Source organism: Euprymna scolopes, chromosome 16 (genome assembly GCF_053919585.1).
Source record: "Euprymna scolopes isolate OS-2025 chromosome 16, ASM5391958v1, whole genome shotgun sequence".
Taxonomy (NCBI): Eukaryota; Metazoa; Mollusca; class Cephalopoda; order Sepiida; family Sepiolidae; genus Euprymna; species Euprymna scolopes.
In genome coordinates this window covers 39939531-40011619 of record NC_136497.1, presented here as the reverse complement: position 1 = coordinate 40011619, position 72089 = coordinate 39939531, and the positions used below count along the sequence as shown (strand labels likewise).

The 72089-nt window shown below is 32.7% G+C and overlaps 1 protein-coding gene across 1 annotated transcript; it reads left to right on the top strand.

Annotated features, from left to right (window-relative positions):
• The first annotated feature begins 15746 nt into the window (after positions 1 to 15746).
• LOC145295920 (hydroxysteroid dehydrogenase-like protein 2) lies at positions 15747 to 63350 on the top strand. Its single transcript, XM_080141732.1, has 8 exons — positions 15747 to 15894; positions 30457 to 30620; positions 35695 to 35908; positions 40660 to 40763; positions 42016 to 42117; positions 49422 to 49622; positions 57711 to 57902; positions 60974 to 63350. Exons 1-8 carry the CDS (start codon positions 15878 to 15880, stop codon positions 61216 to 61218), a joined length of 1239 nt encoding a protein of 412 aa, XP_079997858.1. The 5' UTR covers positions 15747 to 15877; the 3' UTR covers positions 61219 to 63350.
• Positions 63351 to 72089: the final 8739 nt, after the last annotated feature.

Below are 72089 nucleotides of genomic sequence, written 5' to 3'. Positions count from 1 at the left end.
ATCCTAGGGCCACTATATCCTAGGGTTCTATTGTATGTTTGTGTGCATGTGTAAGCTGTAAGACATTAACATATATTGATGTATGTACTTATTTGATATGTATGTATATCTGTATGTGTAAGCATTACATTTACAGTTTTAATTTCATCAGTAGATGTGCCTAATTTTCTTTTAGGCACCAAATTGTGTTTGTTCAGTTCCAGGAATAAATCTCTATCCTCCAAACATGTATTTTTCCTCTACTTAACCTCAAGTTTTTATTTTGCTTCCACACATTTTACTATGAATAATTTTACAACTTCTGGGACAAGTAACGTTACCAATATTTCAACAGATTATCCATCTTTTATGTTTTATGAAGTGACCTTTGTGTTTAACAATCTTTGGAGAATATCCATGCAAGCTAATCAATCAAGCATTACAGAATATCCTCACTTAATTGAATGACGAATAATGAGACGGACATCTGTGAGAATGATATTTGATACTAATATTTAAATGTCATTGTAGAGAAGCCTTTCTTAACATTTTAATGACATATTGATATATTTTGTAAATTTCTCTTTTGAAAAAGAAAATTAAAAAAAAAGAAGATTATTTCCCCAATATCTTTATAGTTAGAATTCTTTCTAGAAAGACATTGTATACTTACGGGAGAGAACAAATGAAGGTTGTCGACATCATAAGTGAAAATATTTCTGTGAAACAAACTGTATTTGAACTTAATGCATCCATTTTGTTAATCACTAAGCCAACATCAACTCCCAAAGAAATGAATTAGAAATGGCATTTATATATATATATATATATATATATATATATATATATATATATATATATATATATATATACTAGCATTTCAGCCCGGTGTTACCCGGGTGTTTGGATGTGTATATTGAGCAAAAAAAAAAAAAAAGTGGTGGTAGGAAAGCAGGCTCGAACCCGTACCGCAAAGGAGGAAAAGAATGTGGTAAAACCTAACGTTTATGCTGTTACGACCACCGCCAAACCGGAAGCGACATTTTTTAAAATTAAGGCTAGACAATCTAAAGGAGAGGATAACTTTAAAAAATATCGGCGAAAAAAGTGACCCCCCCCCCTGTAAAAAAGTGCCTAGTTGAAGGGGAAGATATTAATGTTTTTAGCCAATATTTCGATGTTTGTCGTATGAAAGGTCGAACTTTAAAACAGCACTGATCTTGGTAAAATCCGTCGCCTCAATTGAAAGTTTAAGGCAGACAGTCAAACAGACATACATACATAAATTTATATATTGGTTACTAAAAATCTTCGACCCAAACTGATAAAAAAGCATGCCCTATCTCTGAATACCCTTTATGTAAAATTTCAAATATTTAGCCCAGAAATTGTCTGAGTAATTTGGAAGAGACCGCAGAGGTCAATTCTTTTTTTAAACTTTGACCCCTATTATGACCCCTTAAAATTTATTGTTTTGAGCTCAAATCAAGTTATTAAGTTAGATCCATGTCCAAGGAACCTATATCTAAAATTTCAAGTGCGTAGACCCAAAATTGTCGGAGGAGTTTGGTAGAGTTCTCAAAGGTCAAATCGTTGAACTTTGGCCCCTTAATCGCCAAATTTCTGACCAAAAGCCGATCACATCGATTTTCCCAAATCTCAGTACCCTGTATATCAAATTTCGAGTCTATAGACTAAAAATTGACAGAGTTATTGCGTAGGGAAATGTACACAGACACACAGACACGTTCAATTTTATATATATATATATATATATATATATATATATATATATATATATATGTAATTTCTTATTGTGAAGCACTTTCAGTTGAAATAAAAAGTCAGTCAATTTAGCTCTTATGTGCAGATCATCATATAATGATTAGTTCACTCTGACAGACGTTAAAAAGCATTAAAAAAAATAAATGTTTAAAATTTAACAGTATTTCTCGCGGTTAACTGTAGCTGAACGGATTAGGTCCTTGCTAATGAAGCTAGAGATGGCTTCGAATCTATCGACTCGTGTTAATCATGACACCCTGCATTGATGATTCCTGAAAGGATGAAATATTAATAATATTATAATAAATAATTATATATATATATACATATATATATGTGTGTGTGTGTGTGTGTGTGTGTGTGTGTGTGTGTGTGTGTGTGTGTGTGTGTGTGTGTTAACATTTTCGAATTCTGATACAATTCTGATAAAAAAAAAATAATCTCTCTATATTTAACTCTTTTTATTTTAATTTTTGTATTACTGTAAAATCCCAGGTAGTATGTGCATACGTTTTTGTGAACATAAAAATACACTTGTAGGAAGTGATCTATCGATTTTAGTTTTACATATAGTTTAGCATCAATAAATATTTATCAATTTATCATTAGTGCCAGCAATGGAAAATGTAGTTTTAAACAAAAATAAACAAGGATAAAAATAACAGTTTAAAGAATCGATTTTGGCATAAAAAATAGGCACAAATGTTTCCAATTCTGAAACTTTAAATTTTTTGATTTTCTATTCTAACGAATTATCCCAACACTGACATATATATATATATATATATATATATATATATATATGTGTGTGTGTGTGTGTGAAGATATGTTTCCTCTGTGATAAAAGCATTGTTCAAATGCAAATTCAAAATGTGAGATTAGTAAACCAATTCAACGCAGATTTAAAAAACAAAAAAATAAACAAACATTTATTTGTTCATAAATCAAATTTTTCGGCATCATCATGTCTTCATCAGGATAGATACAGTTTTTTTCATCTTTTTCATTTCTTGTGGCGATTACGAAAGGAACTTTCTTAACCCCCCTCTACAACCACTTCATCTTGCTTCTCCCTTCTGTAACCCCTTTTTTAGATGGGAATATTCACTGGTCAAGTGAGAGAGTTACCATTTTTTTCTAGATGATGGCCAAAAAATGGATGTTCAACTTAGTAGAAAGTTATGATTGAAAACTGATCTCTGACGATAAAAGTCATAAAACATATTTTTTTCAAAATATTTTTAAATCTGGAAGTTAAGTCTGCAATCAATTAAATTAATCGATAATAAAGTAAAAACAAGTAAAAATTATGGAATTTAGAAGGGGGGCAATCTCGTAGACGTCTGCCCTGATATCTATTTCTCCACACACACACACACACACACACACACACACACACACACACACACACATTACTGCTTATGCACCCTGGCAAAAAGCAACATGCACACAAATACTTACACAATCGCATGCATATTCACACTCATAAATATCAGAACTAAACATGTTCATTTTATTGTTCATAATATTTCTTTGAGAAATTTAACATTTTAAATCAACAATTACTTAATATATCTTGTACATGTATAAAGATAATGTGTTTGGTAAACAATATTTTCTTCTTTCATCCAACAATTTTCTCTTTTTGTCTTTATGTACTCATTTTCTAACATAGTATAGTATTCTCAATTTAATTGTCAAAAAGGATCTTAGCATTTTTTAAAGACACAACTAAAGTCGATATCTGAACAAGCTGCAGTCCATGCTGCTACATATTTTCTGTATTCTAAAAGAAAGAGAAATAAAAAAGAAAACTAACTAATCAGATGAAAGCCTAATACAATTTATTTTTGGTTCTTGTCCCTATATTAAAAAACGAAAATAAAGAATGTAATAGCTATGGCTAAAGATACATTACCTGAAAGTACTTCTTTCAAACTCCACAGCTTAACGTTCACAGGGAACATGAATTGGAACAGGTACATTGAGAGCATTGCCAGGGCCGCTGCGAGGAAGGTGGGCTCTCTCTTCTGTGCTAGAAAGTTACTTATGCCTGAAAGTATCCTGTACCTCTACAAGGCCACTATGTATGGAGTATTGTTTTCGCATTTGGCATGGTGCATCTGCTGCTAGTCTATTGCTCCTGGACAGAGTTGTCAACCTGATCGGTCCCGAAATGTCATCTAAGCTTCAGCATCTATCCCATCAATGAAATATTGCACCCCCTTAATGTAAATATCCCTGACAAACTCAAGCAGCAAAATCCCATCCCTACACAGTAGAGATCCCTAGATGTAAGAAGGCCTTCTACTCTAATAGTTTCTTCCCCAGAACTGCTAGACTTTGGAACGCCCTACCGGGTTCCTGCTTTCCCAACTGTACTGACGTGCAGAAATTCAAGTGAGCAGACCTTTTGCTGCTCAACTCCCTACATAGCATCCCTGCAACTTATAGCTCCGATAGTAGCCCCTTACATCAAAGTGGCACTGTGCCTTGTTTGAGGTAACAATGGAATTAAAAAAAAAATGTGTGACATAGTGCAAATGACTATATAACAATGAGGAAATAAATGTCATTGTCCAACAAAAAACGTTCTTTTCTAGTCTTTGTCTATTTTGCAACTGAGGCTACAACGTGTTGGTTCCCAGGCAACATGACAGAAGCGGTCCACACTGTTGCATATTTTCTTTATTCTAAAAGAAAGAAAAATTAACTAATCAGATGAAAGCCTAATACAAAAAAAAAAGTTTTGGTTCTTGTCCCTATATTAAAAAACGAAAATAAAGAATGATATATGTGCATGTGATGACACCAAAATATCATATTCCAAAAATTACATAAATTGATCGAGCAGTTTTATTTTTATAAAGAAAATTATGTTTAAGCGATTAATGGGAATTCATAGGCATTACAACATAAATCTCACAAGTTTGAATTATGTTAAGTTATCTCCACCTTTTTTTTAGATTGTTTTCAAAATGGCAGAAAAGACAGCCACTCTTTGGTTACTCATAAATTTGATTATCTTATTTATAAATAAAATTACTTGATCAATTTATATGATTTTCAGAATATGATATTTTCGTTTCATCAAGGGTACGTACAAAATAGAGATTTTTCTTTATTTTTTGTTTTTTAATATAGGGAGAATTCTGGACAAGAACCTTATTTTTTTTTTACTTTTTGTTTGAGAGATTGAAAAGTTATTGCTGATTTCATTTATTTTAGATTTACACCATTAACGATTACTACACTACCACCTTACATTCATTAACACTTATCCTTCAATGGCTTTCAGGCCTTGATAAGTAGTGACTCCCAAGTAACAAAAAAAAATTGAGATATAATTCTCCATTTTCTTAGCCATCAACTCGAGTGTATCTGTGATGATAAGTTGAAATTTGAATCATTCAGTCTATTAGTCTCATCTTGGATGCTATTCTCACATTTTGTCCAATGTAACCTTTAACCTTCTTCAAGTGCATCATTTAACTCGTAGATTATTATACTGAACTCAAGAATCTCTATGGAGTTTACAACAGAACTCTTTATTTAATTCATGGAGACAGGTTGTTCTCATTCAGTCAGCCATTACCAGGTAGAAGTCTTATGTATTTTTTATTTTATTCTTATTTAATATTGTCTATAGTAAGGATTAAACCTTTAACGTCCAGAAGAATCTCACCTAACAACTTTATCCGTTGCACCACAGTTCAACATAAAGAGTTCTGAGTCTGAAAATCTGTACCCGAAGAGGATCAAGGGTTACATTGAGTGAAACATAAGAATAACAAGATGAGAACAGGAATTCGAATAATCTAAATAATACAAAAATCCTCATCTAAAAAGTTTGAAAACATTTTTTTAAACGAAAACAATCTAATTTTGAAAAGCTATACTTGAAGAAGGTCAAATTTTTCGTCAGGCGAAACCTTGTGAGAATAACAAAATAAAAGACATAATCCAAATTATCAATTTTCATTAAAAAAATTCTGAAACATAATGTTGAAATTTGAAGTAAGATGGCATTTATGGCAATCAGCAAAATTTTTTTAATTTAAAAAAATTTTTTTATTACATTTTCACCCCATACAAGGCACATTACCACTTTGGTGTAGGGGGCTACTAACAGGGGCAACAACTACTGGGGTACTATGTAGGGATTTGGGCAACAAGATGTTGGTTCACGTTGCACTTGAACTTCTGTACGTCAGTACAGTTGGGGAAGCAGGGACGTGGAATGGAATTCCAAAGTCTAGTGGTTCTGGGGAAGAAACTAATGGAGTAGAAAGATCTTTTACATCTAGGGATCTCTACAGTGTGGGGGTGGGATTTTGCAGCTTGTCTAATCTGTCGAGGGTGTTCACGTCGTGGGGGAACAAGTGCTTGCAGTTCGTCAGAGCATTCACCATTTTAATACATGTAGAACAGGCAGAGGGATGCAACGTTTCGTCGATGGGACAGAGGCTGAAGCTTAGATGCCAGTTAAGGGCCTATCAGATTTGCGACTGTCTTTTGAACCTTGTCAAGGAGCGAGAGACTAGTAGCCGATGCACCAGCCCAAATATGACAGCAATACTCCATACATGGGCGAATAGTGGCCTTATAGAGGTACAGGATATTCGGATGTTAGTAGTTGTCTAGCACGGTAGAGAGAGCCCACCTTCCTTACAGCAGCCCTGGCAATGCCCTCGATGTAATTGTTCCAACTCATGTTTCCTGTGAACGTTAGGCCAAGGAACTTGAAAGACGTACTCTCAGATAAAGAGTCGTTGGCCATTGCTATAGGTAGTAGAGAGGGTTTCTTGTAATTATTGAATGAAACTAGTTTAGTCTTGGCGGCATTGAACGTGACCATCCATTTTTGTCCCCATTCCACTACAGATTGGAGGTCATCCTCTAGTATTTCTGCCATTTCTTTAGATATGTGTTCATTTGTTTTCCTGTCGTGTCTGTTATAGAGTGTAGTGTCATCAGCATATATACCCATCTCAGAGGAAATTATGTCGGGGAGGTCATTTATGAATATCAAGAACAGTAGAGGTCCAAGGATAGACCCTTGGGCACTCCCGCATTTATATCATATTGTTTAGATGTATGACCGTCGAGGACAACCTGGATTTTTCTCTTATCTAAGAAGGATTTAATTATGTTAAGTATTCTACTAGTGATACCGTATGATCTAATCTTCCTGAGGAGACCCTCATGCCATACCCTGTCAAAAGCCTTAGATATATCTAGAGCTACCGCTCTGCCCTCCCCCGCTTTGTCCAGTGAATGGTATATACGTTCAGAGATTACAGTTAGGATGTCAGCTGTGGAACTGGCTTGTTTAAATCCATATTGTTTGTCAGTCAGAAGCTTAGCATCTGTAAGGTGATGGACTAGAGCATGGTTAATTAAGGTCTCAAATATTGCGGCAAAAAGTGGGAGGAGGCTAATGGGGCGATAATTTAATGGGTCAGTTCTTTCGCCAGAATTCTTGAATACTGGTACCACAGAAGCATTTTTCCAACAGCCCAGAAAGGAAGATTCATTAAGGCATTTGTTGTAGAGTTTGGAGAGAACTGGAGCTACTTCAGGTGAGCACTTTTTTAATAGCACAGCTGGGATGAGATTGGGTCCACATGCTTTTGAAGTGTCAAGGTTTTTTATGATAGCATGTACTTGAGCAGGGGTGATTTGTAGATCGTTTAGCGTGGTGTCTGTCCACATAGGAAAGTCAGGTAGGGGGTGGTTGGAAGGGTCCAGTGTGGAGTTTGAGGCAAACCGACTGGCAAGCATGTTAGTCTTTTCGGTTGCTGAGCAAACAACCTCGTGATTGTTGGTTAGTGGAGGAATTGTTGATTGCCCATTATTTACTACACTGTTGTAGATTTTCCAGAAGTCACAAGTTCCTAGTTTTTGTGCTTCGATGCGTTTTTCAGTGGTTTCCATAAATTCTCTCTTAGCTGTCGCTGTTTTTTTCTTAACGTTACTTCTAGCTTCTATGTACTTCTGTCTGTTTGAACTCGACTTATGTCGGTTAAATCTGCGGTATGCATGCTGCCTTTGAGCAATGGCAGTTGCGCAAGTAAACCATTGGGGAAGAGTGGGACTCGCTATAAAATTTCCGCATAGGAACATGCGCTTCGATTGCAGTTTTGAACCATTCAGTGGTCTCGTTTGCACACTGTTCAGCAGGAAGAGAAAAAATATTTCCCCATGGGGCATCTCTGATAAGATCTCTGATGGCTTCATGGGATTTATTCTACAATAGAAAAATTATAGGTACTGTAGTGACCACTACATATGGCTGGAATAAATCTTCAGCAGAGACATTTTCATCACAATCACCATTTCAACACCCATGGATATCAGAATATGCGGGCACACAACATCGTAATTTGCCCATCTGCACACATGCAGTAAACAGGCTATGTTGCGTTCAATGCACAGTGATACAACAAACAAGCTGAAATATTCCAGAACATATAAGGTGAAATGATAAGTAGAGATAAAAGAAGAGTAAACAGGAATGCCTTTCGTAAAGGTTTTATCAACTTAAAACTATACACGTGTTTTCGAGAAATCAATATGGCGGAATCATTCATTCCGGCCAAGGGGAATAACTACGATCCTTTATTTCCGGAAGAGTCAAAGCAATTTATTCTAACATTTTCCCCTTCAACAATAATTAAGTATGGAATTACAGAAGTTAAATTTAGTCTGTTCAGTACTAGGTTAAGAAGTCCTTATATTTACTTGGAAATCATCGCATTCTGGACGATCTCCGCACAGACTCACAGGGATTTTAGTCCTCAGCGTCCACATCTTGGGGAGCATGGATATTTTCAGGATCAGGTAAGGGATTCTTCTCCTTCACGTAGGTATTGTTTTCGTCAGTTGGCGGTTCTTTAGGGGCTTCAGGGCTTGCAGGATTATTTTCATTGTGTTGGTCTTCTTGATTTGAGGAGTTAGGAGCCAAGTCTCGCACATTGACAGTAGTTTCTGCACCAGAGGGTAGTCGTACATGAGCATAGTAGGGGTTGATGTCTAATAGGGTAGCAGGGGTTACCGGAGGGTCGAGCTTACTAGACTTAGTATGGTTTCTGACATATATTGGGCCTGGTTTCGCCCAAGTGGGAACAGAAGTTCCGGAGGGAGATTTACGTCATTCTGTCATGAGGAGTCGTATTAGTGGCAGTGTATAGTAACGACCTAATTGAATGGAGAGCATTTGGTAGTATATCTTCCCAATGGGGCAGTTTCATGTTGCTAGAGTGTAAGGTCGTTTGGATGGCTTTCCATAAAGTTCCATTGAGTTTCTCAACTTGCCCATTACCCTCAGGGTGGTATCTACTTGTTTTGGAGGTGGCGATACCTTTGCCACGTAAGTAATCTTTGATTTCTCCTGCAAGGAAGTCGGCAGCCCAGTCAGTGTGTATCATATCGGGCATATCAAAAATTGAAAATAGTTGGTTTAGTCAGTGGATCATGGTTTTGCTAGTCATATCCTTACAGGGGAAGGCAAAGGGAAAGCGAGTATATTCATCAATTATAGTGTGTAAGTATTTGTTACCATGCACAGAAGTAGGTAAAGGGCTTTTAAAGTCAATGTTTAATCGCTGAAAAGGTAGTATAGCCTGTATGAGTGTTCCTTTGTTACAACTGGCAAATTTAGGTTTCAGATACTGACAGGAGGAGCACGAGTCTGTTATATTTTTAATTTGTTCTAAAGAGAAAGGAAGGTTTCTTGTCCTGATGAAGTGGCTGAGTCGCGTGACACCAGGATGGCATAGTGTAACATGCAAGTCACGGAGGTTTTGCAAAGTGCGCGTTAATGCAGAGATGTGAGAAAATGTGTCAGCACCTGTATTTTCCGTTCCTGGACGGTAAACAATACTGAATTTGAATTGTGACAGTTCGATCCGCCAACGACATATCTTATCATTTTTAATTTTAGATTTCCTCTTATTATCAAACATAAAACTGATGCTCTTTTGATCTGTAATAACTTTGAAATGTCTCCCGAGTAGGAAATGTTGCCACTTTCGGAGAGCTCTGACAATCACAGCAGCTTCTTTTTCGACAGCATGATGTTTAAACTCATTCGGGTTTAGTGTCCAAGAAAAGAATGCAACAGGTCTACCCTGTTGGTTTAGAGTAGCAGCAATGCAGTAATTACTGGCATCAGTTTCTACTACAAATTCTTTATCTGGGTCAACAGTTATAAGAGTAGCATTTCTTAAGTCAGTCTTCAGCATCTGAAAAGAATTTAGAATAGATGGGGACAGTGGAAACTCCTTGTTATGGTTGAGAGGCAATATCTTATCAGAAAAGTTTCGAATGAATTTACTATAATAAGAGAACATACCAATTATTCGTTTTTGAGACCGGAAATTTAGAGGCAGTGGCATTTCAAGGAGTGGTTTTAGCCTTAGGTAATCAGGAGCAATTTGATTGTTCTGGATTGTGTAACCAAGAAGTGTGGTAGAAGTAGCAGAAATGATGCTCTTACTTTTTTTTATTTTTTTACATGAGGGTCACCACTTATCAAGGCCCGGAGGCCACTCAGGGATAAGGGTTATTGTGTGTACAGTAATCAATGAGATAGTATTGTAGTAATCATTAGTATTGGAGATTTGATAGAGTGTCTTACTTAAGGGAGCGGTTTGTCAGGAATTTGTTTATGTTGGACTTGAAGACGTCCAAGTTGTAGTCAAGTGGGAAACGGGCAAACAGAAGAGAGTTCCACAATCGTGCACTTCTGAGAAAGAATCTCTGCTCATGGAATCTACGTTTGGATTTAGGCACAAATAAAGAGTGGGGAAAATTATTGACAGTAGTTTCAGCCAAACGGGTGTTTCTCATGAAAGATTGGCAAGAGGGTATGAGAGATTGGAGCTCAGATGAGCACTTGCCATGGAAATAACGATAAAACAAAGACAGGCTCGCAACATCTCTTCTGTGGGAGAGAGGCTGCAGGGAAGAGAAAAGGGCATCCTCCACCAAACCACAAAGTCTATTTTGTACTCTGTCAAGGCAAGATAGGCTGTGTTTAGCAGCTCCTGCCCACATGTGGCAGCAGTACTCCATCCTTGGACGTACTTGGCTTTTATACAGATAGAGAATTGCATCAGTAGTGGGATATCTTCTGGAGCGGTAGAAGGATCCTACCATTTTCCCAGCGTACCTGGCAACAGATTTGATGTACGTGTTCCATTTCAGATCAGGAGTAAAGGTCAACCCCAGAAGCTTGTCAAAACATGGAGCCTCACCAAGACGAGAGCCATCCATTTCAATTGATGCCAGATGGGGATCAGAGCATTGATGATGTGAAGATAGAAGCTTGGTTTTGGATGCATTAAAAGTGACCAGCCACCTCTTCCCCCATTGTACCACGTGCTCAAGATCAGAGGAGAGAGAATTAGAGGGAACTTTGTCATTTACGGCCTTTGATGTGTCGCCATAGATGGTCGTGTCATCAGCATAGATGTCAATGAATGATTTAAGTATGTGTTTTGGGAGATCATTGATGTAGATCAGGAAGAGAGTTGGGCCCAGCATTAATACTGTGGGCCTCTGATTTCTGCCCATCAACCACTACTCTTATGAACCTATCAGAGAGAAATAATTTAATGACTGAGAAAACATTTCCAGTAATACCATAGCTGTAAATCTTGTGAAGTAGGCTCTTATGCCATACCTTATCGAAGGCCTTCGATACGTCAAGAGCAATTGCCCTGGGAAGGAAACCTTTGTCAAGAGATTCACTAATCCTATGTGATATAACCGTTAGCACATCTGCTGTAGATCTTGCAGAGCGGAAACCATATTGCATGTCACTAAGAAGGTTGTTTCTGTTGAAGTGGTTGACAACTTGTTTATTTAATATGGATTCCAACAACTTACCAGGACAGTGGAAGTAATTAAGGATCTTACTTAGGTGAGCGTGATGTTGTATCTTTTCGCTACATTATAAAACCTTTGAAGGTTGTAATCATGCTCTTTTTGATCCTTTCCACATATTGTGACGTTGTTTGCATACACAAATGTGTCTTTTAATTTTTCTCTTTCTACAATGCCATCAATGCATCTTTGAAAGGTACTTACCCAGTGATGCCAAAAGGGATACGAATAAATTGGTAAAGTTTTATATTTACTTCAAATGCAGTGTATTTCCGATCGGTGTGACTAATTGGGATTTGATGGTAAGCAGACTTCAGGTCGAGTGTTGTAAAAACGTTGTATCGAGCTATGTCATCAACCATTTTATTAATGTTCAGCATGGAATCCAGTTCTGTAAATCTATTTATAGTGTCGCTGTAGTCGATCACCATTCTTTTTTTTTTTTTGATTCTCCTAAGAGGTCACTAAAACTTGGGCTCACCAAGGAGATATAGAGGACTCTATTACGCCTTCCCTCAACATTCTGGCAGTTTCCTCTCTAATAAATATGTTGTCAGTGAATAAGTGACGATGAGATTTGATGGCAATAGGGGTCGTCCGTGTAGAAAGATGAGAGAAAAGGGGAGGAGGAGAAATTTTGATACATGGAAAACTGTCCCTCTTACCCATTGCTCCGATAACAAGTTCTTCCTCGGGACCGTCGAATTTCAGGGTCACAGTTTTATATTATTTTAGGAGATCTTTTCCGATAACCATATCAATGAACAGATCCTAAATTACTTCCATTGTCATGGCGTGGTGGTTTTTACTATTTAAGGAGATGTCAACAATAGTTTCGCCGATGATTTTGGCATGATGATTAGGGTCCACCAATGTTACGGTTTTCTGTTTGGGAATAATAAAAAGTTTCAGCTTTCTTGCTGTATTTTTGCTGATAAATGTTCCCACGTTGCAGGATTCTACCATAGCATTCACTACTTGCCCATTTATTTTGCATTTTATGTATATAATGTCTTTGGCACCCGTTTCTAGTCAGGAGAGATTGGGTGAGGGGGAGTCCAGGTCGTATAACACAGCAACAGTGGAGGAGGAAGATTTACATATCTTCGCTCAATGGCCATTTTTCTTACATTTACTACACTTGGTGTTACACGCAGGACACATCGCCCGTGAATGTCGTGTGTTCCACAGAAGAAACAAATTCCTTTTGGTAGGGTATTTCCTTTTATAGCAGCTTAGGGAGTGTCTCTTGGTTTAATTACGTTCGGGTAGTTATCAAAGCTTATCGTATGCTTCTCCGCTTGTTCTAGAGACCTAGCCATTGTAAAGGTCTCTTGTAGAGTTGAGAATGGTTTTTCGAGTAGGCGCTGATGAATAGATGAGGAGGAGATGTCGCTAATGAAAGCGTCACAGATATATTGCTTTTTGTTCTCCTCAGTACTTACTCCTTGAATTTCGCAAGATTTCCAGTTGTCGTATGAAACCGTCAATAGTTTGTGCTGGTTTCTGTTTATTCATCAGAAGTTGATGTCGGTTAAAGATAACGTTTGCCGGTTTTATGTAAACAGCGTCTAGCATTTCTATGGTGCCATTGTAATCCGTAGTATCGCTTATTATTTTGAATATTATCGCTGAGACTAAATTAATCAAGGTGAAGATATTTTGTGCATTATTTTCTATTTCCCCATTGTTTAAAGTGCATAAGTAATACTCGAACGTCAATTTTCAGTCGATAAAATTGAAATGATAAGTAGAGATAAAAGAAGAGTAAACAGGAATGCCTTTCGTAAAGGTTTTATCAACTTAAAATTATACACGTGTTTTCGAGAAATCAATATGGCGGAATCATTCATTCCGGCCAAGAGGAATGACTATGATCCTTTATTTCCAGAAGAGTCAAAGCAATTTATTCTAACATAAGGATTTGCCCACAAAAATCAAATCGAAAAACTTTGCCAAAAGGAAGACATTAAAACCTCTCGTCTGGACTTTATGCACGCTATAGACAAAATCAAACCAGTTTTTCTCTTCAAAACCCGCCGTGGAAAATCATTACAGTGAACGAAAATTTAAATCTAATTTTCAACAATGTTATTTCGAACTACTGTTTTCATATGTGATGAACACACCCATGCATGATGCTTACATGATTTAATGACTTTCTTTCCCCCTCAAAAAATAATTATGTGTGTCCCTCTGTTCATAAAAATCAGTAATCTTAAACTTCATGCTCTTTTCACAAGACACTCATTGGGCTAAGCCTGTCTAATGAACACTTGTTGCAAAAAACCTTAATGTTGGAATGATTTGAATTAATGTTTCTTAAACACGTAAATAAATGCTGTTATTCTATTTCAATACAGCAATCTCGAGTTCTTTGTCAAGTGTTGTTTTTCCGAAGTTATTCACATTTTTTATTTTATATGTGTGGGGATGTGGTTTGGTTGAAGCGTTTTGCGAATCAGAGATTACATTAAATTTACCTTTTAAAGTCCTGTAGATACTCTTCTACTTTCAGCTTCTAGAGATTCCGGCACCTGCAACTGCGGTCTTAAAAATTGATAGACCCCGGTTACGAATTGGTGAACACCAACTCACACTCCCATAACCTATGTAGGGGAAAGAAGTTTAAGTGAAATTAAATGTCTTTGCCCCAAACAAAATAATAAAAAAAGGAATAAAACAAAATGATACCTTCCTCTGGTTTAAAATGCACCGCATTTATTTTTTAACAAAAACAACAAGATGAATAAGCAAATGTCCGATCGGTGAAAGTACTTGCAAAGTCATTATGATTAGAATGTTAGATGAAATTCCTTCATGGAATTAATAAGATTATAAGGTAAAAGTCTTGTGTGAAAATAATGTTCTTATTTTAAAGTTGGTGTTTTAACTGGTGAAGTTCACCTTATTTAAAAGTCCCATGAGGAAAGTAATTTGTGAGGAAAGTAATTCGTTGTTATTAATTAGACAATGTGCGGAATGGGTGCGTGTGTGCATAAGTGTGATTTTTGAGTGCCCGCGTGGCATGTGTAATTATGGTTTTGACGTCTTTGACAGCGACGATGTTATGAAAACGAGAGGCATGTTCCCGTGTGACGTTGAAATGAGAAGAAGGGAAAAAGAAGGGAAGAAAGAATGTTTGATGCGTTTTTAGATATTTTGGACCATCTCCAAAACAAGATTGCTACTGCTGACAGTTTGGTTTTTGGAAAAGCGTTAAAAAGACAATCTTCTAAATTTTCTCATTAGTCGCTTGTGTCACGTGATACTGTTGTCAATTACATCCGCCAGAAATATGTTAATTTAACTTTTGTTGTCGTGAGTAAAAGTGTGTGGGCGTATTTGAACATGGCATTGCTAGCAGAACTTATTTTTGTGCAAAATGCATGGGGAAATTGAAATGAATAAACGTTTGTTTATTTGCGCATGCGTGTGTGTGTGTGTGTGTGTGTGTGTGAGTGCACACCTATAATACACAGGGAAGAAAAGATAATGCTGGAAAATGTATGAACATGCGGTTGTACTAAATCATATTTTTCATTGTTTCATACCATAAAAACCTGAAATAAATTATAGCACTCTTATTTACATTTCCTTTTTTGACTGATTGTCTTACCTAAGTATTTTATCTTTTGAATATTTGATAATATTACTGTTGGTATATACTGAAGTTTGGCACTTGCTTAACAAGTGTGTTTTGGACTAGTAAGAAAGTAACTTTATAAAACACATATTTTGTTATTATACTTGCTGGAAATGGTAAATGCAAGATCGATTTAAAGTGGAAGGTCCAGTGCTGGGAAACGATTTGGACAGGTATACAAGAAAGAGATTTCTGTCTCTGATCACTCACCCATTTTTAGGGCACTGCAGGCACAACAAATTGATTGTGACCCATTTCATTTGGTTAAAATGGGTACACGATATGAAAGAGGAGTAGCTATTGTAGTTAGGTTAAAGAGTTATTTCCTTCAAACCACATATAAAAAGAAAAGGTTTGGCTGTAAAAAAAATACAATTTATTTTACATTCATGAGCGTGGCTTCTTATCCAAGGGAGACAACTCGCAAAGGGTTATCGTTCTTTAATCGAATTTACGGAAGTGTGGCTTCTGCAGTTTTACACGTGAGCTGTTATTATCTCGGTTCAAAGTGCATTTTTAGTGTTTCAGAGTTCATTAATTCACCTCTGTCTTTTGAAACCAGATTTTTTTTTCATCATGGCTGCAAATACAGGGTATTTATGTCACCTTTTTCTTTAACAAATTATTTTTTCATCAATTCTTGATTGTAAACTTCGATGCTTACGAATTAACGTTAACGTCGATGCATGTGTTGATTTGGTTGTGGTTATATAAAAATAACAACAAGCTTTCTTTTTCATTGACGATGAGATCCATTACAAAAAAGTATCGAATTGTTTATATAAAAGCAAAATAAAACATTATTGACGATATTTGTCGTTTTATAACGCGCTTATTTTTAAAGGGTGGTTGAGAAAGTTAATGTTATTGACGAGGAGGGAATAAAATCTCTGGAATTTAACATGTCCCAGTTTTTAACATTAATTTTTAATTTTCTTCCACATTTCATTTTTGGCTTGTTTTTACGTACATTTTTAATGATTCGATATTGTTTTTGTTCATATGTAATTCTTTGTTTAATGTTTACGTAAATTTGAAGCAACAATATTACTTTTTGAGATTTTAACTTTGATCATAACTGTCTTTTAATGTCTATTTAAAGTTTTGTCAATTTTATATTGTTTTAAATTAAATCGATGCTTGTACATTATAATTAGATATAAAAATCGGTGCTTGTTAAGATAGCGTCGACCGACAGATAGATAGTTTTTAAATATGTCTTTTTAAGTAAAAACAATGGTGCTAATGCACTTACTGATCCGCGCTATTTTTTAAAATCGTATTTCCAAGTTTAATTAACGTTTTGTGATGTTTTTTTTTATTCAGTTGTAAGGTTAAAGTATAGAATAGTTACAACACCCTCCCCTCCCCATGTTAAGAACGGCTTTTAAAATAATAACGTTATTATTTCAGCACAGATCAATAAGTGCACTAGCACCAAAACAATATTACGTAATTAATTGCTATGTCGAAAACGATAATATATCCGAAAATTACGAAAATTTAGCGATTAGAACAATTGCTATTGTGTTTCTAGTAAAATAAAAAGAGTCTGGGTTCAAAAGTACGTCAGTCATTCATTAACGTGTCGAAAAAGGACATAAATATGTCCCCTATATTCGCAATCTTCAAGGTGTTGAAATTTTCCTCAATTTTCCGTTAAATTTACTTTTAACTATAAATAACTTTTTACTCGATGAATTTTCGTAATTTTAGGTTATATTACTATTTTTGACATAAAAATTAAGTGCGTAATATTGTTTTTGCTTAAAAGGACATTAAAAAATATCGATCTGTTGACTCTATTTTTAACTAGCACAATAATTAAAAAAAATGCATTACGTGTCATTAGTAAAAATCCAAAATATTACCAAAAATGATCGGTTGAAACTCTTTTTTTAACAAAAAAAAAAAAAAAAAAATTCACCGTTTTCTAATTTGAAATAGCGAATGTTAAATGAAAACAAGGGAGATAAGTCAGTTTGCCATACGCAATTGGCCGAAATAGACTAAACTGATAAAACTGCATTATTCAATAAATTTTATTTTTTTATTGTAATTATTTTTTTGTACTCCATCATTTTTCGCAATGTTTTTAACTTTTACTCATTTCGACATGACATGTAATTACGTAATAGTATTTTTACTTAAAATGTAAGCAACTTCTCGTTCTTCTTAAATAATCAAATTATCACTACCGATCATCACGCTGATGTCTTATTGACCACCTTACACTCATTAACCTTTATTCTCGAGCTGCCTTCAAGCCTTGATATGTGCTGACCTAGGTGTATCAGAAATTTGGAAGAATTTTTGACACCCCTAACAGAAAACTGCGAATAAAATATAAAAATCTTGTAATTTCTCTTTTTAAAGTGGATTGTTTATTTTCTGTATGGAATATACTTCCAAAATAAACTATTAAAGTTGTTTAAAAAATAATAGAAATATTTTTTATTTAAAAAAAAAAAACAGTGTTTACAAAATGCCGGCGTGTCTTCATGCAGCCATTTTTTTACGTAATAAAATCAATAGAATTTTACAAGTTAAATATATTTCAATTTTTTAAACTTTAAAAATCTATCAAAATTTTTTTTATGGGTTCAATTTTTACGATATTTTCAGGGTCAATGTGAAATTTTATGCTCTTTCCAATAAACCAAATATAATATTTTAGAGAAACGTTTCTGTTCAAATTCACCCCCATTTTGAAATGTCTATTAAAATTTTAATAATTAATTTATGTGCCAACGTTTTATATATCACAAATTGAAGATAAAAGATCAATAAAGAAAATATTCTAATTTAAAACAAAACAAAAAAAAAAGAATAGTTTTTAGAAATTTACCCGTAAAGTCCAAAGTGTAAAACCTTTTTTTTTTTTTTTAAACCACGTTGATTTTTTTTTTAAATGAGAGCTCATGTTATGCTTACATCGTCAAATAAATACCAAACGCTAACGGCAAATATTTCTATTTCATTGAATGTTTTCTTTTCTTTTTTTTTTTTTTTTTTTTTAAGATATTTTAAAAAAAAAAAATTTAGTCGATAAAGAAGTATTAAAATATATCAATCAAAAATTCGTGTATTTCATTAAAAGAATTAAAAAAAAAAAATCGATGAAGCGGATTTTTTGTTCTAGGGGAAAAACTTATAAGTGAATGTACGTTTCCTTTTTAACTACGGAGGATGAAAAATACTAATTTTGGTTAACACACGCAATAAAAAAGAGACATTATTTATGTCCCTTGGGCGAATCCATACTTCATAAATTTCATTTTAGCAGGAGCAGCCATTTACAGCTTCATGCAAAACACGTTGCGAAAATGTGATTTTCTACGACCCTTGCTTTAAAAAATCCTTTTATTTAAAAAAATACATGGAATTTAAAATATAAATATGGATATAAATTCTTAACAATGAAGGATGGAACTAACCATTTAATAGCATATTTTTTTAAGTAAGTGATATTTTGGCATTTATATATATACATATATTTATAAGCAAGTCAAAATATGTTGATTTTCTTTATATTTTTTTTAAAGAAAACTGGTTAAAAAAAACAAATATTGCATAATTTGCTATTAAAGAAGCTATTTTTTTTTTTAAATTTGGTCTTTGCTCCTTTAATTGAAATTTTTTTTTCAATTAAGGTTTGAATTACATTTTTCAAGTAGTTATAAGCTTAAAAAAATAGTAAGTTGAATTATTAAAGTTCTGATCATCATTTTTAATGGCCACTTTCTGATACATCTAGTGCTGACCCTCTTGTAATATATATATATATATATATATATATATATATTGTCATTTACATACAGTACTGTTTCGTTGCATTACAACTCATCAATGCAGCTAGACATACACCTTTCCCCAGCTGTGGATCGAACCGACAACTGTCGAGTTGACAGTCGGCTGTTCTAACCATCGTTCCACGAATCAGTGCCGTAAATATTTCTCCTTGAGTGTGTATTAAATCCACACCTGCTCATCGCTTACAATGCTCAAACCATAAGTTTGTTTACAAACAAATTAATAGTGGGCTTCGTTTATATATATAATTATTTAGTATAATAATTATTAAATACCTACAGACATAAGTGTTTCATCCTTTCGGGACACATCAGTGCAGGGTGTCACGATTAACACAGTCGATAGATTCAAACCCAGCAACGAAGCCATCTCTGGCTCCTTTAGCAAGGACTTAATCTATTCGGTTACTGTTAACCGCGAGAAATATTGTTGAAATTTTAAACATTTTTTAAATGCTTTTTAACGTCTGTCAGAGTGATCTAATCATTATATGATGATTTGTGCATAAGAGCTAAATTGACCGATTTTTATTTCAACTAAAAGTGCTCAACGATAATAAATGAGTTTCTTAAAGAGGCTGATATAATTATTTACTATAATAATTATTAAATACCTTCAGATACTAGTGTTTCATCCTTTCGGGAATCATCAGTGCAGGGTGTCACAATTAACACCAGTCGATAGATTCGAACCTGGCAACAAAAGCATCCTCTGGCTTCATTAGCAATGACCTAATCCATTCGGCGTCCGTTAATCGCGAGAAATATTGTTGAAATTTAAACATTTATTTTTGAAAAGCTTTTTAACGTCTGTTAGTGATCTAATCATTATATATGTATATATATATATATATATATATATATATATATATATATATATATATATTCATGCATTCTTTTGTTACCCAATTATAATATACGGCACTACAAAATCATACAAGCAGATCTTTATTTTGCTTGTGATAGTAAAATAGATTGATTACCGTTCATTTCAAAAACTTTTTTAACACACATTTATTACTTTTTTGTTTTGTTACAGAAAAAATACAAAAAAAAAACCCAGCGCTTCTACAGAATTTGAACAGAGCTGTTTATTTTTTTATTTATTTACTTTTACATCATACAGTCACCATTTATCAAGACTCGGAGGCCACTCAAGGATAAGGGTAAATGGGTACCATTATGGAAATTTGGTAATTCATTTTAGAGGACGGTTCTTCAAGAACCTGTTCACATTGGACTTGAAAACAATCATGTCATAGTCAGCCGGGAAGCAGCCCCGTGGTATTGTGTTTTACTGTATTCATGGAATTTTACTTAAGTCTAGGCACAGATAGAGACCAGTTCTTCAACTATACTTAGGTGTTAAATGGGTAACCAGTAAAAAAAATAATATAATGAGGTATTTCTTTCTTTCCCACAACGAGAAATATGACACAAAAGTTGAAAAGTGGAATTGAAAAGTCAGAGCTCCGGCAGAGGAGTACTCTGACCTGCAAAAAGTGCCTTAGCAACCTGGTCGGCATTCCCCGATTGCAGCACCTCAGGCAGTTAGCAATAAATTAATCCCTTCTCAAAGAGAAAAGGTAAATCCTAGGAGAGTCGATTTCCTAGAGCTGCACAGGACCTAGTCAACATGGAACAAAGCTATTTCAAAAATGGCCTAGACTCTTAGCTTTGGGGCAGCCTATGACTGCTGAAAAAGGACACAGTGTTCCTCATTAATTCCCAAACAACGCTGGGTGTTCCTGCCAGTCAATTAATATTAAACAAAAGCACAAATTAAAAAATACATAAACGTTTACATCTCACAGTTGTGCAGTATTCTATTTTTGACTTTCTGCATTTTTATAGATCAATGTTTCTGATCCATGAGATCTGCAATTTCACAGTTGACAAATACTAACTAATATGCAGCTGAGAAAAGCCTGAGAGAAAGAAAAGAAAATACTTGATAAAGGGGTCATATCCCCGATATATTGTGAAATTCCAGTGAGGAAGAAAGCTGGAAACAAGATTAAAAATAATGCATGAGATATGTATATATAAAGATTTAAAGATGATAACACAATGAACATTTATATTTAAAATCAATTCAGTATTATGCAATAATAAGGAAAAATAAACACATTTTAAAGTTTTTTTCTGAATTGAGTGGGACAAAAACCAGCACTTGTGCAGTTCACGGACATACTGAAATAAGAATTTAGAAAACGATTCTTAACATGGAGATGGGGCTTTGTTAACTATTCTATACTTTAACGTAAACTGCAGAAGTAACCTCAAAACAACTATGGCTCCATGAGCAATTCAAGAAACATTTGGTTCAAATATGACACCATCTTGTAAACACTTTGATTATTATAGGATATTTACTCATTTTAAACATTCATGTCTATGGAGACTTTGATATTCACAATAAATATTCTTGTCTGTGGAGACTTCAATGTTCACAATGTGGGATAGTTAACTCACTCAAACAAGACCAATGATGAGGAGAGGTTCTGTCATGATTTCTCCATTGCTGATGACCTCACTCAGATTGTTCATGAACCCACCTGTGTGCCCGATACTGATAGCCAATATGCAAGTCTCTTAGACATTTTTCTCACAATTTGCCCCGAACTGTGTTCAGCTTCCATTCTGTCTCCATTTGGATCTTCTGACCACTCTGTTGTATCAATTAAGATAAAAAATGTAATAAGTCCTCAGATGTACCTCTCCATCGTACAGTATATCGATACTCTATGGCTGACTGGGATAGCTTCCGTACATTTGTCAGATCTACCTCTGCATTTCATGTTTAAAAAGGATGTATCCTCTATAGTATCAGACCTGGCAGAATGGTTAATTGTAGGTATAGACTGTTTCGTACCCTCAAAAAAGTTCCAGCAAGAACCTAATAGCCAGCCGTGGTTCTCTCCAGAATGTGCTGTTGCCATTGCGCACAGAAATCACTTTTTCCATTGGTTCCAACATAATAGATGTACTGAGACTAAAGCCACTTTCAGGACTGCCAGCAACTACTGTAAAAAAGTAATAAAGAACGCAAGAGAGCTATATGCTCAGCCCGTTAAGTCCAAAGTAGCTGAACAGTGGCTTGGTTCCCACCAGTTTTGGCAAATAGCAAACAGAATCCTGAACAGAAGCATGTGCTCTATCCCAACTATCATCAATGGACCTGAGGTAATCTTGTTAGCATCAGACAAAGCCAACCTCTTTGCCAAGAACTTTGCAGCTAATTCTACCCTTTGCGACCAAGGCCATCAACCTCCAATATTTCCTCCTGTATCAGAAAACACGCTATGTGGTATACAAATATCTGTACATGATGTTGCCAAGCTAATCAAAAACCTTGATTCTAGTAAAGCAACGGGCCCTGACGGCATTCCAATTATAGTACTGAAAAAACTTCAACCAGAATTAGCATACTTACAAAACTGTTTAAACATTGTCTTAAGGAGAAAATCTCATCAGTATGCCCTATATTTAAGAATTCAGGTGATCGCTCATCTCTCTCTCAGTACAGGCCAATAAGTCTTCTGTGCGTCATGAGTAAGTTGCTGGAATCTGTTAAATAGAGAAGTAATCAACCATCTCAGCAAAAATAACCTCCTTAGTGACACGCAATATGGTTTCCGTTCTGCTAGATCTACAGCAGATATGCTTACAGTTATATCTCATAGGATTAGCAAATCTCTCGACAGAGATTACTTTTCTAGGACAATTGCTCTTGACATATCAAAAGCCTTTGATAGAGTATGGCATAAAGGTTTACTTCACAAGATTTTCAGCTACGGTATAGCTGGAAATGTCTTCTCAATTATTAAATCATTTCTCTCTGATAGGTTCATGAGTAGTGGTTGATGGACAAAAATCAGAAGCTCACAGTATTGATACGAGTCCCTCAGGGATCCATCCTAGGCTCAACTCTTTTCCTGATCTACATCAATGAGCTTCCAAATAACATCCTAAGATAATTCGTTGACATTTATGCTGATGACACTACCATTTATAGCAATACATCAAAGACTGGAAATTACCAAGTTCCCTCTGACTCTCTCTCCTCTGATCTTGAACATGTGGTACAATGGGAAAATCAGTGGCTGGTTACTTTTAATGCATCAAGCTCCTATCTTAACATCATTAATGTTCTGATCCTCATCTGGGATCAGTTGAAATGAATGGCTCTCGTCTTGGTGAGGCTCCATGTTTTGACAAGCTTCTGGGGTTGACCTTTACTCCTGATCTGAAATAGAACACATATATCAAATCTGTTGCCAAGGTCGCTGGAAAAATGGTAGAATTCTTCTACTGCTCCAGTAGATATCTCACTCCTGATGCAATTCTCTACCTATATAAAAGCCAGGTTCAGCCAATGATGTAGTATTGTTGCCATATCTGGGCAGGAGCTGCTAGAAGCAGCTTATCCTGCCTTGACAGAGTTCAAAATAGACTTTGTAGCTTAGTGGGGAATGGCCTTTTCTCTTCCCTGCAACCTCTTTCTCACAGAAGAGATGTTGCGAGTTTGTCTCTGCTTTATCATTATTTTCATCGCAAGTGCTCGACTGAGCTCCAATCTATGGTCTCCCCATGCCAAACTTTCACAAGAAACACCCGTCTAGCAGAAAACACTATCAATAATTTCCCTCACTCTTTATCTGTGCCTAAACGTAAATTCCATGAACAAAGCTTCTTTCTTAGAACTGCACGCCTGTGGAATTGTCTTCCGTTTTCCTGCTTTCCAGCTGACTACGATATGGTTGTCTTGTCTTCAAGTAAACAAGTTCTTGATGAGCCGTTCCATATAAGTTAACAAATTTACTGAATTTCCATTACTAACGATTACTTTATTGTCCAATTGTCTACTGTACACTCTTTAACCCTTATACTCGAGTGGCCTCTTGGCATTGATAAGTGGTGATGCCTTTGTAAACAAAACAAAAACATGCCATGCTTTTCCTTGGAGTCATGCATAATCTATATATACATAAAAGGCAAAATGTGTGTTTGTGCGTGTGTGTGTGCATTTTTTATGTATGTTCGACAAAGGCTTTTTTCGAGGTGGTTCTCTGGTTGGTCGCTCATTCTTATAACTTTTTATATGCTACTGAGATGATAATATCTAAGATTTACAAAACTATTCTCTGCGTATTTTTAATTTGGGCAACTTTTATGTGCGATTTTCGCCATATTTATTGGCCCACGTGTCTTTGGCTTTTCAGTATAAAAAAGGCGAAACTGTGAAAACGAATTTGTATTCTTGACCTTATGTACCGAGACATCCAGAAAGCAAATAAGGTTTGATCAATGCTGGGGAAAAAACCTGTCATATCAGACAATTGCTATTCATTTGGTGGGGGAAACAAACAAATATGCAGAACTGGCTTGCAGCGCCAAACTTAAGTCGCATGATGTTTGACCTTATTAAATTCTCGCACCTGTCAATTTCACTTTACAAACGTTAAATTAAGACAGTTTTCACTTCCTCTTCCATCATGGCTGAGCAGGTTAGTTGTCAGGTTTTTTTCCCCTTTTCTTTTCCACCTTCGCGTCAAGGCTTCGGGTTCGAGCCTACCTTCCTACCAAAACTTTTTTTTCTTTTACACCTCCAAACACTCGGCCATTGTTTTTTTTTTTTTAAATCTTATTTTTGTTTTGATCTCCCCCCCCCACACACACACCTCCAAACACCCGGGCAACGCCGGGTACCCTCGCTAGTACTAAATAGATTTTTACTTAAAATAGTCCATAATCTAAAAAAAACACCCCAAAAACTTTAAAACCATTTTTATTGCCTCTACATCATTTTTGGGACCATTATGTTTAGGATGGCGATCTCATACTTTACCAACCTAATTTTAAGATTATTTGGTAAAAGTCGATTTGGTTCAGTTCAAATTTTGTAGGAACACCTATTAAAGAAATAGTGGCTGTAGTTATTTTTTCACTCTAATAAATAAATATTAAATGAAAAACAAACATTTTCAATCATGACATTAGTTTTAAACAAACTTATTAGTACAGAAACACTCACAATCCGCATCAGATAGATGTACAGCTTTTCAGATTAGATTGAAATTCATTAAGCAAACACACAAACAATTATTAGGAAGAAGTTAATATCTATAAACAGCAAGGGTTAAAAATTGTCCTCCTCCCTACAAACTATAAAAGGGAAGTCCGTTTTCAATATGTGGCAAATGGATCTCCTACATCATCTCTTCTTATGCTTAATCAATATTTTGAAGGGGAAAGAGTGTTCCCCTTATTTAAAGGCATCCAAAATGTATTTCTTACCCTTCCCCCCTAAAAAAAAATCTTTGATTATTAACATGATTAACCGGTCCTGGTTGGAGGTGAGAAGAGATATATCCCTCTCAAAATTCAAAAAAAAATGTAACTCTAGCATGATTGTTTGTAGACGTGTTTACCTATTTCATGTCAATTTATACTATTCGTTCTGTAGTGGTAGCGAGTTCCATCTTCAATAAGCACACATCATGGATAAAACAAAAGCAATCCTTTTTGGTTAAAATACTGTGGCACACCTGTCATCCGCTCTCTAAAATCTAGAATTTTGGTGACTTTTTTTTTCCAAAATTTCTCCTAATTACTGAAGATTAAACGGTAAACTAATCAAAAATATTTAGTACTCCTACAGAAAAGTATCCAGATCGACATCATGGCAAGTGCTCGTCTGAGCTCTAATCAATCGTCCCTCCTTGCCAAACTTTCATAAAAAATACTTATCTAGCTGAAACCACTATCAACAATTTTCCTCACTTTTATTTGTGCCTTAACCTACACATTGATTCCATGAACAATGCTTCTTACTTAGAATTGCCTGCCTGTAGAACTCTATATTGTTCGTCTACTACATATTTCTACAATATGGTCATCTTCAAGTCCAATATAAACAAATTCTTGATGAGTCGTCCCCTTAAGTAATCCAATTTATCAAATTTACACTACAAATGATTACTATGCTGTTGTCCCAATGACTACCATACATACAGTAACCCTTATCCACAAATGGCTTCCGGACCTTGATAAGTGGTGACTCCTTTGTAAAAAAAAAAAAAAAAAAAAAAAAAAGAAAAGATTTATGAAACTGACTAATAGATAGTTGAGCCGTTGCTGATTGCTCCTATAATAACTGGAATGATGGAGATCTTCCTAAGATTCCAGTTTCTTTTCATGTCGTACATAAGACTTTGGTATTTTGTTATCTTTTCCTCTCAGCTCTGTTTAACCCAGCATCATTGGAAACACTAACTTCTACTAAGGTTGCTTCTTTCTCCTTTTTGTCTAATATCATTATGTCAGATTTCAAAGTGTTGTGTTTTAATTTTTTTATCGTTTTGTTTTTGCTACAAGATGACACATTCACTCCATTCAACCCGAGATTCTAACTGTTCCTTTGAGTGCAATTGTTTGTATTTCTCTTGCACTTGGTTCATTGGGTATATTCACCAGTAGTTTTTTTAAATTTTTTAAAAAATTCTTTTTCAGGAGTCCGATTGCTCATATAATTGCTGGAATAATGGATAATAAAGAATGGGTTTAATGATGTCCTTTCAATCAACTTTTTTTTTTTTTTTTTTTGTGGGAGGTGGGGTGGGGGGTAAGTTTATTTTAAACCGAACCTAACTTTTTTGGTTTTGTATTAACATACTTAGTGCCCTCATCTACTTTGTTACATTTTTTCAGTTTACAAAAATGTTTTGTCTGTTTCTGATCTGTTCCAGAAATCGCAATCAGAAACATTTGTGTCAATATGTGTTTTAAACACCAAACATCAAATCTGTTTTTACATACTTACCAAGAGGGTTCTATTCATCATGTAAATGTTTTTTTTTAGAATTGGGCATTTACTAATTGGAACAAATTTGGTAATTATAAAAAAAAGTCTGACAATCTGTCAAGCTTTTTTTTTTTTTTTTTTTTTTTTTTACGCATAAGAAAACAAGTGAAATTGCCACTAATCCCACCCAATTATTAGGGACCCACCCAACCAGGATACTTTAAGTATAAAGTTGTCCAGCAACATATTACACTTAAATGTTTGCATGTTAGTACAGTTTGGAAAGCAGGATACAGGGAGGGAATTCCAAGTGCAAACAAAGAAGAAAATAGTGTGATTGACTTTTAGATAAAGTGTGAACATGAAGTTATGGAGCGCACATGCAAAATGAAGACAAAATTCAGGTGACAGTATAGAGGTAGAGTATAAAGTAGAGAAAAACAAATTTGTATCAATCTATTTTTTCTCTGATCAGGAGGTGAATCAGATGTCTATCTTTTCTGCTCATCTATTTTTTTTCTTCTGCTTGAACTAAAAAAATAAATAAATATTAAGAATACAACTAAAAGAAATCTTTATTTTTGTAATACTGAAATGAGTACATAATTATTTCACACTGCACAAAAAGGGGCTATACAACAAATGCAATATTGACTAGGGAGAAGCAGTTTCCTAGACTTTTTGTCAGGTTTGAATAAAAATTAGGTTTGTAAATCCTTCTCAATATTCAATGTTTGTTTCTACTATATAAAGGGCAGTTGTCTGTTTGTGTGTATGGATGCACATCTAGCTAAAAATTGAAAACTACAAAACAAATATCCACAAAGTTGGTATATTTTGATCAGTACTGTCCTGGATGAATAGTATCTAAAATTTAAATCTTATTCATTCTCTGGGGGGGTCAACTGGGTTATATTTCATCAGAGAGGGTCGGTTTTTCAGTTTTGTCATGTACTAATGAAGAAAGAAAATGTCGAATTATTCCTCAAGGAATTTTATTTTAGAGAGACAGCGATATAGAAATTATAATAGAAATTATTACACTATTGCTCTGGGCAATGCCAGATAGCCCTACTAGTTCTTATATAAAAGATATATTTAAATGATCAAATTTTATTTATGATTTGTTTGTTCCTTTTTAAATAATGGTAAGAATGATTTCTTCCATTTTTGAGTTCTTGTTATTCATTGAATTTTTTACTTTTTTATTGAATGGCATATCAGCCTTTCTTGGTTCTTGAATGCTGAATCACCATATTAATTATTAGTTGATTCTTTTTATATGCTTAATTGAATGCAAGTTATTTCATTGATAGTTGGTTGGAAATTCTAGGTTTATACTTTTCCCAACATAATTAGTATGTAAATGATCACAGTAGGTCCATTTGGATTTGGCATAGTTGATTGCATAGTTGGTGATAATATCCATTAGGCTAGTCACACACTTCACTTGAACTTTTCTGATAAGGAGAAAAAATAGCCAAACAAGCAAGTACATAAGACTCCTTCCTAAAGATAAACAAGATCTGGAATTTCAAACAAAAAGCCACGTTAAAATCTAGGACAGGTCAAATTGTAATCTTATTTTTTGAGTCTAAACTCCAAATGTTATTATTTGTTAATATTGCTGTAAGTATCTGATATCTTAAAGCGTAAAATGTAACATTAACTTAAACATTATTATTTAAAACTTTACTGCAATTAAAAAGAAAATAGTAATGTCTCTGTCTGAATTGAGACTATTTCTTGGATACAGAGTATCTTGGTACCTTGCTTGGTTTCAAAGTATTTTGCTGTATCCTCTGCCTAGCAACAGCTATATGATTATCCATTGTAAAAAAAAAAAAGATAAATAAATAAAAGCACACACACACATAACTAAATTCATTTTATTATTTATACTGATTGCCTTTATAAACTTTGTTAATTTATTTTGTCACCTATTTTATCTCAATCTGTGATGATTGCATTAACATAAAACAGTAATTTGCCCGGGTTTTGTGACTCACCATTTTGTTTGGTTATATATATCTTGTAATTAATGCATTACAAGAAACAACCATATTTTCATACTTATGTTGGATACTCCTCCATGATTGTCTCGTGATATTGGTTTAATTTAACTTTACAATAATCTGCAGACAGTAGGTTCTCTTAAATTCTTAAGAATTTACACTGTCCATTCCCTTTTTCAGGTGTTCAGAATGAAGAGTGTTCTATAACCTGTATTTCTCATTTAAAATCCAACATTAGCTAATCAGCTTTATTAATACTGTTAATAACAAGGACATGGTATCCAATCAATCAACTTCGATCCAACAGGGAGTCATGAATTTGTGAAAAATCTAAGACATAGAAAAATGAAATAAATTCAAATTCTAATAAGCAGATTGGATAAACAGGTCAGATGACTCTGCTTGCAAATATGTGTGCAAAATGTGGTTACATGACCACTTGAAAAGCAATTGAGTGTCAATACGAAACTTATCCCACCAAATTTAATAGCATATGTATTGGCGTTTGTGAGTCTACTAAAAGGGTATAAAGCAGGTAAGAAGAATCCCATATGAGCTAGAAAAGAAATAGATTTTCCTTTCAAATTATTCCGGTTTTAGCAAGATTATTTACCACAACAACCAAGTTAAAGTTTGCGATACCAACCATTTATTCAGAACAGAAGTCAGTATGTCTTTTTAAATCTGATATAATGAAATGCACACCATAAAATTTTTCCTTGTAAACTCTACCTAAAACAACATTACATTATTATTAACCAACTAGTAGGCCGTCTGGTGTTTTCCAGTTGCAAAATATGCTTAAGTATAATATTTTGATTAAAAAACCCCTCCAAAAACATTAAGAAATTTATGTGCGGGGTTTGAACTTACAGACCACGTCATGCAAAAAACCAAACCAAAAAAAAACATGCTATTAACTTACCCACAGTAGAATTTTCATGGCCCATTGTTCTATCTATCATTGTTGCTAAGTGACGATATGGAAAAAATGACTTTACCGATGATAAATAAATTAAAATAACGGTTTTGATTATCAATTATCGGTAATTATCAGGGGTATTCTGAGACAAAACTTAACTAAGATCATTCCCAGACTTACACACTAAAGTTCTGTAAATTTTAAAGAAAATCTGTTCAGTCATTTCGGAGTCTATAAGGAACGAACACACACACACACACAAACTTGCATTTATATAATTGTAGAGATAAAGAAAAATTCACTTTTATATTTCCTTTTTTCAAAGAATGTTTTAGCACGACATACATTTAAGATCACAAAACAAACTGAATAAATGCACATTATTGTCCTCATTCCTAGAAAAATGTCTTGGGTTTTCTATTTTACATTTGAACACATGTTTTATCATACAAATCTTTGATTATAAATGAAAAAGTTGCCACTAATTAATAAAGCCAAACTGCATTTAATCTGTATATTTTTGAAAAGATTTTTTTATTTGTTCATCTGCTTTTATATTTCTTAATTGATTTCGATTTTGTCTTCATTTGTATTTTTAGAAAATTAGCTGGGAAAACTCTGTTTATCACTGGTGCCAGCCGAGGTATTGGTAAATATATAGCATTAAAAGCTGCCCGAGATGGAGCAAATGTTGCAATTGCTGCAAAAACAGCACAGGTTGACCCCAGACTTCCTGGAACTATTTATACAGCTGCCGAAGAAGGTGATAATTAAAATTCTTTTTCTTGTATTATGTTTTTTTTATATTTATTTTTGTTATGTTAGGTGATACCAAAAAGTTATACTAAATTTTATAAGTGGCCAAAGCAAAATATAAGTATCATTATTATCATGATACTATTAGCCAGAATAGATTCACAGAGACACTTAAAAGACATCCAATGCTTGACCTTGTTTCCTGACTAGGGCAATGAATGACTTTCCATCTCTTTCTCTATCTGGGAACACTTTCTTGTCACAGTTTCACATGACTAGTTTACGCTCTTATTCTGACAGAGTACAAGTTTTACAGCATGTCTGGTTGCTGTTTCTGGACAGGAGTCCTAACTCTTAGCTCGCACTAAGAGCAATTGCTCTATCAGTAGTTGTATAATAGCATTTCTAAGCACTTATGCTTTTATTTTGCTAGTTATTTCCTCTGAAGAAAAAAAGCCTAATTTTTGAATCTCCATGGAATAAGGAAAATCTTTAATTATATTCTTTGTTTTTAAACTTTTGATGAATTAATAATGTAAATTTTTTCAGCATTTAATTTTTCTTATATATATATATATATATATATAGAGAGAGAGTGATAGCAAGAGATAGACATGAAAAAGTAAATACCGTAATGCCATGTCGTGCATGAGAAGAGAACCTGCATTTATCTCTGGTAGGGTTTCCTGAAGTGACAACCTCATAGATAAAGACTTGGTTAATAGTCAACTTGAATGCTCTCACTGGCATTAAACAAGCATCCACTTTGGCCAGTCGACTATATCCTCAAGTTAAAAAAAATCCCATTATAAAAAAAAAAAAAAAAAAAGAAAAACAAACAAATTCAAACTAAGCATCAATCGAAAAACAATCAATTGGTCTCCCCTTTTGAGGCTTGCATTCACAAATATCTGAGGGTTTACAACCAACATTAATGATGTAGAAACCTTTATCTTAGTAAATTCCTTGGATATCCTGACACTATAATGTAATAAAATGACAACCCAAACAAATATCACAATCAAACCAGACCCATTCAAACAAAACCAATTTGCCCCCTCCCTTGAAGCTGGCTTTCATAAATATCGGTGGACTTAGAAGTAATCCAGATGATGTAGAGTCTTACTTCTTAGTAAACTCCCCAGATATCTTAGCATTAAGTGAAACAAGCTTGCACTCCTAAATCCCCTCTAATTACCTCTCTGACGTAAAGACTCGGATAGATATATGCATGGGCTTGGAATTATATTTATAGTACCCTCTCTTTAACTAGAGAGCAACATCTTGAATCGGATGACCATGATCATGTCTAATTGATCATTCCTCTGATAGTATAGATGCGGCACTCTCCTTAGATAGTAACACTCAAATACATGTGTTTGATGACTTTAATGTCCACCATAAAAATTGGCTTGATTTCTCAGGTTACACAGATGCAGCTGGATTCTCTATCTATAGCTTCTCTATAGCCCATTCCCTCATACAGACAATAATATTCCCAACCTGCCTACCAGATCGTGAACTTGGCAAGCTTCACTTCTAGACCAATTTCTCACCATGGTATTTTTATTTTTTTTATTTATTTATTTATTTTTTTTTTTACACAGTGTTCACCACTTATCAAGGCCCGGAAGCCACTCAGGGATAAGGGTTATTGCAAGTACATTACGTTAGTGTGGAGATTTGATGAAGTGTTTACTTAAGGGGGCAGTTCATTAGGAATTTGTTAACGTTGGACTTGAAGACATCCAAGTTGTAGTCTGGTGGGAAGCAGGCAGACGGAACAGAGTTCCACAGGCGTGCAGTTCTAAGAAAACGCGGATTCCATGAACAAAGCTTCTTTGATTTAGGCACAGATACAGAGTGGGGGAAATTTTTCACAGTGGATTCAGCTAGACAAGTGTTTTTCGTGAAAGATTGGTGAGGGGGGACCAGAGATTGGAGTTCAGACGAGCACCTGCCATGGAAATAACGATAAAACAAGGATAGGCACGCAACGTCTCTTCTGTGGGAGAGAGGTTGCAGGGTAGAGAAAAGGGCATCCCCCACTAAGCCACGAAGTCTATTTTGTACTCTGTCAAGGCAGGATAGGCTGTTTTTAGCAGCTCCTGCCCAGATATGGCAACAGTATTCCATCCTTGGACGTACTTGGCTTTTATATAGAAAGAGAATTGCATCAGTAGTGAGATATCTTCTGGAGCGGTAGAAGGATCCCACCATCTTTCCAGCGATCTTGGCAACAGACTTGATGTACGTGTTCCATTTCAGATCAGGAGTAAAGGTCAAACCCAGAAGCTTGTCAAAACACGGGGCCTCACCCAGACGAGAGCCATCCATCACAATTGATGCCAGCTGGGGATCAGAGCGTTGATGATGTAAGGATAGGAGTTCGGTTTTGGATGCATTAAAGGTAACCAGCCACATCTTCCCCCACTGAATCACTCGCTCGAGATCAGAGGAGAGAGAATCAGAGAGATCTTTGTCATTTACAGCCTTTGATGTGTTGCCGTAGATGGTTGTGTCATCAGCATAGATGTCAACAAATGATTTAAGTATGTGCTTAGGGAGGCCATTGATGTAGATCAGGAAGAGAGTTGGGCCCAGGATTGACCCCTGAGGGACTCCAGCATTTATATTGCAGGCCTCCGATTTTTGTCCATCTACCACTACTCTTATGAGCCTATCGGAGAGAAATGATTTAATAATTGAGAAAACATTTCCAGTTATACCGTAGCTGGAAATCTTGTGAAGTAGACCCTTATGCCATACCTTATCGAAGGCCTTTGATATGTCAAGAGCAATTGCCCTAGAAAGGAAGCCTTTGTCAAGAGATTCACTAATCCTGTTGGATATAACCGTCAGCACATCTGCGGTAGATCTTGCAGAGCGGAAACCATATTGTGTGTCACTAAGAAGGTTATTCCTGCTGAGGTGGTTGACTATTTCTCTATTTAATATGGATTCCAGCAACTTACTCATGGCACACAGGAGACTTATTGGTCTGTACTGAGAGGGAGATGACTTATCACCTGAATTCTTAAATACAGGGCAAACTGATGAGGTCTTTCAGGGAGTCGGAAAGCACTTCTCCTTAAGGCAGCGCTTAAATAGTTTCGTAAGTATGGGAGGAAGTTCTGGTTGAAGCTTTTTTAACACTATAATTGGGATGCCATCAGGGCCAGTTGCTTTACTGGAATCTAGGTTCTTGATTAGCTTGACGACCTCATGCACGGATATTTGTATGTTACCTAGCTTGTTCTGTGTTATAGGAGGAAATATGGGGAGTTGATGGCCTTCGTCGCATAGGGTAGAATTAGCTGCGAAGTTCCTTGCAAATAGTTTGGCCTTGTCTGACGCTGACGAGATGACCTCTGGTCCATTCATAATGGTTGGGATAGAACGCACACTTCTGTTCAGTATCTGAGAATTGTATGACTAATGCCTACAGTCCACTTGAAAATGCAGATCACCTAGTGGTATCAGTTTACATCACACTTAAATCACAACTCCAAGGTGAGGAACCATTGCTCAAAGCAACAAGATACTACAAAAGGGCTGACTGGGAAGCTATTGGAGAACAATAGAGATGCCCCATGGACTGATATCTTCTCTCTTTCTGCTGAACAGTATGCCAATGAGACAACTTAATGGTGCAAAGCAGGCATTGAAGTACATGTTCCTAAACAGAAGGATTATAGCAAGCCCCACTCACCCCCATAGTCCACAACAGGTTGTGCAGCTGCCATTGCACAAAGACAGCATGCATTCTACTGGTTCATACATCATAAGTCAAATACAAATAGGCAAACATTCATAGATGCTAGATGATGTAAAAATCACCCCTTCTCATATCCGCAATATCATAAAAAACTTTATCATTCCTGATTTTCATAAACCTTCTCGGTGCAATTTTCCAGGATGGACATGTTTTCCACCACATTTTATTCTTGTCATTTTAGTAAAACGAATGCGCATATATCCAACTCAATAACTGAATCTTTAGAAAATGACATCCAGTCTGTAGCTGAATAGGGACATAAATGAATAATATTTAATGCAACTAAAACAAAACTCATTTCCTGTAACAATTATAAGAAACCTTTGCAGCCAACAATTACCATGGCTTATAGCATCCTACCTGAGAAGTCAACATTCAAACTCCTCAGCTTAACATTCATAGATAACATAAATTAGCACAAATACATTGTAGATACTGCTATAGCTGCTGCAAAAAAGTGGGATCTCTCTACTATGCTGAAAAACTTCTCACACTTGATAGTATCCTATATCTCAGGATATAGTCATGATTCGTCCAATGAATGGAGTATTGTTGTCACATCTGGGTTGGTGTATCAGTCTCTCCCTTTTAGATAGGATCCAAAATGAATCTCTAATCACACACATCCCTATGATGGATTGTGCTTCGGCATACTTGCTGCTTTAGTGTCCGCTTGATGTCAGTACACCAACCAGTTAACAGTTAACTCCAACTCCTTTCCCTTCATTGTAGAGATCCTCAAATGCTAGAAGGCTTTTTAATCTAATAGCTTCTTTCCTCAAACTGTTGAAAGCTGGCATCTTTGATGATCCTCAGATCTGGCAATTCATCAGAGATCCAGAGTTCAAAAACTCAACAAATGAAGTGGAACTGGAAGCATAGAAGGTATTTGTTCTTGTAATGAAGAACTTTCTTGGCAACAATAAAGCCAGAAACTACGCAGAATTTGTCAATAACATTGTTGACTGCTTTCAGAAACCTGCGCTGCAATATGAGCGTCAAGATGCACTGCCTATTTTCACATATGGACCGGTTTCCTGAGAACCTGGGTTCAATAAGTGATGAATAGGAGAAATACGTTTTTTACTGTATACAATTTTTGAATTCATTTAATCCTCTATAAGCAGTTCTCTCCATTAGTTAGTCTTCCACGTATAAAATTGCATTTTTTTGTCATTCTGTCACCCTTAGTTTGAAATAACATTTTCTTTGCCAAACACAAAGATTGAATAAATACACATTATTTATCAGTTGTTTTTAACCAAGTTCTTTTGCCAACATTGTTTTCTATTCTGTTTTACAGTGGAAGCTGCAGGTGGAAAAGGTCTTGCTTGTATTGTAGATATACGCAATGAAGATCAAGTACAAAAGGCAGTTCAGGAAACTGTGAACAAATTTGGTGGAATTGATATTCTCGTCAACAATGCCAGCGCCATCAGCCTTACTGGAACTCTGCAAACTCCAATGAAAAAATATGACTTGATGAATGGAGTCAATGCAAGAGGCACATATCTCTGGTAGAGAATTTTATTTTTATATCTTTAAGGATGTCATAAAACAAACAAACAAACAAACCATAAAACTAAAAGTAGATTTGAGGTGTAAGAGGAGATGGTGTTTAATTGTTGTAATAGATACTGTCACAGATTATGAAATCTATCAGTCTTGTATACATAGCGTGGTGTTATGGAACTGAAATCTAGCCATTGAGGGTTGAGGATATGCATTGCATGGAGATAAATGATATGAAAATAATAAAATGGCTGTATAATGTAAGTCTTAAAGATAGGCTTAAATCTGATGACCTCAGAGGAAGGTTAAATTTGAATAGTGTGTAGAACAGTAGACTGTGTTGGTATTACCATGTTTAGAAAATGAATAAGATTCTTGAGTTAGAAGATGTAAAGCAGTTGAAGTAACAGTGCCGGTTGACAAGAGAAGGCCAAAATAAAACATGGAAGGAATGATATGGATGGACTTGAAATAAAGAGGGATAAAGATAACTTGGCCAGAGATAAGTTAGTTTGGAAGTCAATTTCTAAAAGTGATTCAACACATGCCAGTATGTAAAATGGATGTTAAACTGAATATGATGATGATGATAGTTCACATTGACATAAGTAGCAATGTTTGGGTACAGTTTGTAAGTAGGCTGGAATATTCAAACTTCACTCAAGTCATATTAAAAAAAAAAGTATTTGATGCTCCTGGCTTAGCATTGTAAGATAATTATCCAGAGAAAGTAGAGTAATTCTGAGAAAGGAGTACATCCTCCTCTACATCTTTATAGCATCCAATAAAAATGGTGCTTTCAGGTTGCCTTTGAATATGACCAATCACTTTATTTTACTTTTTACACACTAATACTGTCTGAGAAAAATATCAGCCCACGCTTTCATCTCGGTTATGGCTAAAATAACAACTTGTGTTCAAATGATCGTATATAATGAATCAATTACACTAGACATTGTATTTTGGCATTAAATAATCAAAAATGAGTTGATATGCCATAAAACAGATAAATGAAAGAAAACCATCTAAGATGAGCTTTGTAATCTGTACATGAATGATTGTGAGATTATTGTGTGAGTTTAAACTGTCATGATTAGTCTAGGTCATGTACCAAGTAAATTGTGACAGAAGTTTAATTGTTGAATAATTTCACTTGTGCATTTTGAGGAAAAAACCCCAAAACAATTGATTTTAATAGCAAAATGGCATAGATGTTGTTTGTACCAGTAGAGGATGCATTGACAATCAGTCTAAATGTGGTTTTGTTATTGTTAAGCTGAAGTACAGTTCTGTTTAGTTCTAGCAGGTCCACTTTCCCAGACTTTACTTTCTCTCTGAGAAGGGGTTAATTTATTGCTAATTGTCTAAGGCACATCTAAGACAGAGCAGTTCAGACCTTTTTTTTGTAGGACAGAGTACGCTTATCCTAGTGCACTGGCTTTTAAAAATCATGTCCGACCTTGTGTCCAACCTCAAATAACCTCTATAGCCAAATGCTTAGTCAGTTTGTAATTGTCAGATATGTTTCTCCTTTTTATTTGTCAGTCATAGTTGTAATATTTTCTAACCAATAGAAGCTTAGTGAACGTTGTCTAAAATTATAATGATCTTTGCGGGTATCTCTGCAAGTTTAATGATATATATAATGAATATCAACATAATGAATCACAGGTGATCAAGTCTTGAATAAATTTGTGAAAAAAGGTTATTACTTTGAAAATAAAAGAACAACCAGAAAATATCTCAACAAGAAAAAGGTTTTAATGAATGTATAAAAATACAGAATCCTAACTAAAAAAGTATTTAAAAACGATACATATATGTGAGTGATATTTTAAACAAGGGGAGTAACTCATATTCTTTAAATAAGAGTTATGTTCCTTGTTTACTTGGTGTACTTTGCTAGCAATTATGGGGAATCTTGCTTAATAACGTAACTAGTATTTGAAATTATAGTAGTATTATTGTCCTCAGACATTGATGAGAAATAAAGATCACTTCAACTGTAGTCTACAATATTACTCTGAAGCTCAATTCTGCGAATAAAAGTGTTCTACACTACCTTGAGAATCTGGCTCCTTTATAGTTTATATTTTTTAATGTGCACTGTGCAGTGCAGTGCACTGACGTTTAATTTATTTTATTTTATTTATATTGATAAAAAATAAAAAAAAACAAAAATTAATTTCTTGTAAACATAGAAAAAAGACATAAATTTTGGACAAAACTTATTTATAATGCAAAATAGTAAATTTTTCATTTTAAAAATTCATATTTTTGGACAAATACATATTTTTTTTAATAAACTAGCATTTCAGCCCGGCGTTGCCCAGGTGTTTGGAGGTGCATGTTGAGCAAAAAAAAAGCAAAAAAAAAAAAAAAAAAAAAAAAAGCGGTAATTTTTTAAAACTTTGATCCCTATTATCACTCCTAAACATTTATTGTTTTGGGCTCCAATCAAGTTATTAAGTTAGATCCATGTCCAAGGAACCTATATCCAAAATTTCAAGTGTTTGGACCCAAAATGTTCGGAGGAGTTTGGTAGAGTTCTCAAAGGTCAAATCGTTGAACTTTGACCCCTTAACAGCTAAATTTCTGGCCAAAAACGGATCACAAAGATTTTCCCAAATCTCAGTACCCTGTATATCAAATTTCGAGTATGTAGACTGAAAATTCACAGTTATTGTGTAGGGAAATGTACACACACAGACACTTTCACTTTTATTGATATATTAAACAAAAATATATACGGAAACAATTTTGTGTTTACTGTAAACTTTTTATGCAAATATTATGCAAGTATGAATCATGTAGAATATTTGCATGAATATAATTACATGTAATAGTTAACTAAAGATGATTATGCCATTAGAAAACCGAAAAAAACTAATAGGGAATTAATTAAAATGGATGTTGAAAAGAATATGCAAATTAGCTAGATCTTTTGCTAGTGAATGCATATATAAGAAAATTGTAATTTCTTTTTAAATAAATAGAAAAGAGGGTTGCCTTTTTTCTGTTGTTCTTGGCTTTCAGGCTGGGATCAAAGTGTAGTATCTGTTCTGCAGATGCTGCACTTGTCCCAGTCAATGGAGGGGAAACTCTCTATACTGGGACAATTATTATTTTGGGTCCCAACCAGAGTGCCCTTTTTGCCTTTTTTTCGGGGAGGGAGCTGGTTTAACCCCACTTTAAAAACAACCTCATGTCACATTTTGCTTTGGTGGGAAAGCAAATAAATACTAATAGAAAAGAGGGGTTTTAATATAAATATCAATACACACAAAAGAAAAACGAATTTATAGGAGTATAGATTTGTATATTAGAAAAACATTCGTTTGAGTATTTGTAAAAAAGAAAACATTTCACGATGTTTATTTTATTTAATTTATTTTGTATTTATAATTTAATAAAATTTGGTTTTAGTGCAGTTTAGCATCCTTAAGGAAATTGTGTTTATTTTAGGAGAGTTCTGTACTCACAAGGAAATAATTAACAAAACCTCTCTTCTCTCCATGTTAAAAATGATTTCCTAAATTTATTTGGAAATTTTAAACTACACAATTGCCAAAATTTTATTTTCGCTATTATTTATGTAAACAAACATATTCTAATGAAAGAAATTACTTTTCAGATTTTATATGTTCACCTACATTTTAATGTTTAAAATATAAAATGGACAGAGGCCAGATTTTCAAGGTACACTGCCGAACCCAGTACACTTTCATAGGAAGAAGTGGCATGTCGTTGGTGTGATGTTCTTTCATCTAAAATGTCTCTTTAAAATTCATGAACTAAAGTGACAAACTACTTTATTCATAAAAATGCATCAATTGGGTTTGACTGCTTGTTAACAATACTTAGCATACTCTTCCCATTTACTTGACTCCCCATGTAAGCAAAGACCAGGTTTCTTTTTTTTTTTAATATGGGAAAAATCTCCTATAAAAAGGGATACTCTGGATTGGGACAAAAGCATAAATTCTATCAGTGTAGAAGGGTTTCTCCTCTTCTTGAAGAAACACTACTACATTTTTATTCAAGCATAAAGGTGACTGAACGACTCTCTGTGCCCTTTGCTTCTAAAATCCAACTGATTTTCTTTTGACCTTATTCTTTGCTCTTAAGTAGTATTTCTGTTCACAAATCCATCTAATTTAATACATTTTTAAAAATTTTATTTTTTAAAAACTGCATTGTAATATTTTTTTAAATTCTGAAATATCATCATAATCAGACCTAAACTTTTGATGAACCTATTTCTATTATTTCTTGTACCCTCTGCCAGTGCATTTTGTAGAATATTAGCTGTTTTGTAATAATATAATTTTTTGTGCTATTTCCTTCAAGTAACTATTAAACTTCTTGGAGATTGATTCAAGAGTTTCAAATAAAATTGGTATCACCTTTATTATGGTGTTCCCGAGTCAATCTTATTATTATACATCAAGTTTAGAATAATTGTTAATTTTTTTTAACCATTAGTTCAAAGACTTTTACAATACCACTGGCGTTTATATCGCAAGTATCCTTTAATGAAACAAAGTCTCTAATTCCACATTAGAGAGTCTATTCTTCCCTACTGCTTCATTAGGGTGTGGAAATATGGATTCATACCTTTTTCCAAAAGTATTTATGCTAATACTACAAGCCTATTGCACATAATGATAAACATAACATACAACTTGTATATCCTAATATGATTATTTTTAGTGATTATTTTTCTTTTTAGTTCTTAAATTCTTATTTATTTCAGTTCTCGTGTATGTATTCCATATTTACAAAAATCTTCAAATCCACACATTCTTAATATCAGTCCACCTCTCAACATGCGACAAAAATGGTTCCAAAATCATGTTGGTAAGTTTGGATATTTTTTTGTAATTTCATGTGATTGAGTACATGGCATACATGTGAAGGAATTTTTGAAAAAAATACTTAGAATAACAAACCTACAACAAGGATAAAAATTGTTTTGACAGATAAATTAATGAAAATACACATTTTTCATGTGGAAACTAATAATTATTAAACAAAACAAAGAGATAAGATGCCTGTTAAAAGTAAAAAGTATATATATTATTATTTTTTATTTTTATTTTTTTAACACATTTTATCCTCATGTATGGTCAGAATGTTATTTTATGTATTTTCCAATATAATTGACTTAATTCCCTGCAAAAATCTGTGAAAAAAACATTTTTCAATTGACTTCCATTTGCTTTTGGTCCTGGATATGACCTTAAACTATATCTAGTGGTGAGGCCCCAGCTTGTGGGCTTTGGGGAGTGTGGAGCCACCCTTTAATTACCATTGCTGCCAGGTCCACTCTGACCCGGAGTGGTAGTACCTGTTAGGGTCCCAACTATCGGTTAAATAGAAACTGACTTGAAAACAACAGATATATTCTATTAAAAAAATTTTCTTCAAAATCTTTGGATTCGGCATTAAATAACCTGAAAAGGGTTGATATGCCGTAAAACAAAAACAAGCAACAACCAATCCACTTGCTTTTTGTCAGGTCTGTAGTATAGAACACCATGATGGAGTTTTTCCCATTTTGTTTATATGTTGGCTCTTATAAATGCATGTTTTAACAATGGACCTTTTGTATACTGATAATTAGTTATTGGTATCTTTCATCTTCCACACAGCATTTACAATAGGTGCCATGTTTTAGCAAAGTGTTCAGTCATAAAACATACCCATCAAACAGACCTTTCATTGAATATTCATAGCAAGGTTGAAAAAAAATAATTGGAAAAAAAGCTTTTATAATGAGTAACATTTGTTAGAGATAAAATTTAATACACGAATTATAAATTATATTAAAAAATACTTACTTTTCTAAAAATTAGCATCATAAAAATTAAGTTTTTATTTTTAATCATGCCCATCTTCAGAAAAGTAGATATGAAATAAACAGCAAATCTTTATTTTTCCCATTACTACCACTAATTCCAAACTTTGTCTACACTATGCATGCAGTATAATTCTCAGTATCAACTAATGAGATTATCAATGTAAGTGTGTACCAAATATATAAATAAATACACATAAGTAATTATTACACCCAATTACTAATATCAACGATATTTCTCTTTATTTTTAGCTTATACAATGGCCAAATATGGAATGTCAATGTGTGTTTTAGGGATGGCAGGTGAATTAAAATCTCAAGGTATTGCGGTGAATGCTTTATGGCCTCGAACAGGTAAGAATTGGAAAGACATGTTATTTGATTCTCTTTAAAGGTTAGATATAATAGTTAATGATATTTCTATTTATATAAGGTTAGGAATGTATATACATTTATATATTTCTATGTATAGGATTCATTCCTAAGTTAATTAACTGGTCATTATGAATTTTGAAACAGCTGCTAGGATTAAAGTTGGGTGATGTGGGCTGTATTTAGTTTAATTTAGTTTGATGCAAAGGAGGCAAAATGGAAATGGAATTCAGATACCTCAAATTTTTTGTTTTTAGTCTTTTTTTTTTTGTTCAATTTTAACAATAAGTATTAAACATCAATTATCAATCATGGAATCAATTTTATTGGCAAAAAAATAGCAAATTGCAAAAAAAACCCAAAAGGTATTGCCTTATGTACCATCTGAATGTTTGTCGAAAGTAACTTTCAACCTGGATTATCGTAGACATTATCATGACTTCCTCTGGCAGGTTGTTCCAGAGAATGAAAACACGGACAGAGACTGCTGCCTTTCTTCTGTTGAGAAGAGGAGACTATGACTATGTGCTAGGGTGAAAAACTCCTATAAAGGCTGATTTATATTCTCATTGATGATGCTGTATGCCAAAATTAAGTCCCCTTGTATCGTTCACTAAAAGATTTAGATTTTGAAACCAGTCTTTGCAAGTAGGCACGGAGAATCTAGTCAGCATCTTGGTTTCCAACCATTGAACATTGTCCAGGTGTACAATATCTTTTTGAAGATTGGGATTTGTTGCTTTGATAGCATACTCGAAAAAAGCAACTGTCATTAAGTTTAGAAAGAATCTTCAGATCAGGTAGAGAACATGCCTGTCCTCAATACATGATGTGTTGGTTTAAAGAGTTGTCCACAACTGTATCAAGGTTCTTTGCATTAGTAATGCTGTTGAATGCTTGAGGTAGAAAACTGATGGTCAGGGGGACAGTAAGTAGAAACATGCTTAGTTTGTGGAAAGGGAGTTGAGTGTAACTCAATTTTTTGTGGTACTTGTTAGCATTGGTTACCAAGAAGCGCAGTGGAATTACTGATAAGTTGGAAGAAGAACCAGTTTGTATGCCAGTAAGACAATGGAGATGGATGAAAACTCAGATGTGGACAAAGTATATCTAGATGGCAAAACTATTACGGTTGTCAAGAAGTTTTCATGATACATTTGTAGCACGGTGGAACAGGTATTAATGTGAATGCAAAAATTAGAATTGAATAGAGTAAGTTCAGAGAATTGCTACTTTTGCTAATCAACAGAGTATTATCACTATCGACCAAGTAAATAGTCTATCTATCTGTCTGTCTGTCTGTCTGTGAAAGACAAGCATAGTTCTGATAACCTGCAGAAAAGTAGACTTTGATGGTATGGCCACATCATAAAAATGGATGAGTTTTTGTGTTAGTAAATATAGAACAGTTGAGGTAGCAAGTTCAGTTCATGGGAGAAAGCCAAAGAAAACATAAGAGGATCTCAGGAATAAAAAAGGCTTGGATAGAGATATGTTACTTTAGAAGTCAATTTCTTGGAGCCATCCAACACATGCTAATGGACATTTGACTGAATATGAGATGGTGATGCTCGCTATTCTCCAGTCATTTAGCATCATATCTTCTTGAAGGTTTACTAAAAAAATGGGCCAAGATCAGTGCAAAAACTCGGAGTATGGCTTAGTGAATGTTCTTCATAATTAAATATTCTCCAAATTTCAGTTTCTTTAGAGTATTTTAAAGTTTTTTTTGGAGCCATAGTCTGAGCATAATCTTACATTTGAAAATTAAAATATTTCAGATTAGCATTAAATTTGATCCAGTCATTAAACACAAATTAAACAAAATTTTCTGAATTTCAATTTCTTAAGATCCCTTAAGCTTAAGCATTAAATTTGAGTAACAATAAGCTTCTCTAATGTTAAAGTTTTTTTTTTTATATAATGAGTCAATGTTTATTAAATCAAGGTCCAAAGGCCATTTGAGGATAAGAGTTAATGAATTTGGCAGGAGGATGGTCAGACAATACCGTGAGGATTGATAACAATAGTTGAAATTGGTCAGAATTTAATTATGTAAGAGAACGGCTCAACAAAAATTTGTTAACGTTGAACTTGAAAATAACCCTGTTATAGTCATCTGGGAAGCAGCCCTGTGGTATTCTGTTCCACAAGTGGGCATTTCTTTGAAAGAAACTTTGTCAATGGAAGTTCCATTTAGTTTTAGGTACACAGAAAACAAAAATTGTTTACAGTGGTTGTAGCTAGACAAGTTTTTGCGAATGTTTTACAGGAGGAACCATAGTTTGAATCTCATTTGAGCACCTATCATGAAAATAATGATAAAGTAACAACCTCTCTTCTATGAGAAAGAGCAGAGGATATCCTTCACTAGATTTCAAAATCAGTTTTGTACCATATCAAGGCAGGAAAGTGTCTTCTGGGATGCACCTCTCAACTGGAGAGATCACTTCACCAATCTGCTAAACAATGATCAAAACCCCTATCAAATGCTGCTATGAATAATGCTAATCCAACTTTTTATGACTCCCAAACCACTCTCCTATGTGTGAAGAGGTTGTTGCTGTTATCAAAATCCTAAAAAATAACGAAACTTTAGGCGATAATAACATAATTTCCGAGATCGTCAAACGCAGCATAAACATACTAGGGCCTGCCATTCATTTGATTATCAACTGTGTCTGGCAGACTGAAATTGTCCCCTAAGATGGGAGCAATGCAACACTGATACCATATCAGGTGATAAGTGCTGCTGTAACACTTAGAGGAGGCCAGACTAGTGTGGTTTTTGTCTTGAGTATGGTTTCACTAATCAAATTTTCACCCTAAAATGAATCCTTGAACATCATTGTTGCATCCAGCAAAAGACAATCATCATTAATTTCATTAATGACTGCACTTGACTCTGCTAACCATGCCACTTTCTGGAAGATCGTATTCTATTTAAACTTCTCAGTCTTCTTAAAGCTCAACATATGCATGTATTGTGAAGTATTTTGGGATACAAGGATGTGTTAATTCATTAGCACTTTAATTACATTATTGACTGAGTTACCTCAAAAACTTACAGGATTTTCTGGAGGTAACTGTTGATCACAACCTTGTTATTAAGAACTTGAACTATGCAGATGATAATAAATGCCTTGAAGACAAAAATAATTGCTGCTGACTTAGCTTCAACGGACAAAACATCCATTGTTTTCAATGGGGATTTTCTTGAAGTGGTTGAGACTTTTAAATATCTTAGTGCCATCATCACGGCGACGAATCATAGTGAAGCTAACATCAATTAGCATTACAAGTTGATTTTTTTTATTTTTAGCTAATTGTTATTTTATCAACTTGCATCAAAAGAGCTATGTAAAAGATGCTTAAAACTGTTTGAATTATGCAAATACCATCAGTAGTTCAAAAGTTATGAGAATTTTAAGTGCCAAAATTTAGGCTTTTCCGTGGACATTTTTCTTTAGAAAAAGCGGGCTAAATTACAGACATTTCAAGAAATTCGGTAATTTTGCCACTATTTATTTATTTTTTAAGCTATTCTCATGAAACTTGGCACTCTTATGTAAAATTGTGTGCTCTTTCTGATTATGCAGTCAAATCGTAAGTATCTCTTTACCATAAGCCATGAATTATAAATTCAGATGTACAAATTTCAATTTTTTTTAAACTGGCGCATGATATCATACAGTGGGTGTCTATTTATGAACAAAACTAAGTATTATAGTGGTATTTAAATATAGCTTTATTAAGAATAGGCATTTTCCTGCTTCCTCACCAAAGGAGAGCTTAATCTTGGGTGTAGCCATTGAATGCCTAAAGAGCATTCATGGCCGGTATTTACTACTCCCCTCAAAGAAAAAAAAATTTGGTAGGTATGAATTAATCTCGGAAATAAATCAAAGAAAATTTTTCATATAGATTTTGGATTTCTGTAAAAGATGGAAATTCCCATAGTTGACCAGAACTTATGCATTTTGGGACCAGTCCAATTTTCAATTTTGTAAATCCTCTCTATCTGGCCCAAAATATACCCTTATTTTCTGAGATGCAACCATAAATAGTACTCTACATGAATCCTTGATTTAACTTTCACAATCCCAGAATACCATGGATCCTGATAAACAACAACTATATATTCACCAGTTGATGGTAATTTTTGTGATTTCTATTGTTGTTTTACTGAAAATTCAATTTTATAAACAAAGAAATAAAGCGGTAATTTTTTACCTTGTTTCCACCTTAACATTTAAAATGATTACTTCTATAGGTTTTAGGGTATGCTGAAAACGATATTGCATTTAAATTTTTTGCAAATAAGTAGTTTTCCGGATATTAAGCAATGTCATTTCTTATGTTATTGCTGGTGGCCATCTTAGTATGCGCAAATGCAACCCTGAGAAACTATGCACAAATGCGCATACCAAGATGACTACCAGCAATAACGTAAGAAATGTCATTGCTTAATATCCGGAAAGCTACTTATTTGCGGAAAATTTAAATATGATATTCGTTTTCAGCATACCCGAAAACATTTAAAGGTAAAAAATTTACAAAATGCATCACGAACCGCCTAATTATTATTATTATTATTATTATTTAGATATCCTCAGTTAAAAAAAAGAAATGAGTTCGTTTTACAAATTCAAAAAAATAGTCTTGACAATAAGTTAAAAATAAATTCAAGTTTCGCAGTATCTTTTTTTATTTAATTGTTTGGTGAAAGTACAGAATAGTTAACAAAAAACACCCTTCCTTCCCCATATTAAGAATGGGTTTCTAAATAATGTTATTATTTCAACATGATAGCATAAGTGCACAAGTACCTTTTTATTTGTTACTAGCATTTCAACCCAGCATTGCCCGGGTGTTTTGGAGGTGTTTAGCAAAAAAAAAAAAAAAAAAAGTGGTAGTAGGAAGGAAGGATGTAACCCATACCATGAAGAAGAAAAAGAATGGGGAAAAAAACGTGATGTCTTTGCTGTTACGACCACTGTCAAACCGGGAGTGATGTAGGTTTTAATTAAGGCTAGACAATCGAAAATATCAGCGAAAAAAGCAACCCCTCCCTGTAGAAAAGTGCCCAGTTGAGAGTGAAGAAATTAATGTTTTTAGCCAATTTTTCGTCTGAAGGGTCGAGCTTCAAACAATACTGATCTTGTGAAAATCCGTCGCCTCTGTCAAAAGTTTTAGGCAGACATGCAAACATACATACATACATCAAATTTTCAACCCAAACCTATTAAAAAACTTGCCCTATCTCTGAATACCATTTAAGTAAAATTTAAAATGTTTAGACCAGAAAATGTCTGAGTAATCTGGTAGAGACCACAGAAGTCAAATTTGTTTAACTTTGACCCCTATTATGACTCCTTAACATTTATTTTTTTGGGCTCAAATCAAGTTATTAAGTTAGATCAATGTCCAAGGAACCTATATCTAAAATTTCAAGTATTTATACCCAAAATTGGCGGAGGAGTTTGCTAGAGTTTTCAAAGGTCAAATCGTTGAACTTTGACCCCTTAACAGCCAAATTTCTGCCTGAAAACAGATTACAAAGATTTTCCCAAATCTCAGTCCCTACCTTAAGTACAAGTAAGAAGTTAAACGCATGTACTTAGTACATTTTGTTGTTTTTTTAACGCTTTTAGTACATGTGTACTAAAAGCGTTAAAAACAACAAAATAGTATTGTTTGGAAATCAAATTTGAAAAACTCGAAAATTATTTATTTAAATTGACAAACTCAGAATAACAAATGACTAGTTTAGTAAGACGAAAGCAGAAAAGCAGTTTTCTATTTTTAAGAGAATACTTTAGTCAGCTCAGTGCATTAGTGCTTAGCGAGCCATTTTTCTGTAAGCGGATTTGAATTTCTATAAAAGATAACATTTTAAAGAAATTTCCGTACGATTAATAATTATCAAATATTTACATATTATACATGAAAATAATTCTGAAACTATTATCTATATGAAAATGGATGATATATGCCGATTTATCTTATCCATTTTGAAATATTCTTTGTCAACTTTGCTCGGTCATAAGTTTGCTTTCTGTGGTCGTAAAAATATAAATCAAATTCCAGTAGAGATGGACTTCTATGTTTATATAGCCTGTAAAATTTCAGCCATATCCAATCAAAGACAGTTTCCCTTTTTGTTGTCATGTTTTAGCATTTTTTCATTTTTAACTTGGAGCACAAAAACATTGAACGCATAAAAGAAAAATAAATTAACATCGTTGGAATGCTTATTTTATTCTCAATGTAATTCTTTTAAAAACTGACCAACAAATAAAAGATATGACTTGTTGAAGCACATTAGGTATCTAATATTGTTGATGTCCACGAAAATACAGCATACGCTTGTAATACTACATCAATGTGTGAATTGACCTTGCACATCACGCCTTCTACCAGTTCAATTTCCAGCTCTGGTCAAGATCTGATTTAAGGTGCAGCACCAAAGTAAAGGTTTATCAAATGATCCTCTGTTATGGCAATGAGTCCTCACCAATGAGATTGGAAGACCTTAGATGATTGGAAACTTTCAATCACAACCTTCGCTGTTAACCAGGACTGTTCATCTCTGAAACAACTGCCTCAGCTCCCTTAAAAGATTAGAAAAAGTGATGTGATTGATAAAACCCTGGCTGATGACTATTAAAGCTAACTAGAAACCCAACGTTCATTATTGGAACACCAAGTGGCTAGAGATCACCCAATCGTTGGCTTCAAATCATCATTGGCTTGGCTTGCATTTGTGAGAGATTCAGTGGCAAGGATGGATGGAGGCAGTTCAACCCACTTTGGTTGAATGCTGCTTCAAGTACAAATAAGTGATTTATCATGTATAACTAAAAATTGCATTTTTTACATATTATGCTTTAAAAAAAAATGTAGAAATGTGTAAAACCATTTCAGAGTTGTGTGACAGATTTTTTTCAAAAATGAATCAACAGCTCAAAAATGGTTTTAAAAATTCAAATGTTGCTTTAATGATGCAAGTTGTTCTGAAAGACCTTCAGAATTAGACAACTATTTGTTGATGATAAACATTGATGCCAATGTTGATGAAAGAACTTCCAGAAAATTGTGCTCATGGGCATTTAGTTAATATTGTAATACAAATAAAATTGATTTTAATTCTATCCCCCAAAACTGCTCAAAATTTAGTAAATGATTCAATATGTAAAAAATACAAAAAATATTTAAAAATTATTTACATTTGTCTATTTCATACTACTTTTCTTTTTTAATAAACATGTTCTGATCTTTTTCAGCCATCTTCACAGCCGCAATGAAGATGCTGGGTGGTGGTGATGAAATTGCAAGCCAGTGCCGAACTCCAGATATAATGGCTGATGCCGCTTATGCTATTCTCACAAAAGATAGCAAAATCTTTACTGGAAATTTCTGTATTGATGATGATATTCTTAGAGAAGCTGGTGTGACAGATCTGGAAAGATATTCTTGTGTTCCAGGTACAATTATTTTTTAAATCTTAAATAAAAAAAAAATATATAATTGTAATATCACAAGTTATATAGTACAAAATTTTGTTGGAATTTAAAGACTTACATTTTTTCTTTTATATAAGTCCTGTTTATTGAATCTCTCCATTACAGCCGTTTCGTTAATGGGATGACAATTCTATGATTTTATCTTTTCACAGAAATTTTTTTACTCATCAACTCCTCAGATGTGATCTCCATCCGATGTTACCAAGAAAAAATTAATTTTTGTACATGATAAACCTAGTGCGTTCGTTTGGAGAAAAGAAATTCCATCCCCACATTACAGGTCGCCAATCTTGGGTACCGAGGAAACCAATATTCTTGTTTTAAACCTTATTTTCATATTTTGTATTTTTTTGTTATATATATAACTTGTGATATTACAATTATATTTTTTGATCTAAGATATATATATATATATTACCTATTAATATTTATTAATAAGTAGATATATATATTAATATTTATTAATAAGTAGATATATATATTAATATTTATTAATAAGTAGATATATATATTAATATTTATTAATAAGTAGACATATATATTAATATTTATTAATAAGTAGACATATATATTAATATTTATTAATAAGTAGACATATACATTAATATTTATTAATAAGTAGACATATACATTAATATTTATTAATAAGTAGACATATACATTAATATTTATTAATAAGTAGACATATACATTAATATTTATTAATAAGTAGACATATACATTAATATTTATTAATAAGTAGACATATACATTAATATTTATTAATAAGTAGACATATACATTAATATTTATTAATAAGTAGGCATATACATTAATATTTATTAATAAGTAGACATATACATTAATATTTATTAATAAGTAGACATATACATTAATATCTATTAATAAGTAGACATATACATTAATATCTATTAATAAGTAGACATATACATTAATATCTATTAATATGTAGACATATACATTAATATCTATTAATATGTAGACATATACATTAATATCTATTAATATGTAGACATATACATTAATATCTATTAATATGTAGACATATACATTAATATCTATTAATATGTAGACATATACATTAATATCTATTAATATGTAGACATATACATTAATATCTATTAATATGTAGACATATACATTAATATCTATTAATATGTAGACATATACATTAATATCTATTAATATGTAGACATATACATTAATATCTATTAATATGTAGACATATACATTAATATCTATTAATATGTAGACATATACATTAATATCTATTAATATGTAGACATATACATTAATATCTATTAATATGTAGACATATACATTAATATCTATTAATATGTAGACATATACATTAATATCTATTAATATGTAGACATATATATTAATATCTATTAATATGTAGACATATATATTAATATCTATTAATATGTAGACATATATATTAATATCTATTAATATGTAGACATATATATTAATACCTATTAATATGTAGACATATATATTAATATCTATTAATATGTAGACATATATATTAATATCTAGACATATATATTAATATCTATTAATATGTAGACATATATATTAATATCTATTAATATGTAGACATATATATTAATATCTATTAATATGTAGACATATATATTAATATCTATTAATATGTAGACATATATATTAATATCTATTAATATGTAGACATATATATTAATATCTATTAATATGTAGACATATATATTAATATCTGTTAATATGTAGACATATATATTAATATCTGTTAATATGTAGACATATATATTAATATCTGTTAATATGTAGACATATATATTAATATCTATTAATATGTAGATATTAAAAAATATATGCATATTAATAAATATTAATATATATATACATATTAATATATGTATATATAAATATTAAGTATTAATATATATATATATATATATACATATTACTAAATATTAATATATATATATACATATTAATAAATATTTTTAAAATTTAATAAGGAACATATTTCATATAGGTTTCATTTACAAATATTCAGTACATAACTGGAAAAATAGAGATGAAAATTTCAAAAGGACTGTATAACTGGTTACGGTTAATAATATTCCTTGCCAGCGAAAGTCTTTGTTATTCTTTTATTATTTAAACGTTTTGTGTCCTGCTCTTTCGCGCGAGGACTAATTAATATTTATTAATATGGAGATATTTATATATATATATATATATATATATATATATATATATATATATATATATATATATTTATTAATATGGAGATATATATATTTATTAATATGGAGATATATATATATATATATATATTTATTAATATGGAGATATATATATATATATATATATTTATTAATATGGAGATATATATATATATATATATATTTATTAATATGGAGATATATATATATATATATATATATTTATTAATATGGAGATATATATATATATATATATATATTTATTAATATGGAGATATATATATATATATATATTTATTAATATGGAGATATATATATATATATATATATTTATTAATATGGAGATATATATATATATATATATATTTATTAATATGGAGATATATATATATATATATATATTTATTAATATGGAGATATATATATATATATATATATATTTATTAATATGGAGATATATATATATATATTTATTAATATGGAGATATATATATATATATTTATTAATATGGAGATATATATATATATTTATTAATATGGAGATATATATATATATTTATTAATATGGAGATATATATATATATATTTATTAATATGGAGATATATATATATATATATTTATTAATATGGAGATATATATATATATTTATTAATATGGAGATATATATATATATTTATTAATATGGATATATATATATATTTATTAATATGGATATATATATATTTATTAATATGGATATATATATATATATTTATTAATATGGATATATATATATTTATTAATATGGATATATATATATATATTTATTAATATGGATATATATATATATATTTATTAATATGGAGATATATATATATATATTTATTAATATGGAGATATATATATATATTTATTAATATGGAGATATATATATATATATATATATATTTATTAATATGGAGATATATATATATATATATATATATTTATTAATATGGAGATATATATATATATATATATATTTATTAATATGGAGATATATATATATATATATATATTTATTAATATGGAGATATATATATATATATATATATTTATTAATATGGAGATATATATATATATATATATATATATATTTATTAATATGGAGATATATATATATATATATATATATATATATTTATTAATATGGAGATATATATATATATATATATATTTATTAATATGGAGATATATATATATATATATTTATTAATATGGAGATATATATATATATATATTTATTAATATGGAGATATATATATATATTTATTAATATGGAGATATATATATATATTTATTAATATGGAGATATATATATATATTTATTAATATGGAGATATATATATATATTTATTAATATGGAGATATATATATATATTTATTAATATGGAGATATATATATATATTTATTAATATGGAGATATATATATATATTAATATTTATTAATATGGAGATATATATATATATATTAATATTTATTAATATGGAGATATATATATATATATTAATATTTATTAATATGGAGATATATATATATATATTAATATTTATTAATATGTAGATATATATATATTAATCTATATTATTATAAAACTCAAATGACCTTGTAACGAGTGATATAACCCACTTCCGGTTTACGACATCCGGTTGCGCATGCGTGTATAAACATTAACCCATAACAACGTAAACAAATAGACACAAATCGCTTCTTTTGCAGATTGTGTCCTGCGCACTTAAGTATTAACGTTATTATTTAGAAATTATTATTTAACATGGGAAAGTGAGGATGTTTTGCAAGAGTACAGAATGCTACACATTTCATTTGGATTTAATTAAACTATAGAACTGACTTAACTAGGGTTTTTCGTACTTTTACTGCCATTATCCATTTTTTGTCTTTTTTTCTATTAATATTTTAATTAGTTTTAGCTACAGTATTATTATTTAAAAATTTTTTTATTTATACAACTTGTAACATCTGGCTTCAAATCTGTCAGAATTCTAAATTTAATAAATTCTATACCACTTAGAGAATATACATTATTGCCATGCTTGGTTTTAAATTAAGCTGATATCGGTACCAGCACACAATTTTTCACTTTTTACCAGGTCTGAACCACTTGGTGTGTGTATCTGTGGTGTGAGGTGCCGCTGGCAGGGTGAAGCACCAGGATTTAGTCAACTTGGGAGATATCTTTAGGCATGGAGAAGTACATACTTAACTGTTGATTCAATTTTAATTTACTTTTATCATGTGGTGCATAACAACCGCTAGGGACATACATGTTAAACAGTTCATTCAATTCCATCTGCCATTTTTTAAAATAAAGTTACATCCCTAAGATTTTTGCCACATGCTGCATAACCATTTTTGGTTATGGTTAACTTTCGTAACCCGTTGTTTACAAAGCCATTTGCCGGAAGTGACGTTTTATCTACGGATGGTCAAAACCATAAAGAATGAACCTTTTTTTTATATAAGTTTTATTCAAACAGGCTTTATTGGACTTTTTTTTGTATTTATTAACTGTTTTATTCTTTTTATCAAACAAAAATAGAATTTTTATATTGACATATTATGGACTGTTTTTCAAACATCGAAATTTTAAAATTAGTTTTATTTAAAAAAAAAAAGAAAGACGGTATTTTTTTTAAAATTAAATTCTAAACTTTATTTGAATTTTTCAACAAACTTTTACAGAGATAAAAAATAGTCTTTATAGATATTAACGAAAAGTCTTTGTTTATTTTAACTCTTTAACAAATTTTTACAGACATAAAAAATAGACTTTATAGATATTTTATAATTTATTTTAAATATATTTAATGAAAAGTCTTTGTTTATTTTAACTCCTTAACAAATTTTTGCCTTCATATAAAAAAATAGACTTTATAGATCTTTTCTAACATAAAATTTAAAAAATTTTTAAAGAAAAAGTTTTTTTTTTTTCATTGTTCATGTAGTTAACTCATTACATCATAAAAAAATCGTATCCAATACATTATATTCCCAAAATAATTGCTTTTGATTCGCCGCCGCCAAAGGAATTCTTGTAGATGACTATTAAAATTTGCATCAGGTCCATGAGGGGGACTAGCGACGCTAGTCCCCCTCATGGACCTGAATTTATTTCTGCAAAGACTCCACACCGTCTTTCTTTCTTTTTTTTTTTTTTAAATAAAACTAATTTTTAAATTTCGATGTTCGAAAAATAGTCCATAATATGTCAATATAAAAATTCTATTTTTGTTTGATAAAAAGAATAAAACAGTTAATAAATATAAAAAAAAGTCCATTAAGTTCAAATAAAGCCTGTTTGAATAAAACTTATATAAAAAAAAAAGGTTCATTCTATACGGTTTTGATCATCCGTAGATAAAACGTCACTTCCGGCTTTGTAAACAACGGGTTACGAAAGTTAACCATAACCCCATTTTTTGTTATTTTAGAATTTTAGAAATTGCAAACAAAAAGTGATTATATTTTAATATTTTAAAATCGAGTTTCTGAATTAAAGAATTTTGTATAATCATAAATTAATTACAATTTTTAGATGGGATTTTGTTAGAAAATAAAAGAAATTTTTATTTTGATTGCTACCAGAGATTGATGATGCTACATTCTATAAAAATGTTTCATATAAATTTTATTTACATATTATGATCTACTAGTTAGTGTTTTTTTTTTTTTATTTATACGTTATTTCTTAAGAAGGAATTATAATTATTCTTCCTAATTCTTTACGTTGTAAGGAAGATGACTCTTTTTACCAAAATTTATCTATTTATCATTTATCGAAATTACATATATTCTTACTTTAATATTTTGACTTTAGTATTTATTAATCGCCTTTGCTTGATTTTAAACTTATAGTTCTTACCTTTTACTCTTTATATAAATTCAGGTTCAATTTTTCTTTAGCTTGTTTCAACTTTATATTTTGATTTAATCTATTTTAATCATCATAATCTGTTCATCTCCATATCTCACAACTACTTAATGTTCAATTTTTTATTTCTTCTTGTGTTATTGAAATTACTCAGGTGTTAGTTTATTACCAATACCGATTATTAAATTTAAATATATTTCTATTTATCTTGTTTAGGTTATGGTTAGTTTAGTTTCTGTATATTAATTTGATGTTAATTTATTAAACCATTCTAAAATCTTTGTATTAAATTTAACATTCTCTTACCATACTAACATTTCACTTATATATATGTGTGTGTGTGTGTGTGTGTGTATTGCACAATATGGGTCAAATATCCCATTTGAAAATATTTCAGATTTGCTTTGAATTTGACCCATAGTATTATTATATTCCAATTAAGTTAGATCCCCTTAAACTTCAGCTTTAAATTTTAGACATTTATAAGAATCAACATCATGTAATTGGATTTTGATCAAAATTAGAATAAGGATTTTAAATGTAAGGTTTATTAGCATTATATCTCATTTTTAATCTTTGTAAAGGGACATAGGCAGTGCAAAATTAAGTTGACCTATCCTGGGATGGGTATTTTTCTTGTGTGTGTATGTGTGTGTATATATATAATAAGCCTTTTTAAACATTATCTTTGAGTTATAGTTAGACACAAATATAAATATTCCTGTCATAAAATTAAACTTACATATTTTATTTCACAAGATATTAAATAATTTCATTTCTATAAGAAATCACCATTTTACCTTATTGTTGACCTTTTATGATCTCCAGGATTAAGCTAGTTCAACTTTATATAGACTACAAATAATGATCACATTTAATGCTACCAATACAATATTCCTTTCTTTTAACAACTATAAGAAACTTTTCCAATCATTGACTGTCATGACTGATATCATCCTACCTAAAAGTCCAATGTTCAAGCACTTGAACCTGACATTCTCAGGCAACATGAATTGGAATAAGAATATGTTACTAAGACTGATGCAAAAAGAGGTAGGCTACCTCTACTAAGCTAGAAAACCTCTCACATTTACCAGTATCCTATATCTCTATAAAGCCACCGTTAGCCTGTGCATGCAGTATTGTTGCCTCATCTAGGCTGGTGCACCAACCTCTAGCCTCTTTCTCTTGGGCAAGGTTCAAAAAATAATTTCTAACATTATAGATATCAGATTGTCTAGCACTGCCTACCCCTGTTACAACACTGCAGTATTGCATCTTTGTGCTTGTTTTACAAGTATTTCCATGGGATGCGCTCTCCTGAATTTAACTGTATTTCTATTCCTTCAATAAAAATACCCTGACCCAACCAAATAGCAGTAAAATCCTACCACTTCACTGCTGAAAGATTTTATATTGTAATAAATTCTTTCCTTAAACCACTTGACCTTAGAATTTCCTTCCTCCTCAGTGTGCTTCCTTGACTGCACCAACATGTAGAAATTTGACTGCCCAACTCATCACTTAGGTTGCACTTCCATGAATCTGGCCCCTATCACAGTAGTCTGTTATGCTTCAGTAACAATCTACATTATAAGGGAGAACTAAAGAAAAACATTTTTTTTATAGAAATCCATGCAGTAGTTTTTAAAACTATAGTCTCAGAATCTAGTGCAAAGATTTCAACCAAATGAATAAACAGATTATCTCACTTATTTCCGTATCCATTATATGTCATCTGAAATGTCACTGTTGATGCCTACTGTAAAGTTTTGGTATTCATAACAATGTTTACAAATTTTTGAAGATGTTTATATTTTGTCATTTATGAACTGTTTTTAAAATTTCATTTCTATCTTGGGTTATTGAATATTGATCATGATTTTAATTTTTTATTTTCACAAATTTCTCTCTTTTCAGGATCAACTTTGATGCCAGATTTCTTTTTAGATGTTGATGATTTTGTGGCTGAAAAAGAAGCTCCTGATCAGCAGAAAAAACAGGCAATTACTGGAAGTGGAGAAACAGTTAAGACATTTCAGTCTATAGAAGCAATGTTGTCTGAAGATTTGGTCAAATCCATTGGTGGAATCTTTGTATTCAACTTGTCTGGTAAGTTCTTTGCTTTTGGATAAACCTTTTATCACTTAATGTAATCATTCTGCCTACAAACTTATTGTACACTACTCATTAAGAATCTGCTAAATATATATCAAATATAAAATGAAGATATATTTTGTAGATTGTGGGGATTCATGAAAAAAGTAATAAAACTCCCAACGGGATGTTCACTTGCCGGCTGTCACAGACAATGTGTAAACACATCACAAACAAGCTATAAGATAAATGTTCACAGGGAGCATGAGTTAGAACAAATACATTGAGAGCATTGCCAAGGCTGCTGCAAAGAAGGTGTGCTCTCTCTCTACCGTGCTACAAAGTTACTTATGCTTGAGAGTATCCTGTACCTCTACAAGACCACCATTTGCTCACGTATGAGTGATTGTTGACACATTTGGGTTGGTACATCTGTACTAGTCGCTCATTATTAGACAAGGTTCAAAAGAAAGTCACCAACCTAATAGGCTGCATTGTCAGCTAGACTTAAACCTTTGTCCCATTGATAAAATGTTGCATCCTTCTGCCTGTTTTACAAGTATTTTAATCGTAGGTGCTCTGACGAACTACACACTCTTGTACACCCTCGACTTAATACTCCCAACAAACAGCAGATCCCACTCCTACATAGTAGAGATTCCCTGATGCCAGAAATTATTCTCTGATCAGTGAAAATTGAAGATGTTGAAGAACGTGCTTTATACCAAGTTTGTTGGGATCCAAGAAACAGACACAAAGCTTAATAAAAAAAAAATTGTATATGGCTAAACTCTCTCTCTCTCTCTTTCTGACTTTCCACACTTGTTTACTTGTCTTTATATTTTTTGCAATCATACTATTTTGACGCTAGGAAGCTTTACCTGAAAACAGGAATATTATCACTGAAAATTTACATTGTTTATTGTTTTAAAATGTGATTTTTATCATCTTTTATCATTATCAGTTAAATTGATTTGATCATTATCAGTTAAACATAAATAAAAGTGCAAATGTAGTATAAAAGATAGTAATATTTTAAAACTAACTTTTTTCTAAATTGAATTGCAATCTTTTAAATTTTATTATATTTTCAAATTTTATCACATTTTAAAATTTTGAATATAATATGCAGTTTTCATGATATTTTTAAATAATATTCCTAAAACAATGTTTTTTTAGAATGCAATAATTTTACAATCTTTCAAATCTTACATTTAAATAAAATATTTAAATGTAAGTATGTCAACATGATATTACTACTATTTCTACTACTATTAATAATGCAAGCATGTGCAATTTGAACACACAAATGATATAATTACAAACCAGTGACAGTAATGAAAAATGAAAATCTGAAAATCTTGGAGAACAAGAAGGTACAAACAGACGAATGCATCCAAACAAGTAGACTTAACATGATAGTGATCTACGAGAGGGAAAAGCCTTTCAAATCATAGATTTCACCATCCCAGCAGATCATGGGGTGAAGACCAAAGTGGCAGAAAAATTATATGAATACATGGAATTTGCCAGAGAATGGAACGGAATATGGAATATGAAGAAAATCATAATACCAATGATTATAAAAGCACTAGGAACAATCCCAAAAAACCTTCAAAAATAAGAGAAATTGGAATCAAAGGGGATATTGAGACCATACAATGAACAGCAATGATAAAAACTGCCTAAATTTTAAGAAAATTCTTGATTGCAGAAACCAAACCACATAACCAACAAATGCTTATCAATCACGTATAATTGGAAATCACACACACCTGCAGTGGCACCAGCTTCAGCAGATACACAAAACTGTTGTGAGAGGTCAAGGAGGATGGAAGAACCCAGAAGCACTAACCAAACCTCCAATTGAAAGGTGCAAGAGTACTGGAACCATAGTGAAGTTTATTGTCATATTCAAATTCCAGAGAGAAAAAAAAAACAATGGTCATTACTAAGGAGAAAAAATAATAAATAGCTGTTGCAATAATGCAAAATAATCTGCAAGGATTATTGAAAGAAGTGAACTGTTGGAAGTCTGAGAGTACTTGCTGTCACTTGAACTCCAGGGAACACCACTAATTATTGTCAATGTGCAATCGCTGATAATGGCTTGCGTGAAAACTTCTTGTGAATAAAATAATAATTAAGCGACAAAGACATCATAAGGAATGCAGTAAACTAGCTCAAAAGGAATATAAAAACAAATATGACTTACTTAGGATAATAGTCCATTAGAAACTTTTGAATGCAGACAAATGATACAGACACAATCTAAAGCCAGTATTGGAAAATGAAATGCACAAAGAATTCAAAATTTGATTATTTAAGAGGATGGTTAACAAGAAGTTAACATTGGATTTGAAAATGTTGTAGTTAGCCTGGAAGCAGCCCCATGATATTTTGTTCCACATATGGGTAGTTCTTTGAAAAAACTTTTCCTATTAGTTTCTGAAATGTGAATCAATGATCTATTGGAGAGTGGTGGGTGAATTTGTTGATATTTGTAAATTGTAGAATGTTTAAGAGATGTAATGAAAACTTTTCTCCGTGCATCGTAAACAGTTTGTTTAAAACGTTGTTGCATGCCAATTCCTATCAAATAAGGGCAAATATCTTCTTACAAGCATTATTCTGTTTATATATGAGGGACGTTCCAAAAGTAATGCCTCCTATTTTTTAATCCACTAGATTGGATCAGAAACATTTGCATTGTTATGATGACTGAAGTTATGCATTCATGACCTTAAAGCTTTAGCTCTCTGTATCAGATATTGACGGTATGAGACTCTAAGGAAGAAACTCCTGTTATGGACGTTGTCAAAAGCAGAGATATGCCATTGAATTTCTGATAAAAGTGCATTGAGAATCGTGTCTGTGTAGAAAAATAAATTCTGAAGCACAAAAGGTTTCTTGTTTTAATGGTACTACTCTTGTCTTCATAGCTCTTCAATGTTTTGGAGTTAAAAAAAGTAGAAGGCTTTATTTTTGGAACTAATCTCGTATATTAAAAATTTTATATAAAACTGTGTTATCTTATGAAATGCTTTTATTTCTTCCATTGTTTTACATTTGTTTATTCTTTGCAGGTGCTGAACCTGGAGACTGGTATCTTGATATGGCTGGAGGGAAGGGTGCCCTTGGTCAAGGTGCTCACCCAGACGGCAAGAGTAATGTACAAATGTCGATGAGCAGTGAAGATTTTAATAAAATGTTTCAAGGAAAACTGAAGCCAACGATGGCCTTCATGAGTGGCAAACTAAAAATCAAAGGTGATATGGGAATGGCCATGAAACTTGAGAAACTCATGGGAAAAATGCAAGCAAAATTATGAAATTGATAGAACTTAAACAAACTTAACTTTATCTTCTGTTTTGATTGGTACAATTTTTTTACATTTGCAGTTACATATGGATGTATCATAAGAATTCAACAAAAATATTATTGAACATTTAAGTTTCTTTTTAAAATTCTCTGTCCAGTGAAAATAGGTATCCAACAATATATTTTGTTATATATATGAATAAAAATGAGTTCTGTCAAAAGGGGTGACTTAATGTATGCATTTGAGTGCAAAAGAAGGGAAACTTTTTACCATTTAAGTAAGTAAATTTGAATACAACAGTAGCATTCCCATGCTGCTACCACTGCTAGTAAAGAATAACAAAATTAATTTATATAAATCCTTGAAAGAGTTTTTCATGGAAAACAACTAATAATTCCTACAAAAATATTAAGACTAGCATAAATTCTTTGAAGCATATATATTAATTACAAGAGATTCATTAACTTACAGGCAAAGGAATTTTTCGGCAAAAAACCTTAGACTAAGTTTTTTTTTCTTCTTCCACATAGGTTTAAAAGTTGAAAGACTTCCAAGATATAATATATATGTAAAAATCAGTTATTTAGATATATATTACTGTATCTGTTGGATTTTATCTGTCTGGTCATTTAATATCAATCACATAGAGAAACCATTTCTGATTGTCATTGTTTTCACAGGAGAGAAGAATGACAACAATCTGAAAGGGTCTCTCTCCGTAGTCAGCATCAGGTGGCCAGATAGATAAAACCCAAGTATCTCTAGTGGTCATAGTATTTAAATAAAATAATTAATATTAATGCTTGTATGATTTGCAATCAAACACTTTGATAGATTTTTATTGTAACTTGAAACGGACACACACACACATATATATAATGTTTAAAACTATTATGTATTTCATCTAAAGGCAATTTTAAAAATCTTGTCTCATATTTCAAAATGAATTTAAAATTATTTTTTAACAGATGATTATTTGTATAGAATTACGTTTGATAAGTGGGTTTTTAAATCCTTTGCAAAAGTTCCTGTTTCTCAGTGCAAATTTAATTCAGATCATATGTCTTTATAAACATGCCTTTATTGTAATGATCATTGATAAGTTTCATTGTTGAGACAAAATATTGCCCTGACTTTTAAAGATAAGAAATTAAACTTTTTAACAGAAAACTATTTTATCATAATTACTGTAAAGTTTGTTATATAAGCATAATTATATTGTTTACTGATTATCTTTAAGTGATAGACCTTGTACTTTCTATTAAATAAAAAAAATTATTTAAACAAAAATTGAGCCTATATTATATAATTTTATATAATAGCTAAAAGTATAATAGTGTCAAAAATGTTAAATGATAATTGCAGTACAAGGTAACGAAATTAAATAAAAAGTAATTGAATTCTATTTTTATTTGTTCAGCTATTGATTAGAACTCCTGTATATGATTTTTTTAAACGGTGGGGGGGATTATTGTCATTCACATTGTTTTGTTTCGGTTTATTGTCTTCATCAATATTATGTTTCGATTAATGTGTCTTCATGTCTTCAGGAAATTTAAAAAATATGTGACCCATATAATATCAAGACTATACTGAGAAGCAGTTTATTTTTAAAACATGCCTTTTTCAAGTTGTACCTAACAAAGGGGAAAACTTAATCCAATACTAATTCTGTTTTGTGTATTTTTGATGCAGAATATCAAAAGTGGACCAACCGACCTGAAATTAAGGTTGGAAGAACATTAAAATAAGCCAAAGTTAGAAGTGATAAAATTGAGTCTATTATTGTTTATCACATGTAGAATGAATGGAGAACTCAGAAAATATCAACATGCATCAAATTTAAACACAGGGAAAATATCACTACATAAATAAACCATTCACCTGAAGAATGCTCACATCATTCAAATCATAGTATAACTATTAGCATTGATGGAGACAATAGTCTAAAGAAAAACAATGTGATGCTTATGAATCTAATATTTTGATAAAGAGAGAAAGATGAAAACTTTATTATGCTTTTAGTTTTTATAACTAAACCAAATCTCCATTCTCTTCATGTCTCTCTTTGCTATTAAAAATTGATGTAAAAATTATATTTTGGAAAATTTTTGTTATAAAGAATGATTTGATCATAACAATTCTGCTATTTTGTTGTTGTTTTTATTTACTAGCCTGGATGCCCAGCATTGCCCGGGTGTTTAGAGGAATCTGTTGAGCAAAAAAAAAAGTGTTAGTAGTCATGCAGGCTCGCACCTGTACAGTGAAGGAGGAAAAGAATGTGAAAAAGGATGTAATATCTTTGCCATTGCATCCATCACCAAACCAGAAGTGGCGAAGGTTTAAATTAAGGCTAGTCAATCGAAAAAAGCGGATGACTTTCGAAAATATTGACGAAAAAAGCGACCCCTCCCTGTAGTTCCTAGTTGAGGATTAAGAATTAATGTTTTTGGCCAATTTTTTGATATTTGTCGACCAAAGGGTCTAGCTTCAAAACGATACCAATCTTGTTAAAATCTGTCGCCTCTATCAAAAGTTATAGGCAAACATACAAACATACATGCATCCATACATACATTTAAACAAAGAGGTGAGATTTATATTATAGATTATCCATTTTCAGCATGAGGATGAAATTTGATTAAGTTGATTGAAGTTCTCAATAAATACTTATTATAAACCATTCTCATAAGTCATCAAACTTTGTTCAGTTCTGCATTATTTGGATTTTTCAAACTGCTGTTCTCATCTTGAGTGTTATTTGCACAACGTTTCACACTCAAGATGAGAACAGTAGTTTGAAGAATCCAAATAATATGAATAATCAATCCTCATCTCAAAAATTTAGAACCATAACTTGTTCATTTCACTCATCGTTTTCAATTCTTTCAAAATATTCTTCATCATTTAACTGACAAACAACCAATCTCATTAACTCTTCCTCTCGAATGGTTTTTTGGTTTTAATAAGTGGTGACTTATTAGTAGGGCTATCACAAGAGAATATTCTTATCATTGTTTTTGCTCTCGAGTATATATCCAACACAGTTTGACACAGTTAATCAGTCGAGAGCCACATCATTCTATATAACAACATGATATTAACTGACATATACTTGAGTCAAAATAATGAAAAAAATATTCTCTTGTGATAGCCCTACTTCTTAGTAAAATGTTCCCAAAGTGAGTGTCATGGTTTCTGGTGGTACCATGATTATCTTCTAAGTGTATTACAGGTTTTTTTGTATTTTATTTAGTTTGTTTTTATAGATGCACCATGCATCTCTATAAATGGTGGTTATATCCATCTGTTCTTTAAAAATGCATACTAAATGAATACATCTGTAGATGCAACCAAGCACCTCTATAAAAGGCTTCCTTGATCAACTTATCACACCTAAGTTTTTTGTTTTTTTTCAACTCTTAATAACAAACAAAGCATATTACCACTTGAACGTAAGGCACTTCTATTTAGGATTATGTCTACATGTGAGGAGATGAGTAGCAAGATGTCTGTTTGCATTACATTTAAACTTCTGCATGTTAGTACAGTCAGGGAAACAGGGAACAGAGAAGGTATTCCAAAGTCTAGCAGTCTGATGGAAGAAACTATTAGAATAGAAGGTTTTCTAGCATCTAGTGATCTCAACAGTGGTATTTTGCTGCTTGATGGGTTAATTGAGGATGTGTATATCAAGGGGGCATAAGTGCTTTCATCAGAATGTTCCATCAAAGTACTTGTAAAACAGTCACAGGGATTCAACATTGCAGTGATGGAACAGAGGTTGGAGTTTAGTTAATAGATTATTAGATTGGAAACTCTGTTTTTTTATCTTGTCTAAGAGGAAAAGACTAGTAATAAATGGACCAGCTCAGATGTAGCAAGAATACTTCATGAATGGTCGAATAGTGGCTTTGTAGAGATACAGGATACTCGCAGATTTGAGTAATTTTCTAGCACAGTAGAGGGATCCCACCTTCTCTGCAGCAGCCTTGACAATGTCCTCAATATATTTGTTCAAATTTATGTTGCCCATAAATATTAAGCTGAGGAGTTTGAATGATGAGCTCTCAGATAGTCTTGGCCTGGTGAAAGTTTGAAATAAGATTTTATTTGGTTTGTTACACTTCAGTTTGAAATATGATTTCCACCATTAAACATACAAATTTAATGCATCTGAAGAATACTTGTTCTTGTGTTGTCTAATGTTGACTTAGCCATGACTAATTTATTTGATCACAAACACAATATAAGGATCTTCTCCAATCATGATTTGATTTGTCAACCATAATAACTTATAATTTATTAATTATAAATGATGACAATTTAAGGCATTGCCTTTCTAGAACTCCTCAATGTGACTGATGAGAATTTTTCCTTGTTGAAAAGTTTCTACAAGTTCTTGAGATGAAAAATAAAAAATAAAATATTTTGAGGTTGAATTAAACTGAAATTACACAAAAGAACAATTGTAACTGATTCTGTTTTTTTTTTCCTTAGAAAGTAAAAAGAAAAATTTTACATGTTTTATTTTAGAAAACAATCATTTTTGTGTTTTTGTCTCAGAAACAAAATGTGACCAACATTTGGATGGTGAAGTTATTTGGGGTTGTCTAGAGTTTTTATTACCTTTGTGATAGCATTTGAAGTACAGGAAGGAGCTGGTGATGGTATGATTGCAACAGTTAAGAGTGTTACTATCCAGCAGAGTGTTACCTTTTGCAATCAAGAAAAGAGTCTATCCAGCATATTTATGCAGTGTGATGATGTATGAAAGTGAAACTCGGTCAGTGAAGGTTAAGTATATGTATTGTATGGAGAGAAATGATATGAGAATTATATGATGAATATGTAAAAACAAGTTTAGATCTGATGAGCTTGGAGGAAGATTAAATCTGTTCAGAATAGGGGATGTTGGTTTGGTTACATTGAAAGATTAGATGAGGATTCTTGGGTTAGTAGATGTTGAACAGTAACAGAGTCGATTGATAGGCAGGAGGCTAAGGAAGATGTAGGAGGAAGTTAAATAAAAATTTGCCAAAGATAGGTTAGTTTGGAAGTCAATTTCTAAAAGTCATCCAACACATGCTAGCATATAAAAAAAACATTAAAATGAATCTGATGATGATTTAAATCCTGTATGATTAATAACATACCTTGTAAATTAATAAACAAAAGATTTTTTTCCAGCTTTTAATGAATAATATTCTATGAAATACAATTATAATTTTGCAATGTCATATTTTCTCGTATTTACACAATATTGTAAAACGTTTGATGTTGCGAGAATGCTGAGAACAGATATTACACTTTGAATTATTTATCTGCAGAAAATTACACTGTAACGTGATCAACCTGAGGGAGCAATTTGCCTCCCATTGGGGAGCTTTAAACCCCTCCCCAAGGGGCTTGAAGAGGGCCGAATAACTATGCTAAGATAGCTTTAATCCGAAATAATGGTCTTGTGCGTTAACTGGAGGACGGTCGGGGAGATCGATGGCTCTCAGTCATAGCTGCGTTAATGGATATAAGAGATATTTGGGGAGTAGAATAATATACCCAAATATTAAACTCTTAGAAGCTGAAAAAACATATTAGTGTTTGTATCTATACCCCTCTGGGATCGAGGAACTAAATACAAGGTTTACCAAGTTATTACTCCACCCATTCCATATCCACTGGACACACCCAAGTTAGGGTTGGTGGCCAGTTACAGAGTGGAGTCAGAATATGTAATGTTTAATATGGCAAGAGATAGATTCATGCTTTTAAATCAGCGAGAGGCAGGAAAATGCCGAAATAATGGTCTTGGAATTTGCCGGTCACAGAGTCTGTTGTATGTCACTGGAGATCATGAGTTGTATGTGTTGGGATTATTTCAGGGGAATGAGAGAGTGATAAATAGCGTCTGCAAGGTTGAAGTGGCAAGTGAAGGTCTTTTACCACTGGGTATAAGAGTAGCTGAAGGCACCTGGTTGGTATCCACACGACAGAAGATGGAATTGTCCAAGGTATGCGGTAACATGGCTGCTGGGATAATCAAAGTGAGACCACCTTTAACTATGGTAGAACTGGACAGGGGTTGTGAAGGCCAGGGAAAGGGCATAGGGTTACCTGCATATTATCAGGTTGAGGAACGGCACCTGAGGTAGAGTGGGCGAATGACCAATTGAATAACCTCACTGACCTCTGGGACCCCCTGATTCACCGTTCACCGCCACATACCCGACTTAGGCTAGCAAAAGCTATGGGGGGAGTTAGACGAATAGATTTGAGTGAATTGCAGGCCCGATTAAACGGTCTGGAGAATACAAAAGCTAGGGATAGGCTTCATAAGGTAGTGGTTACAGGAGCGGGAGTGAGCACACTACTAACGATAATTGTGCTGTTGTTGGTGATTGTATGGTGCATGAAAAGAGCGAATGTAAGAAGAAAGCAAGGTGATGAGCATCTTGAGGCTGATTGCACAGGTGGCAAGGGAGACCCTGGTTTGAACCCGCCTGTGATTCTGGAAATTGCGACTGGTGCTGACGAAATCGAAGTGCATCCCGAAAACCTCCCCAACGCTGAGAGACAGAGGAACTGAAAACGGCTTGAAGATTTTCGTCTTTTCTTTTTTTTACTCTCTGTTTATTAAAATTCTTGCAAGGCGCTGAGCTGAAAACCGTCAAAAGAAAATCCCAACGATACCTTGAATGACCGTCTATTGAGGTGAGAAGTCCTCAGTGAAAGAAATTCTTACAAGATGCTTATAAAGGAGATTTGAACTGTGAATTAATAGGTGAAGGTTCAACTATGACTGCTTAAGGTGAGAAAGATTCCCCTAGCTTAATAAAAAGCGGGTCCTTTGAGAACCCTGATTAGAGCTACATACCCTTTATTATGAGACTGTGCTATTGATAGCAGCAAAGTGAAAAAAAAATCTTGTAAATTGTGACTGAAACTCTGTGAAAAACAAATTTGTGAACTATGATTGAATTGATGAAAAAAAATAGAAAAGGGGGAATAACTCTTATAAAACCCTGGAAAAAGAAAGCAGACAAAACTTTTAAACAAGGGAAGTAACTCTTATGAGCTAATTGGTGAACTTTTGCATTTTATTGAGTGACATTTTTTAAATGGTGATTATCTTTGAATTATTAATGTGAATTGTGAAAAAAATATGCAAACAAAAAAAAAATACTTGCATGTGAAAGAAAAAAATGGATTATTCCTAATGAACTCTGAACTTTCACATTTTTTTGAATTGACTTTCTTATGAACTTTTGAATGGAAAAGGGGGAGAACCCTGATTCAAGGGTGGATATTGGATTGTGTGTATGCTATCTTTTTCTTGACAGGTAATTTGATGATGGAGAGAGAGGTCTGTGAAAAATTCTGACGGTGAACTGTTAAAGGGATGGAGCGGTGTATTGAGGAATTAGACTCCGTTGGTTCTGTTGAAGCAACAGCGTCTAATGGGGGCGAAATGTAAGGTGATCAACCTGAGGGAGCAACTTGCCTCTCATTCGGGAGTTTTAGACTCCCCCAGGGGCCTGAGGAGGCCCAAATAACTATGCTAAGATAGCTTTAATCGATCCCGGGTAACAGCAGATATCCTGAAGACTTAAAATAGAGGATATAAATATATATTTTATTTCATTGTCAAAATAGATATATTTGCTTATTGTTTGGAAGTCAGAGAGATATATTTTGTATTCAAAAGTGACGACAGAAATCTGGGAATAATAACAATTGACATTGTCTGGCCTCGATGAACTGAGAGCCAGATGTCGCACTGACAGTTGGTGACCTTAGGAGTCATAAGAATTTAATATTGACTTGAATCTCAGATTGCAAAATTAGTGATAGGGCCGAATTGCACACCCGCAAAATTTGAGGCAAATTTAGTTAGTTTTGAGGCAGTTTCCAGGGAGAGTTTGTGTGGTAGCCACACCATTCCCTGAAGACGTGCCCCTCCTCCAAACCCATCTGATGCTGTCTGTGAAGAGAAGAAAGATTTGAGATTTTTAAAAACTTACTAAGAACTGAACCATATATCTGTAAAAAGACCTGTAATATATTTGTGAAGTAGAATAGACTTCATGTGTCTGTTTTTCTTTTGCCTGAGCCTTCAATATTCACTTTCAGCATACAGGGTTCAATGTAACGACCCTCTGAGAAGAACCAGACAACAGGGGTCCTAGCGATCTTCATAAGAGAGAGGGTGTTACACACTTTGATATTAGCGAAAAGACCAAGGAACTTCAAAAATAATGTTTTTAATAACTAATGGTTTTATGACTAGATATTTTAAATGAATGGGCATAAAAATGATTTTATCTATTATTGTATTATCTTTTAATGAGGGTGGGTAGAGTAGTATCAGTTCTGTTTCATGACCGTCCTCCCAGGAATTACTCCCTCCTTTGAAGGAGGGGGTAATGTATCCTATCTGTTCTCATGAGACAATTTTTCTAGGGATTACCTTTTGTCTTACGATATCACCACCACCGCCAGCATCACCAAGTTTTCTGTATTCATCTACTTATACTGTCCAGTTTTAATCTTCTTCTGAGGTTATTAGATCAGAATCTGTCTTTAAGACCTACATTACACATCTGTCATATAATTTTCATATTATTTCTCTCTGTGCAACAAATCTTCAACTTTCACTGACGAGGCTTCACTCCTATACTCCATCACACTGCACACATGCCTGATGGACTCTTTTTTGATTGGCAGCGATAGCATTCTGCTAGTACTTAATATTCATGGATGCACATCTTAAATAATGTTGCATTTTTTGAGAATTAGTCAGATTTGAACCCCCTATCAATAGCTTTGAAGATTAGCAGACTAACAATTTTTAGATTAATCTCCGGATCTCTATAATAAGCTACATCAATATTTCTGCAATATTTTTAAATGTATCAATACTTCTTTGTCTATTGATTGTTCCATCTTAATGTTATATTTAAATACATGTTGTTTTAAACAAAATAGCTGGCAAAACCCGAGGGGCCCCTTTCATCAAAAGACTCATCAGGAATTAATTGTCGATCATAAAATAAATAAATAAATAAATAAAATATCTCACAAGAACAGATTTAATGGGATATACGCGTAAATTTAACTGAGGCAGAGAGGAAAAAAGAGAAAGACGATTGGGAAAATCATATAAAATATATGTACAAGTGGAGACAAAGGGGGAGAGTTACAATATATCCCCAAATAAGTCTAATGATCTAACAAACTCCTGGCGACAGAAAGACAGTCTGCATAGGAGAATAGAGACTGACTCCAAAATCTGCAAATGATTTTTGAGAGCCAGTCTGGTGCAAAATCCTAAAACACTCCATTTTATACACATTGGCACATGCTGGATTTTCATGGAGATGTTGGCCAATGGCAGATTTCAAGGTGGAAGAAAGGGGGGTAAGAGTGACAAGGCTTGCCCAATCTTATTATTATATTATTTTTGCTGGAACGTGTTGGTTGATTCAAGTCTGCAAATTTAAGGAAGCTCAACCTACATAGTCAGCAGCACACTGACAATTTAATTCATAAACTACATTATTTTTTGTAATGTAAGGTAAACCATCCTTAACAACTAGGGGAAATGCAGACTTTACATCAAAGACCAAACGTAGAGCAACGGACAGGAAGCAATTTGACACAGATGTAATGATTCGTCTACCCAAACATTGACCGGTCTTCCCAATCCAAGGGAACTTTAAGTAGACAGGACACCTGGAGGAACCAAAGAACGCAGGAGAATTGTATTTTTAAACTTTATTTTCAATTATATAATCAATTAAATTCTCCGGATAACCGTTTTGAATGAAGATATCCTTGACGGTCTTCAATTAACATTCTAGTTTACCAGAAGAACAAATTCTAAGGTCTCTATACACTAACATCTGAATAAGTCCAATCTTCCTGGAAGTAGGCACAAATGAATGCCAGTTCATATATAGGCCGGTAAATGTCAAAGAAAATGGAAAATGCAGAAAGTTTGTTTATTTTATTTGACAACCTGAAATACTTGTTTATAAGAAGGGTCAAAATATTGAAGCATCATTTGTTTCTTTATAAAACTGAAAACGTTTGGATCCCAAAATACATTAAAACAATAAAAATAATGTACTGTAATGGTGAAGACTGTTAAAATGGAACTGACATGACTGAAGTTATGGGCTTGGAAAAAGTCTATTCTTTTAAATTTAGGAGTATTAAATTGTCTAAATTTTCTGAAATTTTGAGAATCAGCATTCATTCTTTTCTTATGAATCTGATGATTATATTGGTGGCATTAGTTTCCTTGATATCTTTCTAATCAGAATTCTTTCTAGAAAAACTCTAGGCACTTATACAAGGGACCCTATGAAGATTGCCAACATCCTAACTGAAAGTGTTTCTATAGAACAAAGTGGATTTGAACTTGGCACATCCAGGTTGTCAATCCATGTTAGTCAGTCACTTTTAGAATCAGCATAATTTTGCATCTTAATATCTTATTAAAATTATAGGTTAAACATTTTTATTGGGGATGCGAGATGATGCTTTCCTAGTGACTCAAAAAGTTCAAGATGGGGGAACTCCAAATACTTTTGCACCGCCAAAAACTGTGGTTTCAAAATCTGCAACAAACCAATACTCAACATGCAGTCATCTGGGTTTATAGAAACTCTTCCCCCATCTCAGGATCAATCCTTGCTCTACTAGACAAGTGTCGTTTAGACAATATTTGTACCATTTATGGAGTTTATAACACAGATAAAACTGAATTGATGATTCTATTATACAATGTATCCTTTGGAAGATGACTATTTTGAAGGCAAACCACATGACCAAGACCATCCGAGATGATATTTCATTATCATTGATTCTATGCTTTG

Excerpts from the sequence above, each read along its gene's own strand:
- LOC145295920 (XM_080141732.1), top strand. Across the intron at positions 42,118-49,421 it reads TGCTTTATGGCCTCGAACAG|CCATCTTCACAGCCGCAATG; the intron begins GTAAGAATTGGA and ends GATCTTTTTCAG. Across the intron at positions 57,903-60,973 it reads CTTTGTATTCAACTTGTCTG|GTGCTGAACCTGGAGACTGG; the intron begins GTAAGTTCTTTG and ends TATTCTTTGCAG.